The following is a 69600-nucleotide window of genomic DNA, read 5'->3' as shown; positions in this document are numbered from 1 at the left end:
ACATCCACGGTGACCGAGGGAACGAGGCTCACTTCAGAATACGAGAGCCATACGCTGGGCCGACTTCCCCGAGGACACGTGGACCCAGCTGAGAGGCTGAGCAGGCGTACGCAGGAGGAGGGAAGACCGAGGAGGCTGTGGGAACGAGGCTGCAGAATGGCGTGTGCAAGGGCCCTGGGGCGGCAGAGTACTTGTGTCCATCCGCATGATGGGGGCAGGACTGGAGAGGCCAAGGCTGGTGAGGCCAAATGGCCAAGTCAGGGGCCCAGGGACAGAGGGGAGAGGAGGGCAGACGCGGGAGGCCACATGACGCCTCTCCTCCAGGCCCGCGTCCATGGACATGGGACAGTGACGATGGAAATTCCCCGCCGTGTTCCTGGGCGGGTCAGCTGCGGTGTCGTGTCTGGGGCGGTGCCCGGAAAAAAAGAAGATGACCTCAAGCCCTCCACCTGGAATCCCTCCCGCACGCCGAGCCCACCCACGGGGAATGGAGTGTGGACCAGACCCGGCACCCAGGGGTGACCAGGGGTGCTGATGGGGGGACGAATCCAGGCTGACCAGAAATGCTCCTTCTCCACAGATGTCCACGAACGTCTCGTCCTTTCTCCTGAGCACACAGTTAGCCTTGGGCGACCGTCGCGGCTCGCTGCCCACTCCTTCCCGACGAGGGTGTGCTGCAGGCAGGACTTGGCCCGTGAGCGGGGTCTGGATGCCCCGGCTGCTCCCAGGGGGCCCTGACCTCACCCACCCTGGCCCAACCCAGGAAGGGAGCCCTGGACTATCATCCAAGGGGTAGGCCTGTTTTGGTCCCTCCCCCGGGGTGGTGACGGGCCTCCCTGGCCTGGCCTGGAGTGGCAGTGGCCAGAGGATGTCGCACCTCAGTGCTGGACGGCTGTTGTCACAGGAATGACCTCAGCCCACGGCCTCGTCCTTCATTTCTAACTCAGCCACATGTTGCCGACGAGCCTCCACCAACAGGGGACACAGAGACCAGGATCCCCCTGCATCTGGGCTGGGCTCCGGGGCGCTCGGAGAATGGCCGGGCTGCGGTGAGCGCCCAGGGTCTGTGTGGGCCTCACCAGCGAGTCGCCGGGGCTGGCCACGACACGGGGAGCAGAGTTCTGACCCAGGCTGTCCTGTTCCTGCCCTGGGGCCTTGAGCAACATCACTCACCGTTCATAGCCACAAACTCCTGGGCTGTAAGACGAGCGACCGCCCTGCCTGCCTCCCTAGGTCGTTGAGGGGACGTCCGAGAGGGGCTCCAGGGGACACAAACTCAGGCCTCCACCTAGGGACGGCGATGGCGGCGTCCCCCCCCTTCCCGGACGTCAGGTCCTGTCCAGGTCGTCCGCCAGCAGGACCTGCACGCACTAGGCCCAGAGAGCAGGGGGAGGCTCGCTCGGACCTCGTCAGCCCAGACACGCTGCAGAGCGACCCCTTCAGCGCCCACACCGCCCTGCTGGAGAAGGGGCCGAGCTCAGACCCCTCTCGAAGTGTCCCCAGCTCCCAGAGTCTTCGTGCCCCCCTCCCCCTGCCATTCTCTGCTTCTCCCCCGGGAAGCCACACCCTTGCTCCTCCCCAGGCACTTGGCCGTTGGGGCTCCAAAGCCAAAAAAAACCCCTCTTTGTTCTCAGGGCTCTGCTGTGTCATCCCTCCGGTCAAGTCACTCGGGACAGATCCGCTCCCTGGTGGGAAGGAGGGAGGGTCAGGGCGCAGAAGCCAGCGTCCGCGATGGGAAACAGTCGAGACGTCACATGTTTTCTCTGCACGGTGTGTTGTCAGCTTGCGGAGGGTTCAGCCTGGGGCTGGTGCCCGGTCCGGGGAAGAGGGCTGCCCCCCGGTGCCCTGAAGACAGCCGCAGAGCCCGCCAGGCCAAAAGCAGGAGCGTCGAGAACCCCACAGTCCGCGTGTCAGGAAGCTCTTGGTTTCACCAGTGGGTCCTGCCAACCACTGCCCCCAGGTGCACCCAGAACCCCGGGCCCTCCGCCAAGGGCTGATGCTGGCGCTGGGCGTGCTTCCTGCCAGCCAGCCTCATCAAGCTGCTTCTGGTCACACGACGGACTTGCCCTCGCCAGAAGGAGACCGGCTTCCCATGTCCTTCTGGAGCCAGTTTCCATGGCGACCTCCGGCTCCCCTTTGCATTCCAGCCGTGCCCTTCTCCTTACTGCGCCTTGAACAGGCCATGCCTGCAACCATCCCAGGGCCTTTGCACTCACTATTCCTTCTCTTCACAAGCCCGTCCCCCTGGATATCCGTGTCCGCAGGGCTGGCCTCTCCGTCTCCTCCCAGTCATCCCAGCAGTGAGGTCTTCCTGGTCCTCTAGTTCTGAACGGCTCTCTCCGCCCTCCCCACTCTCCTCTCCCTTCCCTGGCTCGTACGTCTCTCAGACACTTAGCATCGCGTGTCCTACTTCTTCTCTTTCCCACTCCACATGAGCAAGGACTTTGGGTGGGTCACTGCTTTGCACAGGAAGGATAGCATGAAAAGGCCCTCACAGGGCTCCTGCCTTCTGCCCGTTGTGTGCCCAAAGCAATAAAGCCCCGAGACCGTAAGTGATTTGCCCGAGGCCACGTAGCTAGGAAGAGGTGGGGAGTCTGTCCGGGCTGACTGGTAGCGAACTCGTTCCCTGGGCGCGTCCTGGGGCTCGCACCTTCCCACCGCCTTCCTCACCCACAGGCTGTGCCTAGGCTTCCTTCCTTTCCGTCGCTGGCTACAGAATGCAGGGGCTTTCTCTGGGAGGACCCTGGCCCCAGGCACCCGCACTGGGAGTGAGGACCCCCTACCCGCTTGGCTGCCTCTGTGTCATGGGGGCTCCGGGCAGGGTTAGCCTGCACCGCGGTCTCTGTGCGGGGACAGCCCCTCCCATGTGTGCTCCAGCCCCGGGGAAGGGAGCGGAAGTGTGACGGCTCTCAGCCCTCCCGCCTGCCCCCCAAATGCCCGTTTCTACCTGAGAGCTCGGGGGAGGGAGGAGAGGCTTGCGGCAGAGCTGGCCCAGGACATAAAGGACTAAAGGACGGAACAGAGTCATGACGGGCGCCAAGCCCTCTGGGTTATCTTTCTTTAGGGGCATGATTTGCAGGTGGTAAATCTTGGAAGCCCCCCCACAGACCTGCCCCTGCACCTCTCGACGGAGGGAATTTCAAGTTCGTTTCTGGTATGTGAGCAAGCTGTGGACGTGTCCTTCCTGGATGCCCCTCCTTGCTGCACAGCCCCCTCCCCGTGGGGGGCTCAGGCCCAAGTCAAATGCTGCGCCCCAGAGCCCGGAGGCCGCAGGCGCTGCAGGGGCTCGGCCCTCCCACCCCAGAACGATTGGAGCACCCGGCGGGAGCGCAGGTCGAGAGCGAACCGCGGGGCCTCCCAGCTTCGGTTTCACATAATGAGCCTTTGGAATCCGGGAAGTGATTACAAGCCCACTGGGGAAGGACCACCTACAGGTTCTGGAAGCTTTCGCTGCTCTGCCGGCCTCACCAGGAAGCTGCACGTAAGTGAGGAACAGCCCAGTTTGCAGTGGAGGGCTTGGGACTCCTGGGGGGGCAAGGGGTGCTGAAGGTGGCCCTGGGGTGAGGGGCTCAGGGAACAGGGGCCCAGAATGGCCGTGGCGCAGCCACGCGCCCCCCCAGCCCCGAAGCGCGTACTGGGCTGATTCAGGACCTGCTTTAAAATCAGAGTTGCATAGGCAAGATGTCTCTCGCAGCAGGGGCCACGGAGGCAGAGGGAGGGGGATGGGCCACGTGGTGTCGCTCCACTGCGGCTGGGCAGCCGAGAGTTCAGCCAGGCGTGGTCTCAGGCTCCCTGTGCTGCTGCTGTCTCTTAGCCGCCCTGCTGTTCCCGCTCAGATCAGAGCCCAGCGGGAACCAAACCAGCCTAGAGCCCCACCACTTGGTCCTTGTCTGAAGACCCATTGGTAGCCCTGCCCCTGGATGGGTGCTGGGGTCCAGCTGGGGAGACCGGTAAGCCCCAAATGCCGCTCACGGTCCTGGGGACTTCACCACCTCCTCTCTCACTCCCTCTCACTCCACTGCGTTCCTTATTTTCCTGTGTCTCAGAGAGGTTAAGTCACTTGCCCAAGGGAACACAGCCAGGGAGCTGTGGGGCTCTGACTTGCACGGAGGCCAGCCTGGCCCCACGCCCTGGCTTTTCCAGCTGGACTCAGCTGAGGCAGGCGTGGCCGTACAAGCTTAGGGACAACTTTGGGAAGAGAGGGTATTGCGTCTTTAAGGCCAAAGGTTCTTAGTCACAGAAGTGTGGCCAAGGCCTCGGGGCTGCCCCTCACTGCCGAAACACCTGCTTGCTTCCGCTTGGGCGGCAAACACAGCTTCTCTGGGCAGAAAGGCCCAGCTCGGAAAACAGAAACCTCCTCGAGATGGAGCTCCGGGCAAGGTCCGAGGGAATTTCCCCCCCGGTTTTTCAGGGGAGGCAAAGGAATCGGGGTGGCTGGCGATGAGATGCCGGGCCCGGGCATGTAGAGGGCACCGGCCAGTGGGAGGCTCAAGGGAGCGGGCAGGGATGGGCTTGGAAGCCTGCCAGGGTCCAGCTGAGCCCTGGGCCAGGGCCAGAAGCCTGTCCTGCTCAAGAAAGCATTACACAACCACCTCATTAACGGCGTCAGTCGATAGGGCCGACCTAACTCACTCCGGCTCCGCGAAGCTCTGGTGGGAGGGGGCGGGAGAGGGCAGGCCCCTGAGTTCCGGGCCCCTGTGTCCATGTTGGCTTAATTAGCTCCGTGGTTCCTGCCTCCCTCGGGGACAGCCTCGCATGCCAGGTCCCTGGCAGCTGCCCACTGCCCTTAGTGGAACCAGGAAAAGAGGAGGGCACCCTGGGTTATGGGTGTGGCATAGGCTGGTGTGGACTGATGGCCTGGGGCCGCCAGGGACAGGAGTCCTTGGTGCAAGCAGGGACACAGATACAAAGAACAGTGCTGGGGGGCGCCTGGGTGGCTCAGTGGGTTAAGCCTCTGCCCTCGGCTCAGGTCATGATCTCAGAGTCCTGGGATCGAGTCCCGCTTCGGGCTCTCTGCTCAGCGGGGAGCCTGCTTCCGCCTCTCTCTCTGCTTGTATTTCTGTCTACTTGTGGTCACTATCTGTGTGTCAAATAAATAAGTAAAATCTTAAAAAAAAAAAAAAGAACGAAAGAAAAAGACCAGTGCTGGGGGTTCCGTGGCAGGCTCGGGTCAAAGCACCGGGAGCATCTGTCGGTGGGATAAGGAGGCCAGTGGGTCTGTGGATGTGAAGCCCGTTAAGGTCACCCGTTCAAGACAGCGTAAAGAGCGCAAGGATGTTGTCGGCCGAGCATGGGGCAGACCTGAGGCTCCCCGCGGGCCTGGGATGTGGCAAGAGGGCGGGACTGGAGGCCTCCAGGAGAAGTCGCAGAGCTCCAGAGCTCCAGCGCAGGTGAGAGAGGACTCTGGCAGCATGAGAATGTCTTAGAAATGCAGATCACCGGGCCCCTTCCTAGGCTGGCAGAAGGAGAAAGGCTAGGGCTGAGAGGCTGCCGTCCGTGGCTGCGCACACACCAGCTGTGACCGTGGCCTGTGAGAACGTCTGAGAGCCGCCGGGCTATCCACGTGGGGTCCAGAAGCCAGAGACCGCAGATCCCCCTGCTGGAAATGCCAGGTCCCAGGCTCCAGGCCCACAGACGCAGACGCAGGTTCACGAGACCTCGGGGGACCGCGTGTGCCGTCGAGTTTGACAAGGCCCACACCCAAGTTTCAGCGCCACGGCTCTTCCGCCGGTGTGAACAGGTGTGCAGGACGGACGGAATCCGACCGTGAGGGGGACGCGGCCCGTACCGTTCCCGACACAGGCGAGAGCGTCCTGCGGTCTTCATGGGCCCCGTCCACTCCCAGAAACGTCACACACACACACACACACACACACACACACACACACACAGAATAATGGGTCTGAACCTGCAAAGACGCACGTTGCTGACATTGTCCAGAAGGCAGAGCGCCAAGGCCACAAGACAAACGGCCCGGCGGGCGCCGTTCACATTCCAGGGAGACAGCCAGGCCCCGCGAGAGGCCGGCTGTGCGAGGTGGCCGTGATTTAAGGAGCAGCAGCGGAGGGACACCGCCAGCGAGGGCACGCGGATGGTCCCCAGGGGACAAAGCTGTCGAGGCGGGAGGCCGCCCCTGTGACCGGGCGTCGCAGCTGCCCACGGTGACCCGGGCGCTCGTCCCCCGGGAAACCAGCAGAGCTGCTGATGAACCACGGGAGAGGGGCCGCAGCGCATGGCTCAGAATGGCTTTCGGCGGCGACGCCAGCGGGCTGCCCTCCCTTCCCAGTGTCCCTGCTGGCTTCTCCGGGCCTGGGATTCTGTCGGACCTGCCCTTCCGCCCCCTCTCATGAGAGCTGCTCGTTCGTATTTACGGGGAGGATTGGTGTGTGTGGGGCTCGGCTCTCCGTGTGCAGGCACTTTCTCACTGGGTCCTCTCCACCGTCCCAGGAGGCAGGCGCACCGCGCTCCACCCCTGCCAGGGTATCCTCCTCACTGACTGCGCAGAGATTTCCCATTCTACAGGAGGGAAAATCAAGACCGGAGGACGTCAGATGGCCTTCCAAGGGTAAGGGTGGTGGGGAGAGGAGCTGGGCGTCCCGGCCCCCACCCCCAGCCCCGCTCCTGCCCTTGGTACTCGGGGTGCAGCTCTCGGGGACCGTTCAGCTCAGGGACAGCCTGTCATGCAGGAACATCCAGCCACTCCGGAAGAACCATCGGACCCGCAGGTGAGCAAGACGCCCAGGATTGGCTGTCAGTCCCCTTGCACGGGGTCCACCGCCGACCTCACGCAGGGACCCCTCCACAGGCAGGAGCTCCCAGTCCTCCGTGGGGGCCACCATTTCTAGAGGGACACAAGGGAGGAGGGAGAAAGGCAGAGCGGGGCACGCCTCTGTCGTGACTGCAGCCAGCGCAACCCATCTGACGCAATGACAGTGACTCCCCGCCTGGCCCCCAGGCAAAGCCCTGTCTGCGTTTTCTCTGCAGACTCTGGAGAATGGGGGTCCCGCAGACACCCAAGGATGGGAGCAGCAAGAGGGTACTTCTGTGTCTCTCTCTCCCTGGCCTCGGCAGCCCCTCCCGGTGAGGGTGCTCGCGGCGCCCCCTCCCTCATAGCTGTGTGCTTCGGACCTTTGCAAGCTCTCTGGTCACTCTGAGCAGGACGCGAGCCTTGCATTCGGTCACCAGAAGCAGATCCTGCTGCCCCGTGCTGCAAGGTCCAATCGGGGTCCCTCCCTGTGCCCCCCGCGCCCTCTGCTCCTCACACTATGCTGGGGGCTTCATGGGCCCACGGTCCTGCCTGCTGATCCTGGCGTTAGCACGGGGCTCTCCACGGATGACTCTGCTCGGACGGGACATGGCTTCCCCGGCCTCTGATGACCACACCTACATCCCTCGTCACGGAGCCACAGGCTGGGACCCGAGGTTCATAGGGCTGAGGCCCGGTTCCACGATTTATGAGCCACGTGGTCCTGGGTGTGTCTCTTGGCCACTGTGTGGCTCAGTTTCCCCGTTTGCAGAGTGGGAATAATAGCTGTCCGAGCGCACAAGGTCACAGCGAGCAGTGAGTTAACACACGTTCAGTACTTGGGGCCAGCGTCCAGCGGACACCAATGCGCCAGCTGTTATCAAACATGTTTCAAAGACTCCAAGACGCTTCCTTTGTGAGACACAGTCCCGATCCCGGGATGTTAGGACGGCCTTCCTCATTCGACCGGGAAAGGGTGCCACAGCCAACGATGTTTAGGAAACACCATTGTCTTCCCCGCGGGATGGCTCACAGCGTTGTGCCAACTTCCGAAGCAGCCTCCAGGCCGGCTGCTGCACTAGGCATTTTCCGGGCTTCGGCTTGGAGCCCCCCGGTCGTGGAGCGTACGGACGCGGTCTGGGAATGCCCGTCGGTCCAGCTCTTTCATGCACAGATGGGGAAACCGAGGCCCAGGGAGAGGAGGAGGCTTCCTGGAGTTACCGGCTGGTTAAGCGGCGGAGCCTCCCCCGCGAGACCACACCCGGTTCCGACACCAGGTTTAGGAGGGACCACAGGAGCGCCCCTTCCCCACGGAAGAGATCCCCCGGCCAGATCCAGGGCCAGGAGTGGAACCAAACCCAGCTCCGTGGCTCCTTGCTGTGTTTTCTTGGCACCTGAAGACTGTGACTCGGGGGCAGGAGGTGAGCAAGGAAGGTCTGAAGGGCCCAGGGCAGGAGGCCGTCCCCAAACAGGCAGACCTTACCTTCTAATGCCGCCCTGCAAGCGGACCCTGGCTTCTCCCCAGTGGGCTGGGAGCAGACCATCCCCTACCCGCCCCTGCTGCTGGTCAAGCAATGGGGGGAGGGGGGAGGCCAGAGCTGCCACCCGGGGCCACCTGTGTCCCACCTGCCCTCAGGCAGAGCCTTGTGGGAAGGAGGAGGGCCGACCCCCAGTTCACGGTGACTCCGACGCCGAGGCACCCCCACGGGGACGCGCGGGCCAGAGTTCAGACCGCACTGATGGCGTCCGTGGGGAAGACCTGTCACCACGGCAGTCACTGTGACGAGCGCTTTGTTCCGAGAGCAGTTAGTGCTTCACGGGAGGAGGTGACTTTCTTGGGGGGTCATGAAGCAAATCGTCAAATTGTAAACCTCAGCGTGATGTCAGCGGTCACTCGTGGCTGTTCTCAGGGACCCAGTGACTCTCAGCCTTCCCCTTGTGAGACGCACGTGACGCACGATGCTGGTCTGCGTGCTGGGTGCACCCGCGGTGGGGACAGGCTCTGTCGGGTTGGTGAACGCCGTGGAGACGGGCGGCCTCGCGAGCGGGTGCGGACGGGGAAGGCGCTCCCCTGGACAGAGTGCTAGCGGGGTGTGAGCGGGCGCAGCCCAGCAGGGCCCAACCTGGCAGCGTACAGGGAACGGGGACACGGCACGGCCACTGTCCTACCTGCAGTTCCGGCGCTCGGTGTGTGCCCGAGAGACGTTGGGCTCGCACGCAGGACATCTCCCCGGCGATGGTCAGCACCGGATGTCGGCTACGCACGACTGGAGACGCAGCTGAGCAGGGGACGGCCGTAGAGTGCGATGGGTCAGAGCGGTGAGGAGTGAACAAAGCTCCATGCGTCACTGTGGGGAGATCTCGAAATTGCTGTATGACACACAGTTACAATCCTCTTTCTGTCAATTTTCAAATAGCGAAACCAGTACCACACACTGTAGAAGCACACACGTTTGTAACGTAAGAGCGCAGGGAGCGGAGGGCAGGGGTAGCTTCCCTCCGCATGGCTGTCCCCGAGAAGGGCGCTGGGGGTGTCGATGGGTCTGTAGGGACGCGGGGAGGAGGGAACCCACGCTCTCTGGAAGCCGTGTCAGCTGCCTCCCTCTCGGCCTCAGCTTCTCCTGAACCCTGACCACCTCCTCTGCCTCGGGCACCTGCCACAGCCACTGACCTCTGCAGGCCGACGTGGCCCCCCGAGACAGACCAGACGCGCACCCAGAATCGTGGGGTCTCCCATTCTTTCCGGACTCAGTGGAAACACTTTGCCCGGGGCCCAGGGTCTGGCTTCCTCGGCGGCCAGCTGTAACTCAGCGCTGCTTAGCGGGGCTGGTTTTGCCCCCGGGAGGCGTCCGGCAACGTGGAAGATGTGGTTGGTCCTACACGTGCTGTACGTGGGTGTCGCTGGCGTTGAGAGGCTGGAGACCGGGGACCCTGCCCCACAGGCGGGGGCGCCCGGGACAGCACCCTACAACACAGACTCGTCTGGCCCGGCGTCCGCAGGCTCAAGAGGAGAAAACCGGGCGCAGCCGTGTGACCTCAGGCACATCACTTCACGGCTCTGAGCTCCGGCTCCCTCCTCCGGGAACCCAGCACAGCCATCTCATGGACTTGGTCTGGTGCTTATGGGGACCGAAAGTGCCGGTTTCGGCCAGCGAATGGCTCGTGGAGAGTGTCGTGTGTCGCGGTGGTAGCAGGATCTCGGAGGAAGAGTGACACTGAACGCCCCGAGTTTAGGGAAGCCGTTCTCAGACTGCGGCGCTCCAATCCTCGCTGGTCCCAAGTGCCTCACGGTACGGGGTCACCGTGGACGGCGGCGCGCTGCTACTGGGAAGGGCAGCCTTCCCCACACTCGGACCCCAGGGCCCGGGGTGGACTGGACTCACAGTCAGGGCCGGCAGGTGGCTGCCCCACGCAGCAGGGCCCCACGCAGCTGTGGCTCTCCGTGCCCTGGGGGTAGGGGTGGGTGCGACAAGGAAGCCTGGGTGCGGAGGGAGGAGCCCTGGCGGGGTGGGGGGAGGGGGGAGGGGGTGGCATGTGGGGCGACTGGCCCGCTGGGTCAGAGCAGCATGCCGCCCCACGCCCGGGGCAGAGGTTATTTAAACGTCTGACCGCAAGGGTTTTCGACTGGGATCGTGACCTCGGGGTCATGGGATCGAGGCCGGCCTGGGGCTCCGGGCTGGGTGCTCCGTGCGGAGTCTGCCTCGGTTTCTCCCTCTGTACCGCGCGGTCGTGCCGAATGAATGAGGGACTTGGCGGGGTTGGGCCCTGCTGAAGAGCGTCCTGCACGCTCACATTTTCCTTGTCACGTGCGTATGAAAGGGCGTCCACATCCGTCTGACAACTCGTCACAAGGACGTGGTGGACGTTCCACGTGACAGGAGGGTCTGGAGCCGCCGTTGGTCAGCAGTGCTTCTTCCTTTTTTTTTAAGATTTTGTTTATTTATTTGACACAGAGAGATCACAAGCAGGCAGAGAGGCAGAGAGAGGGAGAAACAGGCTCCCCGCGGAGTAGAGAGCCTGATGCGGGGCTCGATCCCAGGACCCCGAGATCATGACCTGAGCCAAAGACAGAGGCTCAACCCACTGAGCCACCCAAGCGCCTGGCAGTGTTTCTTCCTTTCGCATCCGGGCATGAGGTAATGATGTGTCTTGCAACCATCACGTCACTGCTGTGGCGAACATAGGCGATGGTCACATGCCATCCACGGAGGTGCGTGACCCGCCGGCCAGACTCTGTGGTTCTCGGTCGATATCCTTAGTGGCTCTGGAAGTGCACGCGCACGGTTCGTGTTTTGCTAACGCGCAAACCGGCTGAGACTCCGAAGGGACCTGCCCGAGGACGGCAGCTGGTGCACAGAGCCGGGCCCAGCCCCTGCTTACTCCTCGTGGACTCGAAGCCGTGGGACGCAGCCTCCGTGTCCTGGTTCGGTGGCACTACACCCTCTTCCCTAGGTTCACAAAGGCACGACGGGGCTGAGCCGGCAGCTGCCACCCTTCCTGTGCCTCGCAGTCCCCTGCCTGGCTCGCCGGCCATGGGGTGAGCACGCCTGGATCCATGAGCGGCGAGGAGCATTGGAGCTGAGTGCCTGTGGGTCTCCCCCCTTCCCTGCAGGCAGAACGCATCGGCTGTCGCAGCTGCGGGGGCTCGAGGGGATGGCGGTGTCCGTGCGCTTTGGGCAAGACCCGCACGTTCCTGAGGGGAGCCTCATCTTTGGAATTTTCCGTGTATCCCCTCTATAGTGAAGCTCTGTGTCTGCCGATTCCAGCAAACTGTGGAGCAAAACAGTCGTAATGTTCGCACCAGCGTCTTTGCCGTGCGAGGACGGAAACAAAGCCCAGCCGGGCCGAGAGGGCAGCAAGACCGAGAGCCACACGGGGCGTTCCCAGGGCTCCCTGTGGCCGGGAAAGCAGGCTGGCTGGCTGCAGGGGTGGCACCTCCTCCCAGCTTTAAAACGCACTCCTCGGGGCGCCTGGGTGGCTCAGTGGGTTAAAGCCTCTGCCTTCGGCTCAGGTCATGATCCCAGGGTGCTGGGATCGAGCCCCGCATTGGGCTCTCTGCTCGGCGGGGAGCCTGCTTCCTCCTCTCTCTCTGCCTGCCTCTCTGCCTAGTTGTGGTTTCTCTCTGTCAAATAAATAAAATATTAAAAAAAAAACAACGCACTCCTCCCCCACCCCACCTCCTCAGTGGCCCCAGCCCTGCAGGGTCTGGTTTTCATTCTTGTCCTCCCACAGCCTCTGCGCGAGCTCCGGGCCCCATTTCTCTGAACAAGGATAACCACTTCCACCTGCTCGTGTGACTCACTCCCGGGACAAGGGGAGCCTCTTGACGGGGCTGGGCTGCCTTTTGTGTGCTGGATGGCTGCCTGAAGTATGGGCCTCCTCCCCTCCCCCGCCTTCCCTCCTTTGCCTCCCCACCCCCAGCCCCCGCGGGGGGGGGGGGGGAGAGTTGTCTCAGAGCCATGGGGAGGGAGGGTGGCCCAGTGGTGCTCAGAGCTGGGGGGAGGGTGCTCAGAGCCATGGGGTCAGGGGCTGGGGTATGCCTTGCTTTGCCCAAGCGTGGCTTCCCGCTCACTCCGATGGGCGATGAAAAGTCTGGGGTCTGGGCCTGTCTCTTGTCCCCTGCCCCGTCTCCCCACCCAGGCCATGGAGGGGAGCGACTCCAGCCCTCCCTGCACAGAGGCCCAGAGAGGGCAAGGGATGTTCTCAGTCTTGCAGTGACCGATGGCAGCTGGGGTGCCCCCACGTCTGGAAAGCCCGGAGCAGCGAGTCAGGAGATGAGGGGCTGTGTATGGGCTCCAACGGCCGGGATTTAAACCCGGAGTCGCCCCGGCTCGCTGTCTTCTGCTTCCTCACCCACGGAAACGGGGATCATTGCACCCAACGCGATGATGACGTGAAGCTCGCGCCGTCTCGGGCTTCCGTCCAGCACAGACCCGGGTGATGAGTGTTGGGGACAGTGTCAGAGCCCCCATAAACACAGAATGCGACTCCTTCTGTCCGAGGGACCTTAAGATCGTCCCATCATTTAAACGTCTTAAGTAGAGGCTGGAGTCAAACCACCGTTCAAGAAAGCTGCTTTTCTACAGACGCCCCAAGACGGGTGAAGTTGGAAACTGCTGCTGACAGATGGGCCTCACTCTGCCGAAGCTGGAGCGTGCAGCACGCCGTGCGGAGGGCAGTTCGGACGAGAGTCATGAAACTTAATGATGCAGCTGCCCCTGGGTCTGGCCATCGCCGCAGCAGTGGCCGGCGGTGCACCGGGGCGTCCAAGCGTGGTGGCCACCCTGGGCCGGGAGGCGGGTCCTGCCCTACAAAACCTGCCATGTGCCACCGAGGGTGGGGTGCGGGTGAGGTGACCTCATACCCACTTCTGTACCTTGAGGGGAGATTCCCGCAGGCCTGCGGGGGCCGGGGGCTGGCGGCCAGTGTGCTCCGGGCTCAGGCTCCGGGTCCGCAGACCCACACGTCCGTCCCAGCTGTGCCACCGACTAGTTGCGTGGACACATGTCATGTTGCTTCTCTGAGCTGCCGTTCCCCGGAGTTCACTGCAGAGGAGGCCTCCCGCCCTGAAGCACTGGTGAGAGGGGCCATGAGGTCCTGGGAGGTGCCCGGCTCCATGTCTGGTGCCCGGCCAGAGAGCACGGCCTGTGAGCCGCAAAGGTTTCCTCTTCTCCCATTTCTCTCTGTATCACTCTTCCTGTCTTCGTCCCTTCAGCCCTCCCAGCTCGTCATAGTGGGTGCCGCACACCGGACGTCACGCCCCCGCGCTGGTGAGAGGGAACCTCAGACACGGGGACCGGGAGGCGTTGCTCACATCTCTACTGGGACCTCCGGCCTGCACGGCCCCCAGCCCTGCCTCCCTCCTCCCTGCCTCCCAGGTCCTGCGGGGCTGCACTGATTCTTGCCTTTGGCTCGCGGATTTCCCCCACTTCCCTCCACGGCTCCCAGCCAGCCCCCTAGCATGGCTTGGGTTTAACTTACAGCCCTGCTCTTGGCTTCTTTTCCCCGGCTGGGGATGCCAGCCCCCGCCCTCCCCTATGGCCTCCAGAGAGGAGAGGGTAAATCCCTCGCTACCTCCTCTAGGAGGATCAACGGGCAACGAGCTTCTAACAAACAAACGAAAAAAGCCCCAAACAACCCCCAACAAAAAACTCTGTTTTAAGAGAATCACAGACGCACAGAAGGTTGGGGAAACAACACAGGGAGACTGTGTCCCCGCCCCCCAGCTTCTTCCTGGGGGCTGCTTGGCACCATGGCAGGACACTCTTTCCATGTGTGACCCTCAGGGCGAGGACCTGGTAGGAAAGGGGCGTTTAGAGGTTCACACTTGTCATTGCAAATCTGCTCTGTCCGCCGGAAAGTCCTGGTCTTCTCTTCCTCCAGGCTCAGTCACGGTCCAGAAAGGGCCCTTCACCGGCCGCAACCCAGGCGAGCTCCAGTCAAGGCAGACTTTACCAGGAAGATCCTGGCTGCGCCCGCGTCCACAGGAAGGCTGGAGAGAAGAGCCAGGACGAGGTTCAGGGTGACCAGACTCCCGGCCGCCACTCGGGAGGTTCCCATGGTAAGGACGGGATGCTCGTGCCTTCTTTTCCTGTCCCTCCCCTCGTCTTGCAAGCGTCAGCCCGTTGCCCCAGCCGGAGCGGCTCCTCGCCCTCTGGCCAGCACACGCGGCCGTGCCGCACTGGACGGTCTATTTCTCGGGGTCAGGGTCTCAGTGTCTGTATAGTTCATAATATTTACTCAGTGTCGGAGACCAAGAAGTATTATGAATAAACAAATTCTGGGGCCAAAGGCAGTGAATTTATTTCACCGAACTCTATGACAGTCACACAACACCAGAATGAGGGGGACCTGCCTCCTCCTTTTCTGTTTGACTCCTCTTCTTAATGGCAGCGTCAAAGTGGTTGGTGAGTGAATTGAGCTTTTAAAATCGTGGACAGAGCTTTTAAGGAGCCCATGAACTTGCAAATGACAGCTACAGAAGGTTTTAATTAGCATGATGTGAACAAAGTCACTTTACCTCCAGGTGCCCTTCTCTGAAAGGTGGGGTAATGAGCTGCCACCTGCGGGCTCCCTGAGCCGCGGGCTCCTTAATGAGGCGGCGGTGGGTGGTGGCCAAGTGCCTGGAGAAGGGGAGGAGGAAGCTGTCCAGATGCAGCCAGTCCTCACCGAGACGGAGACCCGCTTACCGCGACGCCCTCTGGCGACCAGATTCGAGCACTGTTTTACGGTGGGTTCCAAGGGACTGGGCCTATGCTAAGACCCCGTGCCTACGCTCTTCTTCCGTGGGAGGTGACGGGTGGGCCCTGCCGCTCCCTCTGCTCCGGCTTCTGCGGCTGGACTTTGGGGCCCGGCTGTCCTCGGTGGTGTCTGTCTGAAAGCCGAGCGCAGTTCTGGGACGTCGGTCACCAGCAGGCCCAGCACGGCTCTGGACGTAGCTGCGGTGCATCTTCTGGCCGTGGTGGCATCTTGATTGTGAGACTTGGACCATCACAGAAGCTTCCGGATGGTAGCGGCCTCGGTGTGGTGCTGGAGCCAGGGCAGCTCCCCTGGGCCTCGGGCAGTCATTCCTGCTTCAGCTGGAATCTCCCTGGCGGGTTGGGAGGGGCGCGGAGAACCTCACGAATCAGCTCACAGAACCGGGCCACCAGGGGAGCGGAAGGCACGTGACCCCCCAGGAGGCTGTCCTTGCCACGTAGCCCCCACTCCATTCTGTTCCAGCAAAACACACGCCCATTCCTCCACAGAATCCAGTTCTGAGTCAGAGCTTCAGAGCACAAACCACAGCCAAATCCCGACCCGTCAGGGCGTCGTGCGAATGTGGTTCTCGTGGGGCAGCCTCTGTGGTCCAGGAAGGTACCACGGGAGCCAGGCCACAGGGTTTACCACAGAATTGCTGACTTTCAGGTCGGGGAGATAAGAGAGTGTGGACTAGTTCAACCTTCAAAGACGGCTTGTTCAAGTCAGAGCCCAGATCGCAGCTGGTTAGAGGCAAAACCCAGGCGTACAGACGTCTGGCTGGAGCCCGGGGGCCTGACAGACTCCGCCGAAGGAATCCCTGCACTTGCCAGGAGCTCAGACCACACAGCCTGGTGGCCGGGGGTCCCTGACGCTTCCCTGAAAGGAAGGCGTCTCGGGATTTGGAAAACCTCCTTCCTTTGAGTTCGGCTAACCAGGGTTCAGGTCCGAAGTCCGCCACCCACGATCTGTGTAGCCTTGGGCGAGTCGTTCACCCTCTCTGAGCTGCAATTTCCTCCTGAGCGAACGTGGGAATCATAATACCTGCCCAAGGGGTTTCCGTAGGGAGCGAGGAGTCCGCAGGGCTTAGCACGCCGTCTTCCCCGACACTTCAGCAGACGGCAGGCGGCGCTATTTCTGGGCCACATGAAGGTCGTGTTTCCTAAAAGAGCAAGAGGATGTGAGGCACGTGCGCGTTTGCTTGGAGCATCACCCGGAGCTGCACAGAAGCCCACACACGTCCTCGGGCGCTTCTCACTGCAGCCACCTTCCAGCCGGTCGCCCCCAGATCAGCCAAGTCTGAGCGAGTCCCTCCAGCACGTGGGCTTCATCCGTGAAGAAGCCCGAGGAGGCCTGCCAGGACCTGTCGCAGGAGGCACGCACTGGCAGAGACCGTCCCTGAGGGGTGGGTCTCGAGCCCACCGGAAGCAGCCCACCATTCTGAGGCTTCCTGGGGGGCAGGAGCTCTGCGTCCTGTGTTCCCCCTTATTCTCTCAAGGGCAACAGGTGGTGGGGCTCCAAGGAAAGCTTTCGGCCGCAGCAATCCCTGGGAAGGTGGGGCTTGCCTATGCCCGTCCCTCTCTCTGGGCCTCCACTGTACCCAACAGGAAGGGCAGAAGCCCGCCGGCCCCCCTTCCTCCCAGGGCTCAGACTGGGATCCCGAGGTTGAGGGTGGGCTCACCGCCTAGCGGGGAAGACATCCGCTTCTCAGGAGGCGGCCTGCAAAGTTCTCTGTGCAGCGGAGCTCCCATCCTGTCCAGACAAGTCCTAATCCCCGAGGATCTCGGGAACCATACCCAGCAGTGGCTGCCTACATGGGGTGAGGTTCCAAAGTCAGCTGGTCCAGAGCTGGGTCCTTGGCTTCTCTGCCATCGTCACTGGAGGACCAGAGCCCGTGGCTGCACCTGAGGCCATGTGGTCTGTCTCACCTGAGCTGTCCCTCCAAACCGCCTCCCCGGGGGTTTCTGGGCACCAAGCACGTTGGGGCGGGCAGAGCCCTCAGCAGGAGCCCGCAGGGACCCGCGGATGAGGCCCCGTGGCTGGCCGGCACCCCGCATCGGGCTGGACGACACGCCGCGGAAGGTGACCCAGCCTGCGGGGAAACCCTGCGACGGGCCAGCTTTGCCTGCCTCTGACCCCTGAGAGCTCGTGAAGCCCCAGCCAGCGCAGTGTGGTTTCCAGGCAGCCCGCGCCCTGTGCTGCCGTCCCCCACGGGGCTCGCCGGTCCCCACACCCGAATCTGCCCACCTTTGTGTCTTCTTCGCTGGAGGAAACCTCTCTAGTCCTGCCAGCGCACGAGGAGCCGTAGTACCTCATCTCTGACTTCTAGTTCTCAATCTGTGAAATGGAACTAAGGTTACTTACCTTCTGTTATTTATCTGCGGTTCCGTTTGAATCGCGTGAAGATCACCGACTGTTACAGCGAAGTGCCCAGCCCCATGCCTGAGCTATTGGGTCAATGCCAGACTTCCCGGTGGGCTTGGTGTAGACGTCATTTTCCCGGAGAGACTTTCTCTGTACCCCCAGCTGGGCCTCAGTGCTCCTCTGTGCTTCAGCGAGCACGGCAGGGGTGTCTGCCCAGGCTGGACCCCGTGAGGCAGAATAAGGCCCACGGGCTTCCTCCGCATAGATGTCCCGTCCTAATCCCCGGACCCAGTGTCTACCATACAGCAAGGGGAGATTAAGGCCTCAGAAGGAATGAAGGCTGCTCATCGTCCAGCCTTGGGAAAAGGAGATTATCCCAGATTATCAGCTGGCCCAGTAATCACAAATCCCCTTGTAAGTGAAAGAGGCGGGTAGGAGAACCAGAATCCCAGGGAGGGCGCCGCCGCCGTCGTGAGCACTGCAGATACTCGCGGCCAAGCCGAGGAGTAAGAGCGGCCTGCGCAAACTGGAAAAGTCAAAGAAATGATTCTCCCCTCCTGCTCCCACAGAGGAACGCAGCCCCGTGGACACCTCAGTTCTAGCCGTGAGCCTCACGTCAGAATTCTGACTTCACAGCGATGAGATAATACAACTGTGTTGTCTTAAGCCACTGGGTTTGTTCCAGTCACTATTGAAAACCAATCCAAGCCTCAGGTACATTTGATGGGCACAATAACCTGTCTTCGTTGTCACTGTTATTGTCCTAACTTTACGACTGAGGAAGCCACAGTTCAGAGAAGTTAGGTAACTTGCCCAAAATTGCACAGCTAGTAAGTGCTATCAGGTCTTTTGATGCAAATTGCCAAAAATGAACAAAAGCACAAACTGACTGGAGCTACGAAGGGGTTTATTGGCTCACAGAACTAAAAAAAATTTTTAGAAGTTCTTGTGGAGAACAGGAAATGTTTGATCCGCAAGCTAAAAGGATGACACCAAGGACCCCGTTTTCCTCTGTGTCTCCTCTCTGTTTTCCACACTCTTTGTTTTCTTCTCAGTTTCCCCACAGTGGACGCCACAGCTCCGGGCCCACCATGGTGGTGGTGAAATGGCTGCAGTAGCACCAGACATCACCACCTCACTCCCCACAGCTTCCGGAGGAGAAAGGAAAGCTTCCTTTTCTCAGCAAAAGTGTTGTTGTGCTTTGTTGCTTCTAATGATGTTCATTTCCAATTCCTGAGCCAAATTCTGAGTCCATTGGCGGACCTGTGCATGGGGAACGGGGAAGGGTCGAATTGACCAAAGGAGAGTCCTAGTCGTTTGGGCAGAAGAAGCAGAAAATGGGTATCAAATGTCCACAGTGCCGGCTGAGAAAGATCCCGACCACAAGGTTTCTGAGTTCAAAGGCTACCGCCTCCTGGTAACATTGTTTTCTGGCTCTGCGGACACATCATCCGAGAGCCTGTGTCCTGCCTGGGCTCAGAGATGAGCCGGGAGCCGTCCTAACTTCCCATGCATCCCCAGCCCCAGAGCGGGGCCAGGCTGAGGTCAGCCATCAGGGAAATGGGAGCTGTGCTGGGGCTGTTCTTCCCAGGAGGCTAGCCGTTCAGCTGCCCCTGCCTCGGGCCTGGTGAGGGAGCCCCGACCCCATGCTTCTGAGGAAACAGAAGGACTTCAGCCGGGATAAGAAGTGGCTTGAATTTGAAGGGACTGGCGTGCTTCCTGCAGCCAGAAATTCCTGAACTTGAACTTCATGGGGCGACTGCGAGGGCTTCCACGAGAAAAGGTGTCTCGCACGGAAGAGGTTTGGAGAGCTGTTAGCGGTTACGAACTTCCTTAACACCTAGAGTGACGTGATCTGTTTAGGAGCTCCTCAAAGGCCGCACTTTCCTCTTCAGTATTCTGGAAGGCAACAGGTCACAGCTCAACCGTTGTGGAACCACATTAAAGTATCCAAGTACCAAGTGTCCAAGAGTCAAGCGTCTACCATGGGATTTTTAAATCCGAGTCATGTTTTCAGATTCACTGGGGCAGCTTCCCATTTACTGAATTCCTGCAGAAAATTATCTTTTAAAGGATGAACTGTTCATAATTCGAATCATTAATGTCTAACGTGCCTGTTGTACAAATTTGGGGGTTCTTAGAGGCACGGTCCGGTTCCTCGCATTCCCTCACTCACCCACGCACACATTCGACGAGGCGTTTTGGAGCCGCTGCCACGTGCTGAGCCTTGCACTGGGAGAGAGGGACGGAGGGTAAACACCTGCCCCTCGCGTTCAGGGAATGAACAGACAAGACACCAAGAGTGAAAGCCCAGGGAGCCATGTGCTAGGAGTGGGGAGCCCAGGCAGCCAGGAGGGCAAGAAAGACGGAGCCTGAGGCCAGGGAGCAGGAGACCGGAGAGAGCCGTGAGCAACTGCGGAGAGGACCCTCCACCGTTCCGAGGCCAGCCAGGCGTCAGCTGCTGAGCGTGCCCGGGACCCAGGTCATGGCTAGCTTGTGTCCGGGAGACCCAGGCAGCCTCCATTCCATACAGAAACAGTGTTGGGAAGGACGGGGCTTGCGTCAGGAGGTAAGATGGGACAGTAGGAGAGGATCAGGTCTGAAACAGCCTCGGCTACTGGGCGGGGAAATTCAGATTTTCACCTTGAAGGAAATGGGGGGACTCTGTAGGATTTTAGACAAGAAGAAGAATATCCTGGGGCCGTAACAGGGGGTTGGGGCCGTGGTAAGGGGTGGGCAGGGAGACCCACTAGGAAATGACTACGAGGTTAAACCACGTAAAAGTGGGGGGGCTCCCCAGCCGACACTCACTGCCTCATAGTTCTAGAGGCTGGACGGCCGACACCCAGGTGTGGACAGGGCTGCTTTCTTCAGGCACCGAGAGGGACAAACTGCTCCTACTCCCGCCTCTACTCCCCTAACTCGTAGCTGCATCGCCCCGACCTCGCGTGCTCCCTGTGCGAGGCTCTGTTTCTTCTTGCGGCTTCCTTTCCTTTGCGCGTCCACGTTCCTGTTCTCTCTTCTGAGGACTCTGGTCCCTGGATTGGGACCCACCGTACTCTGGTATGATCTCCTCTTAGCTAATTACACCTGCAATTACCCTATTTCCACACAAGGTCACATTCTGAGGTACCGGGGATTAGGACCTCCACACATGAAATTTGGAGGGACGCGATTTAGCCCATAATCGCCTTTTTTGAAATTTATGTTCTTTTGTCATTTTATCAATGGTAATTCTGAGTTTTCCCCTAGAAAAAAGATTAAACGATTTGAGGAATAGCAGCCTTATCCTACTTCTTTCCTATCTTATCACAGTTCCAAGGACACTGTTCTGTAAGCCTTCACTGATTTTGTAACCACTTGCTGGCAATAGGTAGGGATTTTAGTGAGTTTCTAAAACAAATTTAATATGTGCTCTAATTCTAGCACCTAAACGAAAAGAGTTACCTGCTTCAGGATACAATAGTCCCCTTTGATTTCATACTCCAGGTGGAGGCCAGCGGCGCCTACCTTACCTGAGATCAGACTCGGCCGTCTTCCAAGGTGTTCTTGATTTTTTGAAGATACAGCATTTATTGTGAAAGTATCAGTAACCAAATAGCGCCCCCGCCCCGCATCCCCCCCCACCCCCACTCTCTGCTGACTGTAGATTGGATGAACAAGGCAGGACTCAGGGCTTAGCGACTAAGAGCCCACCTGGAGAAGATTCAGAAAGGCGTGGGGCCTGTGCCCCACCCCTCGTACTAAGTGAGCCTAGGGCAACCCACAAAGCTGTGGATGGGGTAGCAGTCAGACCCCAGAGTCCCACGGACTCGGACTTAACCCCCGATCTGATTTTCGGGAAGACGTGGCTTGGTTACCAAAAGGGAACTAAATGAAGTCAGGTGCCTCCTGGTATGACGCCGTGAAGGGGACACACCATCACTTGTGCGGCATTCCTGCGAAAGCCGCGTCATCTAAATTTCATCCCAAGAAACAGTTGGGCAAGCGGAAACTTAAGCACACGCTGCTAACAGTGCGCCCACATTCTTCAAGGCAGCCGGCGCCATAAAGGAAAATGAAAAGCCGAAGGACAGTTCCAGATTACGGGAGACAAAAGAAGCCCACCTCTAAGTGCAATGCCTGATCCTGGATTGGATTCTGGATTGTTGAAAGAAGTTTCTAGAAAGGACAATATTGGGACAGTCGGCGAAATTTGAATATATGTTTTAAGTTAGATAATAGTGCTGTCACCATGTTAAATTTCCTGAGTTTGATCACGACGCTCTGGTTGTGTAAGAGATTTTCCTTGTTCTCGGGAGATACGTGGTGTAGTGTTTGGGGCTGAGGCGTTGTAACCTCTGTAATTTACTCTCGAATGGTACAGGAAGAGCTAGAACAGGAAAGAGTGAGGAAGGGTGACTGCACTCCGCGGTGCCGTAGAGTCACTTGAAAGTTGCTGAGACAGTAGATCTTAAAAGTTCTCATGCAAAAAACATAACTATGTGAACTGACGGACGTCTTAATGAACTTTATTGTAGGGACGCCTGGGTGGCTCAGTGGGTTAAAGCCTCTGCCTTCGGCTCAGGTCATGATCCCAGCGTCCTGGGATCAAGCCCCACATTGGGCTCTCTGCTCAGCAGGGAGCCTACTTCCCTTCCTCTCTCTGCCTGCCTCTCTGCCTGGTTGTGATCTCTGTCAAATAAATAAGTAAAATCTTTTTAAAAAATGAACTTTATTGTAGTAATCATTTCCAAATACGCATGTTTTCCCATCATCATGTTGTCCACTTTCAACTTCCACAGCGTTATGGCCAATTACACTTCAAGCTGGAAAAAAAACTAATAAATGTCCCCAAATACCAAGGGTCTCATTATGCAGTGTGTAAACAGTGAGAAAGATAAAGCAAATGGGGCAAAATGTTAACACTAAATAAATCTAGGTGGCAGGTATGAGAAAGCGTATGGTAATTTTCTCACAATTCCCGTATCCTTGAACTTTTTTCCCAAAATAAAAAGTTTAATTGAAGAAAAAGAGATGGACCCACATAGGGCACCCGTCTAAGGGCACCAGAGTATCAGGAGGGTGAAAAATCCCAGCAGGAAGGGGACCTGAAGTAAACGTATTGTGAGATCTTCTCTTGGAAGAATGCCGATGTGGTTGGGGAAAAATGCTGGGACTTAGGTAGAGAGATGGAGTTCCCCAGGGTAACCTGCCGGATCAACAGGCCATGACGGTCAGTGTGTGGCCTTTGGGGGAAGGTTCTCCTCTGCTCTTCGCTTTGAACTTCCTCATCTCTCTTCTAAACAAAAACCAAATGCATATTTTCTAAGTGTTGAAAGGAGAACCAAACAATTAGCCTTTGTTTTTACTCTGGTGTGGCCGGATGGACACCCTCGACCAGGTCCTTTCGTTCAGTGGGCAGGCTTCGAATTGGTACCTACTCCGCGCCCGGCGCTGCATTCGATGCTGGGGACGCATGGGACCTCGCAGAGGGTATATTCTGCTGGTCTGTGGCAGACACTGGGGGTGGCCAACCTCACCGATGTTCCCTCATCTTCCTTGCTAACAAAAACTCCAATTTTGGGGGCGCCTGGTGGCTCAGTGGATTAAGCATCTGCCTTCAGCTCAGGTCGTGATCCTGGGGTCCTGGGATCAAGCCCCGCATTGGGCTCTCTGCTCTGCCTGCTGCTCATGCTTTCTCTCTCTGACAGATAAACGAAATCTTTAAAGAAATAAACAAGTTCACGGAGCTCTAATTCACCCATTTTAAAACCTTTTTATTTTGTGATCTTTGTAGATGTAAATGCTGTTGTAAGAAGTAATAGAGAGGCTGCGTACTCTTCACCTTGTCTTCCCCGATGTAACAAAGCACAGTAGCAAAGTAAGGATATAGACATTGATACAATCTTTTCGCCTTTCAGATTGCGCCTCCTTTGCCAGGCCCACGTGTGTGTGTGTGTGTGTGTGTGTGTGTGTGTGTGTGTGTGTGTCTAGTTCTATGTGATTTTACCACTCATGGGACCATGACCACAGTGAAGATACAGACCATTTCCAAGGGTCCCTCGTGCTGCCCTTTTATGATCCCACCCACTTCCCTTCTAGGCTGCGCTCCGTCCTCCCTGAGCCCCTGGCCAATGGCTCACCTGTTCTCCGTTTCTGTAATTTCCACATTTTCAAGAATGTTGTGCTAATTGAACCGTACTGTATAGAGCCTTTTAGGATTGGCTTTTTTTCCTCCAGTGTCCTTCCCTGGAGGTCCATCGGGTTGTTGTATCGTCAGTTTCTTCCTTTCTATTGCTGAGTATACTCCATCCTGTGGATGGACCACAGTTTGCTTAACCACATGCTTGTACCACATTTGCCGCTTCACCCACTGAGCCACCCAGGCGACTAAACTTGCTTGCTTTTTTTTTTTTTTAAAGGCAATAATGAGTCCAGCCCCAGGACACATGGTGATTGATCTAAGTTAGTGCTTCACAGTGGAATGAAGACATTCAGAAAACAGGAGGGTGTTTTTGGTTGTTGCTGTAGTGGGGGAGCGCTTTCGGCAGTTAACAAACGTCAGGCTGCCTGCACTCCACAGCGCACAGCTACACAGAGAAGAAGCAGACGAGCGCCCCCACCGAACACGCTGCCAGGTGTTTGGGTGCACAACACACTCACAAATAGAAAAGCAATAACAACAGATTTGTTTACAGTTATCTGAGCCTAAAACTTAACGCCATTTACAAATAAAAGTAATTTGGGTATGGTTTTAATGTACACTGAATTTTCCAGGTATGGAAATATCATGTAGAAAGAGGAAAGCTTATAATTCACTTTGTTTGGCACTTTACCAAGAATTGTTCACTCTTTCAGACAATCAACAGCGACAACGCTTCCAGCATTGGAGTCTTCAATACATTTATTACTCTCCCCCCATGGCCTATATGATATCATGTATGTGTGCTTATCATATCTATGCCTTCATGATATATATTTATACACTATATACTTCATCCTTATTTTGAAATGTCAAATGTAAATGAAAAAGCGTCTAATACTGTGGTCTGTAAAGCCACCGTAAGTAGACACTAGCATCTGAGACATCATTACATCATGTAGTACAGACATGCCTGCATCCTATACATTGTAACAGTATTTTCTAATCGGTTACTTTTGTCTTTCCTTTATATTACAGTTAGGGCATCATGTAGATTATTTTATTCTTTTGTGCAAGTTATCGGTGAATTTCATGCCAGGGTAGTAAAGGAGACACTCCAAAATCATATGCCTTGAATGGGTGTTGGGTTTGATGGGGGTGGAGAAGGACCGATTTGATTTCTGGTCAAAGAGAGGTCTGGAGAGGATCTTCGGAAGTCATGTTGGTAAAAGGAGAGAGATGCTCTGGGGTGCCCGGCTGGCTCAGGGGCTCATGGGACTCTTCAACTTGAGGTTGGGAGTTCAAGCCCCAAGTTGGGCATGGAGACTACACTAAGAAACAGTACTAAGAAGAGAGAGATGGTCTGCACCAGCTCCCCTCTTGCTTTGGGAAGTTGTAGGACACCATTATGTTTCTGTATGACGGGGTCTTCCTACAACCACGAGGTGACAGAATCTTTGATGGTGTGACCAAGCTGTGGTAGCGGCCCGGGGACAGCTCTTGTGGGTTTTGTCGCGGGAGATAATTACAGGTCTGTATTGGTTAAGTCACTGCTCCTTGGGTACTCTCCCATACAACTCTCCCATACACCTAACCGGAATGTGCGAAATATCGTAAATCAGCAATTGCAATCAAGTGTAATGAAGTGCATTTTCTACAATATAGGATAGGGAAGCATTTTTCTACATTGATTTTATTTATTTGAGAGTAGGAGCAGGGTAAGAGACAGACGGAGGAGGAGGCTTCTTGCCAAGGAGGGAGCCTGATGGAGGGTGGGGGGCTCAGCCCCAGGACCTTGAGATCAAGACCTGCGCCAAAGGCAGACACTCAACCTACCGAGCCACCCAGGCGCGCGAGAGGGAAGCGTGTCTTCACACTCCCAAGGACTCGGGGCTGGGAAAGATCAGCAAGTATTTCCCGTGGCAAACGCTATCGGACTAGGGCCTGAGGAGGAGCCGGGGCTGGCCGGAGAGGGCAGAGGTTATCACGGTGAGCGCGGTGATTCTGCCCAGAGAGGTTCTCCGGAGAAGGGGGCACCCGGAGGTGTGAGGCAGCCGACCCCGAAGGACTCGCGGAGCCTTGGGCTTGCTCGTGCACGGGAACCGAGGGCGAGGCCCGAGCGGCTGGGGAGTCTGTGCACCGCGGGGCAGTGAAGGCTGCAGTCGGCGGTGCCGGGCGCCCTCCGCGAGCTCGTCTCACCCCTGCAGCGCGGCGGGAGCAGGCGGCCCGGCTGGACGGGCGGAGCGCAGACCGGGTCCGCACGGATCCCAGGACGACGCCGGGTTTCGGGCTCGGGCCGCGGGTGCACGGTGCGGCCGCCGCCGAGGCAGGCATCTGGGAAGGACTCGTGGGCCTGGGGGGACACGGGCGTGTGCTGGGGAGAGCTGGGTCCGGGTGTCTGTCTCCGGGCTCCGGCGCCGCAGGCTGGGGAGCGGCACGAGCGCGGCCGGAGACCCAGGCGGGGCGGGCCGGGGCCGGGGCCGGGGCTCGGGGCGCAGCGCGGAGCCCCGGGGTCTGCGGACTCCCCGACGCCGAGCGGCCGGCACAGCAAGCGCAGCCTCCGGGGCGGGAGGGGAAGAACCGGGCCGTCGGCCGAGGCCGCGGAAGCTGCCGGGAGGCCTGGGAACCGGCTCGGCCCGCGCCCCGACCCTCGGCGGCTGGGCGGTGGGGGTGGGGGCTCGCGGGGGCCGGGGCTGGGGCTGAGCGACGCGGGGAAGCGGAGCCGAGCGTCCGGGGGCGGCCGCTCGGGTTCTCCGGGACGCACCGCCTCCTCCCCCGAGCGCCGCCCCCTCCCCCGAGCGCCGCCCCCTCCCCGAGCACCGCCCCCTCCCCCGAGCACGACCCCCTCCCCGAGCACCGCCCGCGTCTTTCTTTGTTTCCTCGTCCGGAAATCTCGCGACAGCCGCGCGGCAAATCTCGCGAGCGCAGCCGGCCCGGCGCCGCGGCTCTCGCGGTATTTGCACGAGACGGCCCCTTCCTGCTCCCCCGCCGGCCCGCCCGCCTTCCTCCGGTCTCCCCGCCCGGCCTCCCCCGCCTTCCCCCGCGGGCCCCCTCCGCGCGGGGATACTATGCTCTCCGGCGATGGACGCCCCCGGTGCAGGTCAGTGCCCGCTCGGCGCCGCGCGGCTCGCTCCCCTCGCCGGGGGTCGCTCGGCCGGGGCTGGCGAGCTCGGGCCGCGATCCCTGGGGGCCCCCCGCCGCCCTCGCCCGGGCCTGGGGCCTGCGCGGAGCCCGCCGCTGCTCGGCAGTCCTGGCGGGGGTCCCGCGGGCCCCTGGTGGGCCCCGCCGCTCGGCCCGAGCCCCTCCCTCTGCTGCGGGCCGCGGCGGGCCGTGGTGGCGGCGGTCAAGACCCGGCTCCGGTCGGCCGGCTCCGGGCAGTGCGTGCGGCGGTGGGTCTCCCCACCCTCCTGACCTCCCTGGCCCTCCGGCCCCCTCTGCCCCCTGCTCCCGGTCCCCTGCCTTTCCTGTCCCCCTGCCCCTCTGGCCCCTGCCTCCCCTGCCCCGTGCTCCCGGCCCCCTGGCCCCCTGCTCCCGGTCCTTTGCCTCCCGGCCCCTGGCCCCCTCCCCGCGCCCCCTGACTCCCCTCCACCCCCTGACTCTCCTGCCGCTCGTGCCCTTCCTACCGCCTGCCTCTCCTGCTCCTCCTGTCCCTCCTGCCCGCCCCCTGCTCCCTGCTCCCCTGCCCCCCCTCCTGCCCTTGCTTCCCTCCCCCATGCCCTTCCTGCCCTCCCCCATGCCCTTCCTGCCCCTTGCTCCTCTGTCCCTCTGCCCCCCCTTCCCCGCACCCCCAACATGAGAGGGAACACTCGTGCTGTCTGAGGGGCTGTGCTCCTGCCTTCTCCCCTGGGCTCAGGGCGCTGCCCTCACGGAGGGTCTTGCCCACCCACAGCCATGAGTCTGCACAAAAGACCTGATCTGAAGGTTCTTCTCCACGCGCCCCCCCTTCCCCCGCAGGTCGTTTGGAGCTGGGGAGCCCTCCAGTGAGACCCCCAGGTTCATGTTGTGCAAAACCAGAAAGACGTGTTCCCTTGGCGAGAATCTTGATTTACCCAGATATTTTCTCTTCATTTCTACCCTCAGTCTAAGACCTAGTAGTCTTCCCTGCTAAGTTTCGTGTTTGGGTGTCGTTTTGATTTTGTCCACGTTGTTGAATGCTGTGTAAAAATCTGTCTTTCGGTTGTTTTTCAAAAGCTCAATCCTTCTGACAGTTGTCAGGTTTTCAGGTTGCTCTCTCTGTACTTAGCATTTTTCAGGACTTGTCTTTCTAAAAGGCCTGTACATCATTTAACTCATTCTTGTTTTTCCTTCCCTGGTATTCTTTGTTACCACATTTCAGGAGTTAATTATCTTACCTGTTTTTGTTTGACAGGAGTCATAATTTGAGCTGTGTTGTCCAATACCATGGATCCTGGCCATGTGTGATTCAATTCAAATTAATAAAAATTAAATTTTAATCACTTCCTCCGTGGTTATAGTCACATTTCAAGTGTTCAGTAGCCACGTGTGGCCTGTGGCTATCCTACTGGACAGCGCAAGTAGAGAGCATTTGCAGCCTGCAAAAATTCTTTTGGACAAAGTGGGTTTCCAGTTATTTTCATTTTAAGTTAAAGTACTTTGTAGCTGTTTTTAATGAAAGTGTAATTTTTTTTTCAGGATATGCCTTTGAATACCTTATTGAAACATTGAATGACAGTTCATGTAAGAAGTTCTTCAATGTACCTAGACTTGGAGGCACCAAGTATGGTAATGTTGCTTAATTGGGGGGGGGGTGTTCAGTTTGTAATAATAAAAATGCATTTGTTAAGCTGAACTGAAGAAATGTTAAATTACTCTCACCATGTTGTAACAGGCAAACCTATAGTAACCTCTAACAATTTAAAAACTCCCCTCAGGACAACTTTTGTTTGAGGGTGCACGTCCATCCCTTCACTTCTCATTTAAAAACATAAGTTAATCTAGCCATGATTTTTTTCCATAGAGAAACTAATGCAGTTTAAAAACAACAACAAAACAACCTGCTGATGCTATTCTACACCTCTTATGTGCATGCTTTAACTTCTCAAGTGAACAGAGCCCATGTTTCTGTACCTGTTCTACGTGGGTAGGAATTGTCGGCGGGCCCCCTGGTCGGGGTGGTGCTCCGGGCTGGGCTCGCTGTGTCCTGGCCCGTGCGCCGCCCTTTGGGCAGCCCTTTCACGGAGATCTCAGGAGAGTGAACTTGGCTCAACCCTAGGGAATTGGATGGAAGTCTTGACTTTATTGACAGTTGAGCACCTGAACCCGCCAATGAAGGGAACATCTGTTTGGAAGAGTGGTTTTTGGTTGTGTGGATTTTCTGGGAAAACTACTAGGAAAATAAATGCCAAATCTATTGCAGCGCGTCTTGGAGGGAGCTTTTTTCCTAATCTTTTTTCTTGTGTTATTTAATTGAGGTTACTTCTGTGATTTTTCTGTAGATTTTGATGTATTTGAATATTCTAGACTGCCACTAGCAGTTTTTCTTGTACATTGTGAGAAAATTTCAGTATTTTGTAGAAGAAAGCTGTCTTAGAAATAGGTTGCTTTTATAAAGAAGAGGTTCACCAGAATGAGAGCAGTCGTTTTTACCTTCCATGTTTAGGTGCCAACATTTGTATTGAGAGAGGTTGGTTGTTTCTGTAAGTGCCGTGTGTCTTTAATTCACAGGGATTTCATCCTTTTCACCAACGATGAGTTCCTGTTAGTTTTGAAAAGGGAACACCTCAATTGCTTATGCGTAAGAAAGATTTTTTATTTCGCTTTACTTTTTTGTGATACCTAGTGATTCTGTCTTGGAAGATCCTTAATCCATATTTTACAGTTTAATAAATAATAGAAGAACATATGTGCAGATAGTTTGGAAATTGGGCGTAAGTTCTTTCTGTGGATCATTTGTGGAGATTGCCCACTTGAAGGTGGCCTGTATTTCTGAAATGCAGAAAATCAATAGGAAACTTTCAAAAATAATTAAAATGCAGTAAGAATGGTTCATGATGTAAAAGCTAAATTTTCTCTGGAAAATAAGTTTTCACGGGCATCTATAGATAGCTGAGTTTCAGAGTATCCAGAGTTTCTGTAACGATGGAAAATACAGTAACAACACAGCTGTAAATAGAAATGCTTTCAAAACGGAGATTTGGCTTTTATTTCCCTGGGATTAAGCCCCTGTTTTATTCATGGAGTGGTTATTATGAAAGGCTCATTAATAATTACTAGAGCAATTTCTCAGTAATTACTTGCGGGAGTAAAGTTTGAAAGAAGAATTGACTTGGAGAGAGGAGTGAGTGGAGTAGCAGGTCGTTTTGCTTATCGCCAGAGCGGAGCGTGTGTGTCACCTTCTGGAGAGACCGCATTGAGTGTCCTCGCCGACCTGCGCTCAGGGGGTGTCCTGCGCTCAGGGGGTGTCGCTTGGGCCCGAGCTTTGGGCCCCTGTGCCGGTGCCGGCTGGGTGGGGAGCCCGCTGTGGTGTGCTTCCTGCTTCGGGGGGGAGTGTGCTCCGTCCTCTCCTGTCCTGGGGAGGACAGATGGGGTGAGCTCGTGGTAGCCCCCTGTTCGCGTGTCAGGAATGGCTGCAGCACGGGGACCTGAAAGCCTTCCGAACGACGACTTGAACAAATGGAGCAGGAGTCTGGAGTTGGTAGACTGGGGCTGTGGCGCACCGGGTTCGACAAGGACCAGGAGCCAGGCTTCTTGTTTGCTGTTTCGGTCTCATGCTTTTGGTGGCAGATCCTGGTGCACCTGCAGGCCCTGCCCAAGTTCTAGGCCACTAGAAGGGGAACAGGGGGAGAAGAGCCCCTGAGGGCCCTGCATCTCGGCGGCCAGAGTGTCTAGAGGCCGAGGACAGAGCGGGTAGCCTTCTGGCATTTAGGGGGATGGCGCAGAGAGAAGTGCTTGCGCAGTTGGGGAACAAAGCAGCCTGGACTCCTTCCCCGATGCCTCCTCTTCCTCTGTCTGTCTTTCCATGGGGCACAACACAAATCATTTGATTGCTGCTTTTTTACTGCTGTTTTATGTTTTTGCTTCCAGGCTTGCCCTCATGGGATGTTTACGGAAGTGGACACATTGTGCACACTGATTCCATTTTGGTCTTCTATAACTTCACTTACAGCAACCCGCCTCTTTAGGGATCGAGAGCTGCCTGTGTGGCCTTGGAGCGCACTGACTGCGGCCTTGGAGATGTTGAATAACTGTTCCTGTGAAAACAGACCTGTTTCCGAGGGGGAGCGGTCATTGTCCCGGAGAGTCAGAGGCTGCTTTCTGCAGGAGTGAGGCCTCAGGCTGCTGGGGAACAGAGGGCCCACAGAGGACAGTCCACACTTGGGGAGTTAGGTGCAGGGCAGGCCTCGAACGGGCGGAAGGGAAGGTGAGGAGGGCAGGGGAGGCCGTGGAGGGCTGCCGTCAGGAGGCCTGTTGCGGAGACTAACTGTCCCTGAGCAGCGGGGCCCCTGCCGTCTGTCCTTCAGCTCTGCCCAGCCACCCTGTCTTCTCCCTCCCTGACCAGTAGAGCCAAGGCTGCGTTTTCCAAATCCTAACTTGCAGCCTCTGGAAAAAAGTCTTACGTTTTTAGAGGTGTTTTTATTGTTTTTAAGGAATTAGAGTGGGGTTGAGAATTGCAGAAAGACCCCATTACAGGCAGTGCAGAAACTGTCTCCTTGTGTAGGTACAACTATACGTAAATGCGCTACTTTGAACAGAAACGCACATGATGTGTGTTGGTTTATAACCTTTGCTGGTTTGTGCACTTGCTGTCTTGTGAATATCTTTCCGTGTCCTGGAACGCTAGTGTCCCATGCTGTCTGGAGTCTGCTTGGTTCCTGAGTCAGGAAGCGTGAGTTCAGGTAGTGGGATACCTTGACTTCGCGGCAGCCTCTGACGGCCGCACGGCCCATGTAGGTGCACCATGGCCTCATCCCTGTTGACACGCTGCTGTCTGTATGTGTGACCTTACAGTTTCGATGAGGGCTTGTCATTCTGTATGCCCTCATCCACGTTTGTCTTTTCTACTTTTACAGTATACTGTGTGTTCAGTCTTCACCCTTGACATAAGGAACAGAAACTTGGAGAAAAATGTTTCAATTTCCAGACATCCGAAGACGCAGGCAGAAAGCACAGTCAGCGCTCGTGGGGACCAGGGTTTCTAAGCCAGAGGCTGTTCCTTTTGTCACTTCAAGGCTGCCTGCTGTCTGTCCCTTTGCCCTGCAGTCATTTGTTTCTGCAGCCTGCTTACTCATTTCGTGTAAGGCCCAGAGTAGCCACTGTTGGGTATGCTCTTACCAGTGTCTTAACCAGCCACTTAAGACTGGTTGTGGCCGGAACTGACTTTTTTGCCTATTTCTTTAGCGTAGTTTGGCTGGGCTTGTAGTGTGGTCTATTGCCGGAGCAGTTTCCTTGCTAGGAGGGACAGAAGTAAGTGTTTTCTAATCGTGTCTCTGCCCTGGACTCTGGAGGTGGGCTGTGAGTGGGTTAGCAGTGAAATAGTTCGCTTGGCGTGTTAACACACAGTGCATACCTTTCCAAGGACTACTTTCACCTCATATGAGTCTACTCTTCCAGGTATGACCGTAGACTCACTGATCCTTCACAGTTTGTTCCAAGGTTCTGTTGATTTTATCTCTGCTTCTGTTGACATTTTCCGTTCTAGATTTGGCCCTTCGGGTGGCCAAGAAGAGACACCCACTACCTCCAACGAAGAAAGATTGTCATGATGCTGAGCTCCCAGGCTGGTGAAATGTGGCTCTATCTCCAGGAGAAGGGCCAGAATTGAGGAAGCTCTGTGTTTTCTCTCTCGAGGTTCAGATTTTCTGTGCCCTCCACTGCACTGTAGCCCAGCCTCCTGCCTGCTGACTACACGGGACCCCTAATGGTAGCCTCAGCCCCTAGCTCAGCTCTGAACACCTTGCTGGTTAAGTCTGCGTACTTACTGATTGCAAATTCCTGGGAGAGGAATGTAATCGTCCTTGTGTATTTTCCCTCGTGAGGCTGTCGGTCACCGACCTGCCCAGGATTGGCTCTGGCTTCCGTGCTGTAGCCAGGGAGGTAATGGGACACAGAGGATTGTCCGTTCCATGGGTGGCTGTTTGCACAGGCTTCACAGAGGTGTGTCTCCTGGTTAGCAGCTGCTGCCATATGAGGTGCCCACCAGGAGAGAATGGGGAGAGTGGGTGTTTCTGCACTCGCATCAGTAATGGGTACGATTCTTCTTATCTTCTCTGCCTTTATCAGTGAGTGGGGAAAAAAATCTGAAAGAAGCAGGAATTGGCTTTCTGTTTTTCTGCCTTCTTAGATTCTATTTGTGGCAGTTTTTTTTTTTTTTAACAGGTTAGTTTTTTATTGGAAATCTATCCTATCTGGCTTGGTACTAGTTAGAGACAGAAATGAAACCTGGACTCTGATCTGATGTGGGCGTGAGTTAATCCTGTGGCCAGAGCTGAGGGGGTTACAAGACCTTCTGGAACACTTTGTTAATCTTTTTTCCAAGCCCCTGGCCTTGACCAGGGTTTCTAAGTTCACTCTGTAGCTCCTCCGGTGGGTGCTTGCCCACGGTTCTGGCCCTGTCTCTCAGTCTGGACTCCAGAGCTACCCTCCTTGGGGCTTTAGACAAGCCTTGAGTGTTCGTGACTTTTCCCCTTCCTTATGCTGGTGTGTCTTCCATCCCACGTAGTGTCTCTGGGCCCGGCTGTTAGCCAGTTCATGTTGCTGTCTCCTTTGGGTGATTTCTGAACCTGTTTAAACGTGGAATTTTCACGTGTGCAGAATGAACAAAACCCTTTTACATGGTCTGCACATCTTCATTATATTGCTTTATGGTGGGCAGAAAAGATGGTTTTATCTCCCCTTTTTACACATGGGAAAAATGAGTCTAACGATTAAGTAACTTGCCCAGCATCACATTATCTTGTAAATGAAATTTGGTCTTAGACCCTCTTCTGCTTGCAGACCAGTGCTGATTTCCCTACTCCACACCATGGTTTCCCAGCTTGATAGCGGGAGTCAGAGAGGCGCCGGCGCGGAGTACTGACTGCGTCCGTGCTGTAACGAGTTCTGTCACGTCTGCCTGAACAAGGGCCTGCTGCCCGCACCTTTACCGTCTCCGTGGTGGAGGAGGATCTCGAACGTCACACTGATCCTGAAGTGGGTGCTTGTGGACTCTTGGTGGAGGCGGTGTGCTCCTGCTTGCGGGGACCACGGACAGCGCCACCGTGACAAGTGGGCCATCCTGGGGGGATGCTGGCATGTATGAAGGGGCAGAAGTGGGAGGCTGGTGTCGTAAAATTTTTTCAGACTTATTTTAAGAAGCCAGAAATTTGGATTTTCATATGAAAAAGTTATGGTTTTTCCATGTTGGAAATTAAAATGTTAAAACCCTACGAGACAAGCCTGGTCCATCTGCAGACCAACAGTGTGACCCCCACACTAGGAGGTGAGCTGTACCGCCTGATTGCAGCAGCAGCCGGTTAGCCTTGAATGGGTGGCTCTGTGGTCCCTGAGGCCTAGTTGTGCCGTGTCACATAGCAGACCTCAGCATCTTTTCTCAGAGTCTGAGCCACCTATGGGATCTTCCGCTAATCGATCAGAAGGGTATCATTTGTTATCAGCTCATTTTAGAAGCGTGATAACACAAATTACGTACTTTTCCTAGTCTAAGTTACCCATTTGTCGGGGTTCCCATGTGTCTTGTTCGTTTCTTGTCCTTCGAGGGTGGAATTCTAGGAACTTCTGGTTAGAAGAGGCAGAATTACCCAGTCTGCTTCTCTGTTTGGTGCACAGGTCTCTCAACAAGACTGTTTAATTTGTTCAGCTGATGCATACTGAGTATGGGTGTTTCTGGCAAATGTGAGTTGGCTGAGAGAGCATCTCTGTGCTCGGGAAAGCACGCAACGTAGTAGTGCGGACATGGTGGGGACTACGCAAGTACAGCGCTTTGTTCCGACAGCAGTCTGGGCCAATCAGGAGACGGGATGGGGGACTTTAATGTACATCATTATGAACCACGATAGAAGAGCACTTGCAGGACAGAAACCATATGGTACTGTCGGGCTGATGGAGAGCACCCAAGGAGGGACCAGCTTGAAAGGGGTGCAGACCTCATTGGAGAAGGGTGGTTCAGCCCCCGGGATACCCAGAAGTTTGCTGTGTGGCCGTGCTGGAGCGGGCCTGGGGTTGCTGGGCAGGCGGGAGGCCCCCCATGGAGTGCAGGCAGGGGCTTAGGGGAGCAGCAGGCAGCACTGAGATTGAGCTGGCCGAGCAGTCACCCTTCAGGGTTCCCGGGCCACATGGGGGCCCGGAAGTCCAGAAGCTGGCAGGACACAGGGCGTTCTGCGCAGGAGTGTCTTGGTCCATGTACAAGCACGGGTGGAAGTGCCTCTGAGTGTGCGGCTCATTGCATGGAGGCTGGTTCTCGGGCCGGGTGGGCTGTTGTGACGCTAACGTGTGTGTGTGTGCTTTTTCATGTTGCGTCATGCAGTGTGTCCACACCAGAAGATCTGAATAACTCAGCAGACCTTTATTTCTCAGCAACCTTCAGTGAATGTAATGAGCAGATGATGGTGGGACGAGGTCACAAACAGACACGCTTATTTTGTTTTCGAGCAACTATCTGCGAAGTACCTACGTTTGAGTAAATGTGGTCTGTCCATTCTTTCCAGTGGAAGTGGTGTTCTTTGGGAGAAGTGGCTAATTTGTGTTCCAGTTCAAACCATCACACAAGTGTTTTCCCTAGGCACTCCTACTCTGGTTTTGAGAGAAGGGCTGTTGCACATACTGTCATCTCGTCACATAGAAAATTAAGGTTTGATCTCAGTAGTTGAGACTTAATTTAAATGAACACCTTTTCTGCTCCATCAAGGACGTTCTTAAGTGAAGCAGGTATTTTGTGCGAAAATGAGCAGGCGACGAGAACGAGGGCAGGTCGGTCCCACTGCCTTGAGCTCTGCTGGGATGCCAGCCGTGCACCCACTGTCGTTCTGGCGCCGTCAGTGCCTGTGTCGAAGTGACAAAGCACATAATGTCTGAGTTGATTTTGCAGGTTCCTGAAAGAATTTCAGGGGCCTTTTGGAGTCCAGGGACCGCTGGCACGGGGTAAGCATGGAGGCGGAAGGCCAGCAAGAGGATCTGGGTGAGAAGTGATGTGGTGGATGGGCAAGGTTTGGGGGCAGCGGCAGAGGTGGAGAGTCACAAGATGTGTGAGTGGTGTCAAGGGTGCTGCCTGGTTGTGATGGCGTGCGCCTCGGTGAGCACTGCTGCTGTTTCCTGAGCGCCGGGACCCAGAGGAGGCTGTGTGTGGGGTGGGCGGGGGATGTCACAGGGATCCGTTTAGGTACTGGTGAGTTTGGGAACACAGCTGTATTCAAAGACTGTGGTTCTGGAGCCCAGAAGACCCAGACTGTAGAGGAGGGTTTTGAGATCATTGGTGCAGAGTCTTTTGAGGCCACAGGAATGATGGTGACTCTTGAGGGGGGCAGTATGGAAAGAAAAGAAGTGAGCCAGCTGTGAAGTGTCAGGAACTCTGACGATTAAGGAGCAGGCAGAGTACTGCGGGGAGGAGGCACTGCTGGCTCAGTCGGTCGAGCGTGTGAGTCCTGATCTCAGGGTTGTGAGTTCAAGCTCCATGTTGGGCACAGATTCTACTTTAAAAATCACAAAAATCAAGATAGGCAAAGGAGTAGAGGCTGGCTAGGAAGCCAAAACAGGGCTGCCAGAAACTATTACGGACTCCAGCAAACTGGAGGCAGATGGGTGTAAAGGATCTTGAATTTTCCTCTCCTTGCAGGTTACCAAGTTAGCCTGACTTAGTTTCATAGGTGTGGGCAGTAGCCACGGGACCCTTGGATCAGAGACACTGGATGGTTTACTATGCACAGCAGAGCGGTACCAGCATTTCTGTGGTTTCCCAGGCCCCCGTTTCTCCTGGTGAGTTTGAAGAGGGCCAGGTAGCGCGTGTAGTGCGCACAGTGGTGGTTTCAGGAGAGGAGCTCAGGTTAAGGGGACCCACATCTTTCATGATGGACAGTAGGTGTGCTTGCCTTTTGCTCAAGAGGAGATGCTGTCTGTATCTTCAAGGCCATTCACTATATTAGCGTTGAAGAATCTTCTGGAACAAAGGCAGTTACTGTGCTTGCAGGTCATTCATACTGAACTATGAGGTTGGGGACAGGGACCATGGTGTTCCCACAGCCCGGTAGCAGTGGGGGGTGGTGTGGGAGGAGAGAGTGTGAGAGGGCGGGGATGGCGGGCTCGAGGGGTGTCACTGGTGTGTCAAGCCTTGAGGTCAGGTCCGTGTGGACGGAACAGCGCGTGGAAGTCTGGAGAAGGGACTCCGAGAACAGGGTGATTGTCAGAAAACCGTGTCCAGAGCTTCAGAAAGCAGTGGTGGCGCCATGGTTCTCCGTGGGGCTGGAGGCCGCCGCTGGGAGGAGCCGGGTGGAGGGTGAGAGAGAGGGGACACTCGGTAGGGCCACCGCTGCCTTCTCTGATGGGGAAGGAGAGCCCGGCGGAGGAGCAGACGGTCGGGTGGGGGAGAGGAGCGCCCGGAGGGCAGAGGGAGGCCCTGCTGCGGCGGCCCCAGTGTCTCCGGGTGTTGCGCGTTCCCTTTCCTCCCTCCTCCCCCGCAGGTCAGCGCCGCGGAAACTGCAGTGACCGTTGCAGCCGCGGGCCGGGCGCCCACCGAGGGCCTCGCGCGCTGTGCTGAGACGCCGCCCGTGGCTCTCGTGTGACCAGCGGTTCCGTGTCGCGGCCCGCCCGAGGACAGCGCCGGCGTTGACCCGCACGCACAGTGCGGATGAGTGATCCCAGCGGCCTGGCCCAGCCTCCGCTCTCCCGCAGCAGCAGGGCCTGAGCGCGGACCTTCGCCGCTGCGTGGACGCGCTCGGGAGTGCGCTCGGGGAGGGTATCCGGACGCCGCGGGCCCCAGCTGGAGACCCAGAGACCGCAGCGCTGGCTTCCCGCGGTGGGGGTGGACGGGGAGCGGCTGCGAGGGCGCGCTCTGGACGCCCCCGGGGGCACGGACCCCGGTGCGGGGAGAGCGCCCTGACCGCTGCCCCCTCGCAGGTCGCTCGCTATCCTTAGCGGCCTGGAGGCGGACGGGCACCGGGTTGGCTCCTCGGTGATGCGTCTGCCTCCGCCTCGGGTGGTGAGCCCAGGGCCTGGCGTCCAGACCCACGAGCGAGGGAGAGAGAGAGCGGGCGCCTGCGCGAAGCGGGGGTGGGGGCGCGGGTGGGGCGCACAGCCGCCCGCGCGGGAGCCCTGCTCGGTGTGTTTGCGCGCGCAGCGCCCCAGCGAGCCGCCCGGAGACGCTGCGCTGGAGGCTTCCACGCCTTGTCCTCCGACGCTGCGGCCCCGCCATGCTCTGTGGGTCACATGGCGGCCGTGCGGAAGGTGGCGTGCGTGGGAGCACAGGGGACGGGGTGGGGGCCGGCACGTCGGCCTTGCTCCTGGCAGTTGGCGGCGCGCGGTGACGGCCGAGTGAGCCCCACGTGCGGCCTGTGCATCTCGGGGACAGACCGCCGGGCCCGCCGACGCTCTTGTGGCGCGTTTGCTCGCGCTCTTGCGTGCGCTCTTGGGCGTCCGAGGGACAGAGTGAAAAGCCCGAGAGACCGCTCAGGCGAAGACAGAAACAGCAGCCCCGGCACCGCGTGGTTCTCGTGGCCGTGGGCGGCCGATTTTGGTCGGGGGCAGCCCCGCTCTCGCGCCTGTTGGGTTCTCAGGTGCAGACGTCTCCGGGCTCCCGCCGGGGCCCACGACCGTCTCCGCGCTTCCATGGCCGGGAGCGCGCCCAGCCGGTCGGGGCGAGGGATGCCGGTTGCATCTTGCTGCTCCCACCGCTCAGCCTCTGTCCCGGGAGCGGCGACCGTCCTTGTTCGCTGCGGTTTCTGTGTCTCTCGCTAGTTCCGCGCCCAGCGCTCTGGAAGGCCGCAGCTCCCGGCAGAATCCGGTGGTTCGGCGGTTGCTCCGTCCCTCCGCAGACCGCGTGCCGCCCGGAGGTCCTCGCCTGCCGCTGCGGGACCGCTGTGCCTGCTGCACCGGGCAGGGACCCTGCGTCCCACAGGCGGTCTCCTGCTCCCCGCCTCCCTCCCGTCGGCCGGTGCTGGGATTGCCGCGTCGGAGGCCTTGCCGGAGCGACGCGGGTTGCCCGTGGCTGAGCTCTCTAGGCTGGAAACGGTTTTCCTTGGAGTTGGGGAGGCTTTGCTCCGTGGCCGCTTCGCTCCGCCCGGGCGGGAGACGCCCGGCTGTCCCGCGTCCCAGTCTGCGTCTCCGGTCGCCTCTCCTCCCCGTGGGCGCGGCCGTCCCTGTGCTGTCGCCAGCATCTCTTGAGTTGTGCTTGTCTCTCTCAGGTCTGTGGGTCGTGACTTCTTACTCTTCTCTCAGTGGGGTTCAGGGGCGAGTGGCCGTAATTGCCAGGTTTGCCGTGTTTTATTCGAGATTCGAGTACATGCCTTTTGTGAAGATCTTTCAACAAAACACACTCCTGTCGTCGTTTTCCAGAGCACTTACCGACACAGAGGACCGGCCTGCGTGTTTGCTTCTGTGACAGTTTCCCTCCTCAGCATTTCCGAGTGTTTTATCACGGCGTCTGGGCGCTGCCGCGTTTGGAGGCCGCGGTGGCGTTTCTGGCGGGGGAGGGCGAGCGCTCAGGCGGGCGCGTGGCTCTTACGGGTCCTGGAGACTCAGGGCTCCGCCGGGCGCCCGGAGCTCCTGTTGCGGGCGCGAGCTCGAACCGGCTTGAGGCCGCTCTCGGAGTGGCGCCTGTCGTGCGTGGCAGGTACAGGCATCCCGTGCCGTGTGTCCGGCTGCGTGGTCTCTCGTCTCCTCACCCAGAACTTCTTCGCCTTTAACTTGTGTGAGGTAAACGTCAGTGCCAGCAGTAGGGACGGAGTCACGACCCACTTTGTGTTCGCCAGCCGGTGGTCAGCGTCGCCGACCTTCGCTGGAAACACCTTCACCGGTTCCGGAACCTGTAGATGCGCGTTGGCACGCCTGGCTGGTGTGTGAGGTGGCTCAGTGGTTTAAGCCGCTGCCTTCGGCTCAGGTCATGATCTCAGGGTCCTGGGATCGAGTCCCGCATCGGGCTCTCTGCTCGGCAGGGAGCCTGCTTCCCTCTCACTCTCTCTGCCTGCCTCTCTGCCTGCTTGTGATCTCTCTCTGTCAAATAAATAAATAAAATCTTAAAAAAAAAATAAAAGCATCGCCGCGCCTTTATCGTCGCTGCGCCAGTTAACGGCGATTCCCTCCTGTAACCTGGAACACCGTCCGGGTTCAGACGTCTCGTTGCCTCGCACGGGCTCGCACGGGCCATGGGCGACTCCAGCTCCGTGTTCCTGGCGGCCGGCGCGCGCGTCCTCGCCCCTTTCTCGGTGCTGCGCTGGTGTCCACGCAGCCACGCGCATCACTCCTGTCGCTCCTTGGCGGGGTCCTCTTCCTGCCGCGCTGCCCCCGTTTGCGGTGGGGGGGGCGGGCGGCCGGCTGCCTCAGCGTCCGGAGCTGCGTGTGTCTGCGAGGATCCTGGTGGCGGGCTTGGCTCTTGGCGTTCCTCGGAGCAGATGAAGCCTCTCCCGTCCCCCTTCTGACGGTGCTGGCCGCTGTGGCGGACGTCCGCGGGCTCCGTGCATTCTCAGTCGGCGTGATCACGTCTCACCGAATGTTCCAGCGCCGTCCAAGGCCTTTTTCGTCACGTCTTGCATGTGAGAGATGCGAGTGACACCCTCCCTCTTCTGTGTTTACTGGCTTCCGCTCCTCCGTGAGGAGGAACTTGCTCTTCGCTATTTGGGTCCTTAAAATGAGGAAGGACGAGGTTAAGGATTGATTTGTTTCCCCCTTTGTGAGTTTTCAGGGTCCAGACTTGCTCGAGGAACTCCATGGCCGTCACTGAAGGGTTTTTCCAGGGTCCTCACGAACTAAGGGCTGTTGCTGTGTTTGATGCATCAGTGACTCTGATGCTCACGCAGACCCATCGGCATTCCCATCGGGTTCTGACACGGGATGTCCCAGATGAGGGAGGAACTCCGGGAAGAACTCAGGTGTTTTCCTCCTGGTGGGAAAACAGTAGTTAGCGTAACAGCAGGTGGAGAGGCCAGGGGGGCCTTACTGGCGGATGGTCATCTTTGGGGCCTTTTCACTGAACAGAGCTGGAAACGTTTTTTTAAAAGGAGAAAATAAATCATGCGTTTGTACCTATGATTCCATTTGAAATGGAGGGTTTTTTTGTTTTTAAGTTACTTACTCTGATTTTGCACTTCTGTATCATTACTTTTTTTTTTTTAAAGATTTTATTTATTTATTTGACAGACAGAGAACACAAGTAGGCAGAGAGGCAGGCAGAGAGAGAGGAGGAAGCAGGCTCCCCGCTGAACAGAGAGCCCAACGCGGGGCTCGATCCCAGGACCCTGAGATCACGACCTGAGCCGAAGGCAGAGGCTTAACCCACTGAGCCACCCAGGCACCCCATGTATCATTACTCTTAAAAGTCCTGGTTTCCGGGGTGCCTGGGTCGTGATCTCAGGGTCCTGGGATTGAGCTCCGTGTGGACTCTCTGCTCAGCGGGGAGCCTGCTTCCTCCTCTCTCTCTCTGCCTCTCTGCCTACTTGTGATCTCTGTCAAATAAATAAAATCTAAAAGAAAAAAAAAAAATCCTGGTTTCCAGCCACAGTAGCACAAGTGCTTTTTGCCTTCCTCCCCTCACGTAGGGCAACCTCAGGCTGCACTCTCTGTACTAATGCCCGAACGTAGTTTTCTTTGTGGTACTTTTTGTCCTTTTTACGTGTCTTGCTAGGGAGATACAGCCAAAATGTTGTGGGAGTAGATACTAACTTTTCAGTTTGTCCTTTCATTGTTCTTTCTAGAGACAAAGTATATGTTCTTTTTCATTTAATATATTTTTAATTTATTTAAAAACTCATGGTAGTATTTTCAAGTAATATTTTAAAGATAGTAAAATTAAAATATGTATTTAATATATAATTTAGAACTTTATAATTGTTAAACCATATGTGTGTTTTTACACTTTTTTAAATGCCTTTTCTTACTGAAATGGTAGGGTGCTGTGAACATTGTTTTGCACTGCGTTTTCTCAGAATGGTACGTTCTGGAGATCATTCCTTACCGACATGCGGACATCTTCGTCCCTTTAGACAGCAGCGCCGGGGTTGGCTGTGTGGGCCACCGGGGCTCATGCAGCCGGGCCCACACTGACTCAGTCTTAAATCTGGTGTGAGACGTGGGTGTGATTGAAAATTTGAGGGTGTTGGAGTCTGTGTCTCTGATACACTTAAACGAGAACTCCAGGGTGAACGACAATTAGCATGAAGTGAATTTGACTCCAATAAGCACCCTGATTTAAACTAACCACTTTTGTTGGAAATCTTTAAAATTTATTAGATTTCTATACAGTTTAAGGATGTTTTCATTATTATATTTAATTTGGATTTTCTGTGTCTTCCCTGCATGTTGAGTATTGGTCAGTCTCACGTGCCCATTTCAGAAACCTGCAGCTCTTTCACGAATGTTTAATCTGCTTTTTTAGCACCTTGACTGGTAACGGTAAATTCAGATTTAAAGTGAGCCTGCTATTAACGTAAATGGTGTTTTCCTCTGTGTTTACTGCAACTGAGAAAATGGAGCATCCCTCTCTTTATCTAAGTTTTTGCTGTTGTGATTTTTATAGTATGCAGTTAAGACTGTTCCCCTATTAACAGTCATACTGTCTCTGACTCAGATGTTCTGCCTTATTCAATACGGGTCCTGTTGGAAGCTGCTGTGCGGAACTGTGATGGTTTCTTAATGAAAAAGGAAGATGTCATGAACATTTTAGACTGGAAAACCAAACAAAGCAATGTCGAAGTGCCCTTTTTTCCTGCCCGTGTTCTTCTTCAAGATTTTACGTGAGTGGTAGAGTGATTTCTTCATAAAATTCAGACTCCCTGGTGGTTGGCTCTGTTTGTAATTCTGAAGATTAGTCTATAAATTTAAAGAATTGTCCTGAGAAACAAACTGAGGGTTTCAGAGGGGCGGGGGTGGGGTGAGCCGGGTGGTGGGTATTAAGGAGGGCAGGGATTGCTTGGAGCATTGGGTGTGATATGTGGACCGTGAATCTTGGAACACTGCATCAGAAACCAGTGATGCGCTGTATGCTAATAGAACGTAACAACAGCCGTTTCTAAACTAAAGCAATTCAGTACATGCGAGGTGCTTGTTTCTTGCACTCTTTATTGAAAACCTGCTTTGCCAATCTCTGCCTGCTTGTCGTCACCAGTGAGTGAGTGTTTCTCAGACTTAGGCAGACCTTATTGCGCAGCTGCTGTATTGTCCCTCTCCACGTCTCCCCCATCACAGGAGATGCCCGACTCCTCTCTTTCCCTCCTTCCTAATTCAGTCCGTCAGCAAGTTCTGTGGACTCGACCTCTGCGATGTGTCCTAGCCCACAGACCTCTTACTTAGAGTTTTCCGCCCCCGTCCCGGTGCTGGCCCGGTGTCTTTTCATGGTAGATCATGTGACTTAATTAAAAATGCTAACCAGGGTCCTGTCATTTCCCTGTTCGCTGGTGGACGTCCATCACACTTAGAATACAACCCAGAGTTAGCTAGATAAATAAGAGCCTCCCCCTCAGCCCCCCGAATCTGGTTTGTACGCCACTGCTCTTGACGGCCCGTGTGCGCTGCTGAGAGAGCATTTAAGATAGCATTCAGGGCCACAGCTTGCCTGCACGCTCCTGTGTGTCCGGTGAGGCCGCAGGTGTCTGGAGGCGGGTACATTTAGTCATGAGCTCAGGGTCCTGAGGAGGCTCTGGGAGGGAAGGGGATCTCCTGAAGTTTAAGACAGGGAAAGAATTTCTGGAAGTTTTCTTTTGCCTCTGAAAGTCCTCTCTTGTGTTATTTGTGGTATGCAAGTTCTCAGTAACGTTGATGCTAATTCTGATGAAACCAGGATACACGAACTTCGGGTAACAAGTGTGTAATCTAACACAAGTGCGAACTAGAAAGGGATATATTTAGATATGAAAGTGAATCAGTGTATATTGATTATTTGAGCATGTGAAAGTACCATTCAGACCATAATTTTCATCACTTTTTTTTTGTTAGTGGAATACCAGCAATGGTGGATTTTGCTGCTATGAGGGAGGCCGTAAAAAGTCTTGGAGGCGACCCGAGGAAAGTTCAGCCTGCCCGTCCGACAGATCTCACGGTTGACCATTCCTTACAGATCGACTTCAGTAGATGGTGAGCGAGCACAGATCTTTGTGCAGTCAGCTCTGCGGGGTAGCCGGCAGCCAGCCCCCTGGTTAGTTAGGGGAAAGGGGTGAGAGCCAGTTTGTGTCTGAGTGAAGGCTCTTGCGTTCAGTGCATGCTGATCTAGAAAAAGAGCCGGTAAAGTTTATGTACTGATGAGTTTAACAGAGCCTGAATTTAGAATGGTATTCATGTTTGTAGATTTCTGCTGCATTTTTGGTAAAAATGAATGAGCCTAGAACCTGCTTTGTGGAGTGAATTCTTGTTCATTATCTTTTGTTTTTTAACCTACGTGTCTTCAAGAGAGAATCTAAAGACAGGAGGGAGCCATGAATGTCTTTAATCGGTGGTAAAAATCACCGTGCTTACTAAGACTGTTTTTCCACATCTTCTATTTCAAAGGTCCCTGTGACCAAGTTCAGACTGGAGAAGACCTAATTCTCCTGTGATCTTTCACACAGACCAAGACGGTTGTCCCAGCCTGCAAGTGCTTTTGCCCTCTAGATTAGTTAGCCCTATGGCTCTGGGCTGCTTTTAAGTTGTTATATGGGAAAAACCCACTTGGGTGCTTGCTGAGCATCATTTAAATTGTCATGGAAGTACATGAAAATTGTTTCTTAGGCACGTAGAATTGTGTTTTTGTCTCCGTAAATTTAAGTCACCTATTTCTGTTTTTTTTTGTAATCTGAGACTCGCTTTTGAAACCCGAGTTAAATGCTATATTAACGTTTGAACAACATTTACTTAGTTCCAGATAACATTGCCATGTGTGTGTTTTTTGAGAAGCTAACTTTGTGTCACTTTTAAATGGTCTTTCTGGAATGCTAGTGCGATACAGAATGCTCCGAATCCTGGAGGCGGCGACCTACAGAAAGCAGGAAAGCTCTCTCCGCTCCGAGCGCAGCCCAAGAAGCTGCCCTGCAGAGGCCAGACCACCTGCCGGGGATCGTGCGAGTCTGGAGAGCCGGGCCGAAACTCAGGAAGATTTTCTTCACAGATTGAGAACACGCCCATTCTCTGTCCTTTTCATTTGCAACCAGTGCCTGAGTATGGGATTTTTAAAAAAGAACTGACTAGTGCTGGGTTATTTTTCAGTTACAGAAGTCCCACCTTTGCCCTTCCCCTCCTGGTTCCTCTGACGTAGGCTTCTCCCGTCCCCAATGAGGCTGGCCGAGATGGTAGTGTCTGAATGCCACACCAGTTTCTGTTCCTTAGGAAGAAGGCCTTTCTTCAGATTTTTTTACGATATATTTCATTTTTATGACTAATGTCGGCAGAAAAATGGGATCTCATCTTAAACTCTGAATTTGTTGTTTTAGTGAATCTGTACCATTCACATGTTCTTCATTCATTCACACTGCTTTTATGAATTCCCTGTTTATAGTTTTTGCTTTTTTCTCCTACTAGAATTCTTGTTTTTTCCAGTTGCATGGAGAGCTTGATGTTAAGAATATTATAACGGTAAAAAGCCTTTTACCCTGCTGTCCATAGACTGGCAAAAATTTTTTAAATTTAGTAAGAAAATGACCCACTTCTTCAAATTAAAAAAGTGTAACACATATGAGATTTAGGATAGCTAGGCATAATATCCATGCATATCGTATCCTGAGAGCCCGTGATACATTAATTCATATGTCTGTAAACTGGTTCTTTCAGATTCTCTTTGGTTGGACAGTTGGGGGCTCGGTATTTCTGGGAGGCCTCCGGTCGTAGTGACCTCACACGCTCTTCCTTTCTGGGAATTTAGTGTAATGTGTGGGTTCCTCGGCATCAGATGAGGACAGTTTTATGTAAGCAGCCCTCGTTCCTCTGCCTAGCTCTCCCGTTGTTAGGTGCGTGTGGACGTTTGAGATGAGCATCCCTTCTTACACAGAAACTAACTTCCTGAAAAGGTCTTACCGATTCGAACACCCTTGAGGTTTTTTTTGGTTGCCTTCTCATGACCGGCAGGGTGTGAAGTGCGAAGATGGTGTATTTTTCATTAAAAATACAATCTGGTATAACATTTCCCCTCAGTTTTGTCTCCAGATTACAGAGAATTTGGATGGGTTGGCCTGTGGTCTCTGGCTGTAGGGAGACAGTGGGTCTCTGTGCTGCCACAGGGCCTTAGTGCAGCGTCGGGTACAGACCCAGACGAGGAATGGATGGGGAGGAAATGGGCACCAGAAATCATTGCCGAGTTTAAAGTCGGGTTCTGAGCTTATGAACGAGGGACACTTCGTAGCTGTAGAGGCTGTGGGATGTACAGTAATCGGACCGCTCCCAGAGTCCTCGGGAGAATCTCATTCGAGACGTGATGGGGCCTCGGGGACTCACTGAGCTGTGAATCAGTCAAGTAATCTTTGCGTTGTTAAAAAAAGTTGATAAGTGAACATCTGTAATGGTCTGGACCCTGGAGGACAGGTATAATTTAAGTTGTATTGATACCCTAGTCAACACTTGATCACCAGCTGGAAGGAAACAGCTTAAAACTGCTAGAAATCATTCTTTATTTTCATTTTTATTTATTTTTAAAGATTTTGTTTCTTTAAGAGAGAGAACAACAGGGGGAGGGGCAGAGGGAGAGGCAGTCCCCATGTGGGACTCAGTCCCAGGACCCTGAGATCATGACCTGAGCCGAAGGCAGAGGCTTAACCCACTGAGCCCCACAGGCATCCCTAGAGATCATTTTTTAAATGTCCGTTAGATAAAAGTACCTTCCTGAAAGTGGTACAGTGTTTACTGCTCGGGTAGGGGATTGTTTTTACCTCTTAGTTTAATAATGCACGTAAAATATGTTTATGATCCATACAAAGTAAACTGCCACTTACACAACAAATAGAACTTTCTATCTCAGGTGAGATGAACGCATTTTTGCTCAGAGCTTTCTGCACATGCCCAGTGAGGCTGTAGCGCCACACACCAGGTGTGCCCTCCTCCTCCCCCTCCCCTCTCCCCTCCTCCCAGCAGAGGGGCCCCGGGATGGCTGCTGTGTTACTGATGGTTGCAGTCGGCTGGCACAGCGACGCAGGACAGGACAGCGTGGGGGCCGGGAGGCAGGGCCCTGGAAGTAGCTGCCACGTGTGCTCCCAAGAGCAGAGCTTCCTTGTTGGAAGGAAACCGCCGGTGCCGAGAAGTCTAGTAAATTGTTGTTCTAAGAATTTTTAAAACGTGTTTGTGTGCCTAAGAACAAATACTTAGAAACAAGGCAAGTCTTTTCTGTGGTCCATACATTTAATGCCGGATCTTCTTCCTTTTAGACCCGAAACAGTGTTAAAAAACCAAGAAGTAGAATTTGGCAGAAATCGGGAGAGACTTCAATTTTTCAAGGTACACATGATTTTCGGGGAATTTTTATATTTTTACATTTTTTGTATTTTACATTGAAATTCACAGAATATTGATGTGTGATATTTATGTCACATCTTTGTGGCAGTAGGACCTTTTCTTCCTTCAGATAAAATCTCGGAAACCCCGGTATATGAAACAGAACAAAAGCGGGTGGCTATAATTTGAGGTGTGGGGAGGCTTTGTGCTTGTCCCCCACTCCGTCTGCGAGTCCTTGGGGCACGGTTGAAAAACCTCCGTTTATTTGGACTCGTCGAACATTTCCCTTTGACTTAATTTGGCTTTAGTCTGCACGATGAGTGTGTGTAGGGTCAGTGTCTGCGCTTGTTTTCATGGTCTCCTGCGAACTCGGACCGTATTGAACGTTGGTGAAGTGTTTTCATGTCAGTAGTTACTTCTGCTTTGACTGTGAGCACAGACGGATACACTAACACTTGGGTTTTTTAAACTTAAACACGATACAGTGGAGTTCCAGAGTTTTTAAGAATGTGGCTGTGATCCCTCCTGGAACTGGAATGGCCCATCAGGTCAACTTGGAGTATTTGTCGAGAGTGGTGTTTGAGGAAGACGACCTCCTCTTCCCAGACAGCGTGGTCGGCACAGATTCTCATATAACCATGGTGAACGGCTTGGGGATTCTGGGCTGGGGTAAGTAATCCACTCAGTACGTTTAATTTGCGGGGGAGGCGGTCTCAGGAACAGTGTGCAGGAGTGTAGGTAGCCGGTCTTTACAGGCTCTTTGAAGCCGTTTCCTCACCTGCAGTAGCGGTGACAGAACGACTCTGGACCCGAGGCTGTGTAGACGGTGTGCCCCACGCAGCACTCCACTGCCGTCGCGGAGTGACCGTGGCGGACGATGCGGTTACTCCCTGGTCCGAGTCCCACGGGGCTTCTCCTGGCCTTCCTGAGGACTCCAGATCCTTAAAACCTGCCGCCTCTGGCCACTCCCACACACACGTCTGAAGACGAGTCGATGACTCCCCGAGTGGGCTGTGCGTTCCTGCCTCCTGGCCCGGCCTGGGCTGTTCCCTCCGGCAGAAAGCGCCGGGTCTCTTACACGGTGTCAAAACTGCTCACTTCCATGGTCTCCGCTGTTAGAGCTTCCTGAGGTTCGCAGGTGCTGGGTTCTGTTCTGCGTGCGGAGCAAAGTGCAGTACCCAGCATCACAGGCGCCACACGTTCCCTGCCTTTAATAGAAAGTTGACACCAGTTTGCTTCAGCCCTGCGAGTGCAGTCCTTCTTTTGGGGAGACCGGGTCCACGTCCACAGTCCAGAGTCCTGGCGGCTCTGAAGGGCTGCGTGAGGGAGACAGGCGCCCAGGGCGGCTGAGAGCAGACATTACACTGAGAACACCCTCGCTCTTCCGACATGCTGCGCTCACCTTCTTCTGTATTGCTCCAGGGGTCGGAGGCATTGAGACCGAAGCGGTCATGCTGGGTCTGCCCGTTTCTCTTACTCTGCCGGAGGTGGTCGGGTGCGAGTTGATTGGCTCATCAAACCCTTTCGTCACGTCCATAGATGTCGTGCTTGGCATCACAAAGGTAATTGCGCCAACCGCGTGACGTGGCGGACATTACGTGTGGGGCCCTGCGAGGGCAGCATTGGGCTCTGCGCAGCCTCCTCCGTGCTCTGGCCGTCTTGGCCCTGGCCTCCTTGGTCGTGCCTCACAGTGACCATCACAGGAACAGCCGCAAACAGAGAGCCCTTCCTTGGCACTACTGAGTACGGGCTGTGCCATTGTTCACTTGACCTGTTGCCTCTGTCATTCCTCGCTACAAGCCTGGAAGAATGCTACTGTGACTGGCCCCATTTCAGCTCTGAGAAAACAGACACCCTCAGATTGAATGATTTGGCAGAGGGTCACTGGGCTGAGCCGTGAGTGCTGGAACAGGACATGTCCGGGCTCCCAGCCGTCAGGCTTGTTGGCCGTGTCGGTTAGAGAATCCTGTTGAGGAGAAGTAATTGCATCTCTTTAATACTTAACCGCATCATTTGCCCTTTGGAAACCATTTCTGTCCTGGAGAACACGGACTGCAGAAGTGTGCCGCTGTCAAGACGGGCTGTTTCAGCGCTTCTAAAGGTTATACAGAAGCTCAACCTGAACTTTTAAAATACTGCTGCGTGCTATTTAACACATGTACTTTGCAGTTTCCTAGTGAACAGTAATTTGTAAGTCTCCATCCTAAATTTATGGTTTTTAGTTACTTTAGTGATTAAGTCCACTTTATTAAATAAACGAGTGTGGGAGCTGTCCCACATACAGCGCCAGTTGGATCCTGGAGTCTGCGCTTTTCTGGTTAGGTTATTGGTCTGAAGGCTTTTAGGAGTCTCCGCAGGGAAAAAAAGGGTCCAGCTGCCCTGCAGACATTTCGCACGGAGCCTTCTGCCCTGAGAACATGGTGGCACCGTGCAGAAGTCATGGCTGCAGTGTATGGGACCAAAAGATAAGAAGTTCAGTTGACAATTGCAGGATTATTCCTAAAGGAAAATGAGTATCTCAGTATACTTTTGGAGAAATCTGTGCTTTCCTTTGGGTAGCCTGAGAAGCAATGCTACCTTTTAGACTTCTTTGGCTATATTTTTTGGTAACAAGATGCCATGTCAAGTTTTTTGTTTTTTTTTTTAAGATTTTATTTATTTATTTGATGGAGAGAGAGAGAAATCACAAGTAGGCAGAGCGACAGGCAGAGAGAGAGGAGGAAGCAAGCTCCCTGCCAAGTAGAGAGCCCGATGTGGGGCTCGATCCCAGGACCCTGAGATCATGACCTGAGCCGAAGGCAGAGGCTTAACCCACTGAGCCACCCAGGCGCTCCTACGTGTCTATTTTTAAATTTTGGCATGTTGATACAGAACTCACATCTATCACGTGTGTTCGCATTTATTATTTTCTCTCCTGAGATTCTGTTCCACTCAAGATCCTTACAGGGTTAATCCCATATTATTTTTCTGAACGTGTACTGTGGCATCTCCTGAATTTGTCGCAACAGTCTTTAGCTGAGTGTGTCTCACATGCGCTGCTTTGGTCCTCGGAGCCACAACCGTGAACACAGAGAAACGTCTTAGCCTTTTATACACGCGTGGCTTAAGTGGCCCCTCGCCCCTCTGCACTGTCAGGGCTGAATGGGACTCTTGGGTTGAACATGGCTTCGCTCCAGGTTACCTCGCTAGGCCTCTCCTGCCCCAGACTGAGCCGCGGTGTCATTAGGCGAGCCGCTGTTGGGGTTACTCGGAAATAACTCAGAAACGTGACTTTACGAGGACCCGTGAGGTCCTGTCAACATGGAGTTCACCCGTAACGAATGATGCTGTACACACTTGGATCAGGTTTGGAATTCGAAGACTTTTTGTAGGCAGCTTGTTAGTGTTCTTTACATCTAAGGGGCCAGCAGCGGTTAGTGCTCTTTCACGCCCGGAAAGAAGAAGGGCTGCCCGCTGACACACACATTGTCGTGTCTGACGTCTCCTCGATTTGATTTCAGAGACATTCGCCTGTGGATCTAGCCATTTCCAGCCCTTAGGCGCTTTCTCCCCTGCCCAGCAGTGACATTGGGTCAGTCTTCTGTGGATCGTTTGTCTTAAAATACCTGCAAACCCAGAGGGAGTGGACGTGTGATCAGAACAATAGAGACCTTCTTTCATGCAGTGTCACTGGCAGGGGTTAAAAACTAGGTTTTGTGCTTTTCTGAGAATCCACGCCTGTCTTACTAACTTTGTGTGCGTTTCTGTGTTTCCCTTTATTTAGCACCTCAGGCAAGTAGGAGTGGCTGGAAAGTTTGTTGAGTTTTTTGGAAGTGGAGTTTCGCAGTTATCTATAGTGGATCGGACCACAATAGCAAACATGTGCCCAGAATACGGTGCTATCCTCAGCTTTTTCCCTGTTGACAATGTGACGTTAAGACATTTAGAACACACAGGTAAGATGCAAGTTCAGTAGGGTAAATACGTTTGCACGTCCACTGTGTCTGTCTGAAGTTTTTCGCAGTAAACAACTACCCATGCTTAGTATTTAATATTCAGGAAATTACCTTATCTTGAAATAGTAGCTTTCAAATAAACTGCCTTAGATGTCTTTAAAGAGTGTTGTGCCCTCAAAACCCCGCCCCTCCCATGTGACCCATTTACAGTGATGGAGAGGGAGGAGTCCAGCCACCGGTCAGGGCCTCACTTCTTGCTGGGAGGACGGCTGGCGCAGCCTTTGCAGTGGTCGGAGCCGCGGGTTGGCGGGAGGTGGGCGTGTACGTCCTCACGTGCTCACGGTGTCCCTATAACAGGAGCAGAGGAGCCACCAGACAGAAGTGCCTGGGGACTGTGCTCTGTCTGAAGAGTAACATGGTTTTGTGAAAGGCGGCGTAGGGTTCCAGGTTCCCTATCTTTTTTGTAGCCTGATTGGCAGTAGGTTGGACCTTCCTGTAATGGCGGCTCAGTGTAGAAAGTAGTTGCAAGCCCCAAACGCGCTCCTGTACCCCTCGCAGTGCACACTTCCCTTTGGCGAGCGACTAGTCTCAGAGCCGAGTTGGGCTGAGCTGCTAGTCTCTGATCATAAGTGCATTTGGGGGATGTAGTCCAGTAGTCTTCATTTGGGGGACAGGTTTTATAAGTTAAAGGGTCACATGGCAACATGGACCATTGGTCATTGAGAACGTTGGTAGGAACGGTTCTCGTCAAGTGCGGAGCTTCCTGTCAGGGGATTTGGTTGGTAGAACATTGAGGGAGAGCTGGCAGAGGTGCCTGCTCCCTTGCACGTCCCTGGCTTGTGTGTTAGTGATCTGTTCCTGTAACAGACTCTCCCGAAACTTCGTGGCTTAGAACAGCAGTAACCCCCTGCGGCTGCATGGTGTCCGTGAGCGTGACGTAGGCGGCTCCGCTGGCACGGCTCGTCTCTGCTCCGTGATGTCCGCAGCCTCAACCGTGAGACCTGGCACTAGGGCCCGGCGTCCTGTAGGTCGCTCACCTGTCAGTGGGTGCTTCGCTGGGACTGTCCGCCATGTCTGCATGTGTCCTTTCTTACTCTGTGGCTTCCCCAGGGCGGGCTGACCTGGGAGCGTGAGCACCAGCCAGATGGCCAGGGGTCCCATAGCTGAGGTCCACAGGGCCAATTCTGCCCCTTGCCGGAGGGATGTCGTTGTCACACTGTAAGCACATACAGCTCGGGTGTACACTGTTAGGTCGGTGTATTCCCGTGAGGCGTGCAGACAGCTGCCCGTTGCTAACATCCTGGAAGGTCTCGTTAGGCTTCTGGTTTTCTGCTCATGAGACTTCCTTAAGCTTCCTTCATGTCCTCATTTTGACTTTTATATTCACATTGGAAAGTAATGAGTGTCCTTCGTGGTGAGTGATAATTATATTCAATGTTAGTGATTTATGTTCTGCAGACTATAGGTATTTTGAGTTTTATAGAACTGACTCAGTATTTCTCAACTTGCCTCTGATCAACTTTTAAAGGGGGGGCTACAAGTTTTCATGACGGGCAGAATGTTTACTCCTCTGGAGAGCAGGACCAGTAGTCTGTACAGAACACATTCCGAATACTTAGTGCGCGGTCTGTTTCTTACTCTGGCATTCAGCACCCGTACCCTCAGAGTTCAAAATTTCTTACTGTATTTTCGTCCTTGTTAATTCTTCCTAGGTTTTGACAAGGCCAAACTCGAGTCAATGGAAACATACCTTAGAGCTGTGAAACTGTTTCGACACGACCAGGATAGCTCAGGAGAACCCGCGTACTCCCAGGTGTGTGTGGAAGAGCTCCCTCGTGGCCCGCCGCCTGGGTGTGGATGCCGGCTCCAGGCCTGCACCTCTGCCGACCCCCCCCACCCACCCCGTCCCCGTCTGCTCAGCTCCGAAGTGGGAGGCTGTTCTGAAGGGCGCACATACATTAGATGCAAGGCACTAGAGTGATTTTGGGCATGCAGAAAGTGCTCAGTGAATGTCATTATCATCGAACCAGTTAGTGTTTCGTGTGACTCTGCTTAGGTTTTATTCATTCAGTTCTCCTAGATTTCTGTTAGTGAATTTTACATTTTATTAAGTCTGTTTTTGATGTTCAAAACACAAAGTTGACTCTTAATCTCTCCCTGATCTTTATCTGCTTTGTGATAAGAGCCCCGGGATGTGCCTGTCTGTCCTGGGGGCACCTGCATCTGGTTAGCATGTCGCAGAGAGGTGTCATGAAAGGAGTTTACGGTTATGTAAGGTATGCTGGGATCTAGGCTAGTATTTACCTGTTGGAAATTTGTATTGGAGTAAGTAAAGTTCACTTTCAGGGAAGTTTGAATTTTCATGATCTTCTTTTTCTAGGAGTGTGTTAGGTATCTCCAGCCACTGGGTATTGTTGAAGGTCTAGTTAACTGTTAGCTGTTTTTTGGGGGGAGTCGTTCTCTGCGCCGGCTGTGTGTCCTTATAGCGTGCGTCCCTGCCTGAACTGTACTTCTGTGCCTGCCTGCCTCTCCTCCCTCCAAGAAGGCAAGGAGGCTCCCGGGGGAGGAGCTGGTCATGGTCTGTAGCTCCCGCCCCTGGAGCGGTGCCTGGCCCGAGGCACACAGGACGGGTGGGCAGGCACGGGTGTGGTGCAGACCGGTGTAGCGACCGGAGTCTGTGTAGACTTCGGGCAGATCCCTAACTTGACTCATCGTTTTCTGGTCCCTTCCCGCTCTTTATTTTAGTGCTTTGTCCACTTTGTAAAGATGGGGAAAGAAGAAGAAGAATGAAAACTCTCACATTGTATAATAAGAAGGAGTAAATTTGCTTATTAAAGGCCTGACCAGATTAAAGAAATAAAACTGGAACCTACCAGGACGTTGATTGCAAGGCACACTCATTAAGATGCAAAGACAGGGGTTGGCGGATCCATAAAGTGAAGCTGCAGCCTGGCGGGCATTGCAGTCAGGGTCAGAGTCGACAGGACTGGAGTATCGGGAAGCCCGTAGTGGAGAGAAACTTCATCTGTTTATACCCGCATAAAACAGACAGAGGAAAATGGTGGAAATGCCAGAAGAAATACACAGAAACCTAGCTGGGAGGTTGGGTTTTAAGATGGTTTTTTTAAAACCAAGGAATAAAAAGCCCAGGCCTTGCTGGAGGCTGGCCAGCTAGGCACATTGGAACCGGGAAGAGAAGGGTCCTTCTGCTATGTCCCTCCAGCACCCTGTGTAGCCAGACTTAGTGCCCCACACGCCGGAGAAGGAGCAGGGTTTCCTGAACCCACCCCCCTCGTCACAGACGAGGGAGGGGTGACTTCGGAGCACAGGGGCAGTAGACTGACAGCTGTCACAGGCATCTGCTTTATCAGCAGGCATCGGTGACAACAGGGAAAAGAATCGGGAGCAAAATGCTCTGTAGACTGTACGGCTCGTGTTGGGGCAGTTTGCAAGCTGATCTGCTGCTCTCACATTAGCGAGTGTTTGTTTTGTTTCACGGATGAATTGGGATTGTTTCAAAGTCTGTTTCCGGGGGTGGAGGTCACCGTTACAACACGTGTGGAAGTATTTACTCTGCTGCAGGAAGTGGTGCTGCTACACTCTGTACCTAACGAATTCTCATTCCTTGTCTGCCTCGCCGCCTCGTTTCCTAGGTGATCCGGATTCATCTGAACTCAATAGTTGCCTCCGTCAGCGGTCCGAAGAGACCTCAGGATAGAGTCGCTGTGACGGACATGAAACGTGATTTCCAAGCTTGCTTGAATGAAAAGGTTACCACACCACCTTTGTCAGTGACTATTGTGTGCAGTGAGAGGGCGGGTGCTTCTGGTGCCGGGGGCAGAGGGCGGGTGCTTCTGGTGCCGGGGGCAGAGGGCGGGTGCTTCTCGTGCTGAGTGATAGAAGACCGAGTACTTCTCGTGCTGAGTGGTGGAGGCCAGCACGGGCTTAGACTCGGGCTGCTGCTGTGTTCTCGAGTGTGGGGCACACCCCATCGGCCCCCGAACCCCCTCCTGTCTGAAGCCGGGCAGTCGTTTGGCGCTTTCCCCAGGCTGCTGGGAGGGTCAGATGTACATCATGCCTGGAGTCGTAGTGGCCTGGTTTCAGGCACTTGGTCGTTGCACATGGTCGCAGCTCTCTGGTGTGGTCGCAGAGGGGTCTGCTAGGCTACACTGTGGTCAACGTCTGACCCCCTCCCCCACCCCCGCCCTGATGAAGAGCGAGCTCTGCCCTCACGCCCATACGTCTGCTCAAAGTACCTGAACAACGGCGTGACCTCTTTGACTTTCAGGGTCTGAGCTTTCTGAGCATCGTGGCTAAAATCGAAACACTTGCTATCTTGAGAACTGGGATCTGGTGCTCTTTCCAGAGCCTCTCTCTGGAATTTGTTTGCTGTTGCTACTGCCGTCCTGTCGTGCAGGAATAAAGTAGCCTGATGAGCACGGGGCTCCCGGTCCGCAGTCCTGCCCCCTGCCTTCCGCACCCCAGTCCCCTCCCTGCCCCTGGAGCAGGGCCAGGATTGTGCCCTCTATTGAGAGTCCCGGTCCGTAGGATCGAACAGACAGCCGCAGAGTCGGTAAGATCCGGGTCCTGGGGAGTTCAGAACACCGGCAGGCTTGTGTCGCGACCATTCACATTCCTGCGCCAGCCGACTTACGATGACCGCGTGTCGCGACCTTCAGCAGCGCTCGTGTGTAGGCAGAGCTCCTAGTCTGTTTCTCTGCACATTCCCAGAATGTCTGTATTTGTGTGCGTGTTTGTGTAGGTGGGGTTTAAAGGCTTCCAGATTGCAGCGGAGAAGCAGAAGGATAACGTCTCTATTCGTTATGAAGGCAGTGAGTACACCCTGGCTCACGGCTCTGTGGTCATGGCCGCGGTCACCAGCTGCACCAACAACTGTAACCCGTCTGTCATGCTTGCCGCAGGTAGGCTGTCCCTTACGGCCGTTCTTCCCTGTCCTCAGGGACTTTGTACGCTCCTGCCACACTCCCCTTATTTCTTGGATCGTGCGTAGAGACGGGTCTGTGCTTGATGTTGAGAGACGTTCTGAGAGTTTAATGGGTCTTAAGGAGCCCGAGTTTGATTGACGTTACTTGTTTTCATTCCGCAGAAGGCAAATGTGTTTTATTACAGTTGACGCATCCGTCCGTTTTAGGTTATCTGCTTCCCTAAATCGAGAAGTAGTTATTTAGCAGCCCTCTTGATCGGACGGAAGGGTTGTGACAGGGCTGCGTTGCACGGACGTGACACCGTGCATCGTCTAAGGTCCCGTCTGCGCTGTGGAATTGCCGTGAGGATGGCGCTGGGAAGGGTAGTGACACGCACCGTGCGTGTGCAGACGAGCGGCGCGGCCCCGTTCGCCGTGGCGTGAGGCCGTGACGGCAGGCTGCACCGACTTCTCAGCGTGAAGGCTAGTGTGTCAGTTAGTCCTGTGTGTGTTAAATGAAACACCCGCAGAGTAAAATGGACAAAATAGTGAGTGTGAAGTGACGCGTTTGGGCTTCGACCCTTGCACGAGTTGGAGACTGAGCTCCGAGCGCACCCTAACGCATCCCTGTTGACCACGCAGGTCTCCTGGCTAAGAAGGCCGTGGCCGCCGGCCTGCAGGTGAAACCGTACATAAGGACGAGCCTGTCTCCGGGCAGCGGGATGGTCACACATTACCTCAGCTCCAGTGGTGTGTTGCCGTACCTCAGTAAGCTCGGGTGAGTGAGGCGCTGCTCTCGGCGCGCGCTGGGACTCAGCAGCGCCGGGAGCTGCTTTGGAGGCTTTCCTGCGCCAAGAGAAGGCAGGAAAAGTTGGCTTTGTTGTACTTGTCGCCTCTCCACGGCCACACGACCTGAGGCCTCAGCCCTCCCCAGCTGCAGCCGTTGGCTGGGTAGCTCCAAGGAGCAGGGCAGCGTGTTGACCCCCGGGAGTTCGAGGGTGGCCTGTGGTGTACGGAGGTACGGACAGATGTGAGGACAGATGCACGGGAGTGGCTGCAGCCAGTGGCCATCTCGGAGTTGTGGAGGTCACTTGTCAGAAGGATCGAAATGTGACAGGCTGCGCCATTAACGGATTAAAGTGTCTTAATTGACGCTTTGTGAGGTTACCGGGTTTGTCAAACACGGGTTCAGTTGTCCCCACACTGTGTAGAAACTGACTTTCCCATTTCTTACGGACTCAGGAGAGAGCTGATGCCAGCTGCGTGTTTTGGAACCTGTTAACCTCAGTTCCTTTGCAAGACGGACAATTACAAAACCTTTTTTTGCTTTTAGAAGAGTGGGTGCAAGTAATTTTGAGAGTTCTGCCTGTAATTTCTTAGTTCTGCCATCTGGGACTTCTGTCAGGGGCTTCCTCTGGGGTTTTGGTTGGTCGGGAACGGAGAGGTCTGCTCGCGTTGGCAGCCCCAGCTGCAGCCCCTTCTGCGGCCTTGGTGTCGCTGTCACCGCTGCGTTAAGCCTGGGGGAAGCACCGTGTCCGTAAAGGTCGTCGTGGCTGTTTGGGGAGCTGTCCTCTGCCGCCTGCAGGTTTTGTGCGTCGGGTTTAGGCGACCACGTCCCCCTCAGGGATGCCGTGTCATCGTTCTCGTGTTGAGTCCCGACGACACGCCTGATGCTCAGCCAGACAGACCGATGAGGGTTAACCCGCGCGTCCCGTGCGTGCGCTCAGGCGGCTCATCCCGGGGATGGCAGTGAAAGACCAGGCCAGCCCTTCCTTGACAAACGTTACGACGTTCTGCTCGATCACGTCTGTTTTTCCAAATGCAGATTCGAAATCGTTGGCTATGGATGCTCAACATGTGTGGGGAATACGGCGCCCCTGTCGGAAGCAGTTCTCAGTGCAGTCAAACAGGTAAAGACGTCTAAACGGATTTTCTTAACCACGTATTCTGTTGCTAACCACGGGCACGTTCATATTTCGGTGGTCCTTGACCCTCTTGGGAAGAGTAAATCTTAAAACGATTGGAAGAATCATTTTTAGATCCTTGAAATAATCCCTGAGTGACGTAGTGAACTAGTTTGCTCACGGGATTTGGTGGTTCCGTGTCTAATAACCGGTGGTCAGTTTTTCGGTTGTCTTCCCTCGGGTGTGGAATATCTGAGGTTGCGTGTATATGATGATCCAAATTTGTACCATTTCTTGAATGTGTATTTGTGTATTTTTTTTTTCAGGGTGATTTGGTTACTTGTGGAGTTTTATCTGGAAACAAGAATTTTGAAGGCCGTCTCTGTGATTGTGTTCGTGCCAATTACCTTGCCTCCCCACCCTTGGTGGTGGCTTACGCCATAGCGGGCACGGTGGACATAGACTTCCAGACGGAGCCTCTAGGTATCCTTCTGTCACTACACAAGCAAACCCACACACGCTCTACGCTCCAGAACTTGTTGTATTTCTGAAATGCTTCTTAGACCGTCTATTCTTTGAATTATTTCAAGAAACCTTATCTTTTATTCATATAGAAAATATAGAATGTACAAGGGCTTCGTTTTTTTAGATGCTTATGCCCACTGCAGTCTGGTGTTGGTTTACTTGGTTTCTGGGACAGGTTTTTGAAAACATGGGAATACCTTGAGGGAATTACTTTTTTTTTTTTTTTTAAAGATTTTATTTATCTGAGGGAGAGAGCACCAGCAGGGGCAGAGGCAGGGGGACAAGCAGACTCCCCACTGAGCCGGGAGCCCGATGCAGGACTCGATCCCAGGACTCCACGATCATGACCTGAGCCGAAGGCAGAGGCTTAAAGCACTGAGCCACCCAGGCGCCCCTGGAAGGAATTACTTTTTATACTAACACTGATGTCACAACGTTCTCTCCAGGCACTGACGCTACTGGCAAGAGTGTTTACCTGCAGGACATCTGGCCCACCAGAGAGGAGGTCCATCGGACGGAGGAAGAGCGTGTCATACTGTCGATGTTTAAAGCACTGAAAGAGAAGATGGAGGTAAGAGGCTCACTTGTTTCTGAAGTACTTTAGTAAACGGCACTGTTGATCTCCTGTGTCTTTTGGAACTTAATAAAAATTAAAATCACATTATTTTGATACAGTGTATAATAAATGATAATCATGTTGTATTTAGAATCTGTAATAATCTAGGAGAATAGCTTAGAGTATTTAAAACCAATCTTAGGGGTACCTGGGTGGCTCAGCTGGTGAAGTGTCTGCCTTCAGCTCAGGTCATGATCCTTGGGGTCCTGGGATCGAGCCCCGCATCAGTCTCTCTGCTTGGTGGGAGTCTGCTTCTCCCTCTACCACTCCCCCTGCTTGTGCTCTCTCGCTCACTCCTTCGCTCAGATACGGACTTCAGGGGAAAAAAACATGATCTTAATGACTTATTAGAAATATGTAGCAAGGGGCGCCTGGGTGGCTCAGTGGGTTAAAGCCTCTGCCTTCGGCTCGGGTCATGATCCCGGAGTCCTGGGATTGAGCCCCACATCGGGCTCTCTGCTCAGCGGGGAGCCTGCTTCTCCCCCTCTCTCTGCCTGTCTCTCTGCCTACTTGTGATCTCAGTCAAATAAACAAAATGTTTAAAAAAAATCTTAAAAAAAATATATAGCAAGCATCGTGAATGTGGGCAGAATTCATAGAAAATAACCCTTGTTATTCCCATTGAGATGGCTGAAAGTCCAGAAGTAAGAGCGAGCGTGGCGTGACCCTCCTGCCCCCGTCTGCCTGCCTTACCTCCCCAGAGGCCGTCAGGCACATCCCTTGCTCACGCATCTTTCCAGAGAGGTTTTTGTGCACCTGTGAGCAAATACATTTATTCGCATTTTCTGAAACAAAACTGAGAACATAGTATGAGGGTCGTGGAGGTATTCACTGAGCAAGTGTTTGTCGAGCGCCTGCTATGTGCGGGGCGCTCTGCTCGATGTTTTGGGATGTATCCGTGAACAAAAACCAAGCCCTGATGGGGGAGGCAGGCAGTGACCTGTAATCAGAATTGTGACGTAAATTACATGACATGCTGAGGAGTGGTAGGCGCCGTGGAGAACTGCAGAGTGGTCGAGAGAGCCGATGACCACAATCTGAGGAGGAGATTTATGGAGGCTATTGGAAGCAGGATGTGTGTTGAGCCCGGTTTTGCAGGAGTTAAAGAAGTTTCTGTACACCTGGACCAAGGGCTTTCCGGGCAGAGCAAACGTATGAAGGCCTCACGCAGGGACCCTCGATGAGGGCAGCGGGGTGGCTGGCACACGGGGAGTGGGGGCCGTGCCGGGAGCCAGTGCTGGGGAGATGTGGGGATTGACGTCACAGAGCAGGATTAGGCCGTGAGTACGCTGAGTCCTGAAGGAAGGGACAGGGAGCCTCCTCGAGGCCGCAGACAGAGGCGTGCTAGGCTCTGTCTCCACGTGGAGGACGTGGTGGGGGAAGCCAGGGTGGAAAGGATGGAGGCAGGGGCGCCTGGCCCGCGTGGTCATTTGTGTGTGGGAATCTTCATCTCAGGGTCATGCGTTTCAGCCCCACGCTGAGCATGGAATCTATTTAAAATAAAATTTGAAAAATTAAATTCAAATAAAAAGAAGGACACACAGAGTCGGGCCAGTTGGTTTGAGCAGTCCTGTGTGCGAGGTGGCCATGGCCTGGGCTGCGGGTCTTCGTGGCGGTGTGGAACGGGGGCGAGACTTGGTGTGGAGTGTAAGGGAGGACCGTGTGGGGTGCGCACACTGACCTCGGCAGAGGCTTTTCTCCCAGCCGCGCTCCTGGAAGTGACCGTGTAGCCCACAGCACGACCTCCTTGTAGCTACGTGGATTGCTCTTCTAAACCCTTGACCCTTTCATTGGATTTTTAAAAATCTTTTATGTTCAGTTTATATTAAAACTTAATCTCAGTGTATTCATGAAGATCTAGTGCTGGAGTTTGAGGAGCAAATCTTGATTTATTTTGTCCCAACAATGTCCTAGTGTTCTAGAATGTGCTATCTTCCTTTCCCAATGAAGAAGGCCTGTTTTTGGGTCCTGCTAACGTGAGGACTTTTTAATTCCCTTGAACGTTTTCATAAGCCTCTTTTTTCTGACTCCATTTTATCTTCTTCTTTTGTTCATCAACCAAACTCCCATTCACAGATGGGAAACAAGCGCTGGAATTCCCTGGAAGCCCCAGACTCGGTGTTGTTTCCTTGGGACCTGAAGTCCACGTACATCAGATGTCCTTCATTTTTTGATAAGCTTGTAAGTGTGGTTTCACCGTTTGATCTTTTTTTTTGAGGTTGTTAGGAACTAAAAAAAACTTCAGGAAGGGTGAAAGCCTTTCACGGTTTGTACCTTGTAGACCAAAGAGCCAGGTGCCCTGCAGCCCATTGAAAACGCGCACGTCCTCCTGTTTCTGGGGGACTCGGTCACCACAGACCACATATCGCCCGCTGGGAGCATCGCCAGGAGCAGCGCTGCCGCCAAGTACTTGACGAACAGAGGGTAGGTGCGCGGGGCCCCTGGTCACTCTCCCTGCCCAGTACACTGACCCTTGAGCAGCATGAATGTGAACGACTTGGACCGACCTGTGCTCAGATTTGTTCTGATAAACACAGTCTAGGGCTGTAAGTGTATTTTTTCTTCTTGTGACGTTCTCAGCATTTTCTTTTCTCTGGCTGACTTGTCGGAATAGAGGAGGTCACGTGTAGGACACAGAACAGGTGCTAGCCGGCTGGAAGTTCTGGGTAAGCATTCTGGTCAGCACAAGGGTATTCGGTTCTGGGGAGTCCGAAGTTCTACCTGATTGCCGACGGTGTGCCGGGTTGGCGCCCGTACCCCGCGGCGGCTGGGGTTTGGCTGTACGGGCTGCCGTAACGGGCGGTCTGGTCACTGCTGAATCTACCGCGGCAGTGACTGGTGTTCCCGTGGTACCTGCTTTTACCTATAACTTTAGAAATGGAAATTGCTGTTTTAAATTGAGCCCTTTGTAGATTGGAAACAAGATTTCTTTTTCTTTTTAACGCGACTTTATTGAAAAGTCAGCTTTGTTTGACCTACCGAGGGAAGCCTGATGGTTCCTGCTGTCGGAGGGCAGAATTTAAATGTGTGTTTTGGGGACTGCAGCGTGTGTGCGGGAGACCAAGCTTGGTCTGTGTCCATCAGAAGACAGTGAATTTTCGCCCATCGAGCCTAAAACTTAGAACATGATGTAAACATGATTGATGTGGGAGTTAGAACTCCAAACCTAGAAAGCTCTGACCTCGTTTCTGCATGATGGGCAGTGTGGAGCTGCTCTGTTACAGAGACGTGTGGACAGCAGAGACGGACTTAGGGGGGCGTTTTCCAAGTGACGCCTTTCCATTAGATCGCTCAGGGCCCAGCGGCGCGGTCGCACGTGTGGCCGTGCCGCTCTGCTCACGGTCGCGTCGGTGCTTTTGTGGAGTTCGTGTTTGAGTGTCTTCTCTGGTTAACTGTAGTCTGGTATGAATTTAAAACCCTTTTTGGTAGAAGTTGCTAATAGCAATTCCTTGTCTTATAACTTGATGGGAACGAGTCTGTCACACACGTGGCTTTTATTTATAATGCTTTTCATCGTGGTCGTCGTTGTGACCTGGCATCTGCCAGAAACAGTCCCCGCGCTTCTCAAATGGGTAACTGCCGTCGGGTTCTGACGTCTGAGGACAGATCTCTTAGTTCTCATCAGTCAGGATGTGTTTTGGGTCCTTAAAACCCCTCTTCAGGCTTGTCCTGAAGTAAGCTGCTTAAACGTACAGGTTAGAGAACTTACTGCCTTTGCGGAAAAGACCAAAGTAGAGACTGGTCAGCATTGGTTCCTGATTGTCGCTTGTGCTCGCTTGTTGGGCCTCCGAGTCGTGTGTGGTGTGCCCAGGCCGGCGGTGAAGAGCAGCCTCCCGTCCAGGTGACCGTGTCGGCCGCTGTCCTGGCGCTGGGCCTCCTGTGGGCCAAGTCGCCTCGCGCTGCGCTTTCGTGGTCGCGCTGAGTCAGAAAGAAATTGAAGGAGGGTCCTGGTGTTGCATAGCATTTTGGTAAAAGCCAAGGGGCACAATGTGAATTTCTGGAAAGGGGTGGACACTCTTCGCTTTATGCTGTTCTGACTGGGGAAAGGTTGCCTAGGGGTGCTCTGTCCTCAGACATCAGGGAAGCCTGTACAGACAACCAGTGCTTCTTGGGGGGAATGACTGATTCCATTATTGACTGGCTGTCTGATCGGAAGAAATTGTGACTTTTTCCCCCCTGTCTAGGTAGTATTTTTGAGTTCGTAGTTCTAGAGAAATATAGTTAAAGTACGTTACCTGAGTTTGCTTCAGAATTGTCTCCTGGGGGGAAATTCCGGAAGAAACAGGCATCTGGGCATTCACTGTTTTCTCCACGTTTGTGTGTGTGTGGAATTTTCCGTTATAAAGAGAGTACTTTTGAGTGAGTTTTAGGGTCCAGTACCGTGTGGAGGTTTTCCATCTGAAATGAAACCAGCTTCACGACTTCCTCACAGCCTTACTCCTCGCGAGTTCAACTCCTACGGGGCCCGCAGAGGCAACGACGCGGTGATGACAAGAGGCACGTTCGCGAATATCAAGCTGTTTAATAAGTTTCTTGGAAAACCAGCTCCCAAAACAATTCATTTCCCATCAGGACAGACGGTAAGGCTGTGCACAGAGCGTTTGGGCAGTCGCTCTCTGGGCCCGGCTTTGTGCTGAAGACGCTCCTGTTTGCTTTCGCTCCACAGCTTGATGTGTTCGAGGCGGCTGAGCTGTACCAGAAGGAAGGTGTCCCGCTGATCATCTTGGCAGGGAAGAAATATGGTTCAGGAAATTCCAGAGACTGGGCTGCCAAAGGGCCGTATCTGCTGGTACTGATGCTTCAATTTTATCTTCTTAAAATTGGTGTTTGAATATTTCCTTTCGTCAGTGACATTCTGTCAGAGCTTACATTGCTTGTTTGGATTTTTTATGCTGAATGGGAACTCATATTGGTGGGTCTTTTTTTAGGGGATCACGTATAATATTTTGTACTGATGTAGTTACGTTCTAGTGCTCTGGGTTAGGTTTGATCTCCGTCGGTCCCACTTGAAGAAATCCGCACAGTGGAGGGAAAGGAGGCCCCAGTCTTACACGGACGCTCTGGAATGCGGATTCCACTGCCCCCGCCCCCCCTTCACTTTCTCTTTTGGGGGTTCACGGACTCACAGGTGGGCCGAGGGGCGGAGGTAATGATCCCTGGCCACCTGCTGAGAAGGCACATCTTGCACCTGCGTCCTTGCTGAAGTGGGGGCAGGTGCTACTGGGGAGGGTCGTCAGGACCCTCGCTGTGTGCCCTCTGCCTGCGCTCACTCGGGAGTGCTCGGAGCGGGCGGCCAGCACCCCTCCTGGCTGTGGTGACCGGGGACACTCCGCGCTCCCTGAGTCTCCAGTCTCCCCTAGAACTGAGTGCTCGGAGGAGCTGCCAGAACAAGCCAGATTCTCCCGTCTTCGGGGATAGTAATTATCTCCGAGATACTAATTACAGCTTCCGTTTTCTCTCGCAGTTCGTCTAAAACAGACAGGTGTGAGGCTTTGGTCCTAAGGTGTCTGTCTAGTCAAACACTGAAGCGCTGCTTGCAAGCTGGGGATGTCGGCTGGGTTTTGTCTGTCCAGGGGCCTTATGTGTTCGAGCAGACGGGAACCTGCCTGTCTGACGGGGAGCGCCCTACATGTCCGTGTCTGCACGTACGTCCTGCGATGCAGACCTGCACTTCATGCTGGTTTCCAGTGACGTCCTCCCCCGCCGCCTCCCCTGTGCCCGGCACCCCCTCGGTCCGGGGCATCCCTTCTCTCCATTCACGTCAGGCCATGGCGCTCACAGGGCCGAGGACTGACTGCTGGGTGCTCACAGCGTGTCCCTCTCTTTCCGGACAGAGTACAGATGCTCACGCGGTACTTGAGCAGGTGCACAGTCTGTGCGGCATTAAAACGGCAGGGCGGGCAGCAGGGGGAAGATGTGGCTGGAGGAGAACGTCCGGGAAAGGCTCCGTAGGAGGACAGTAGGGACAGTTGAGAAAACGTGGGTCTGGAACCTCTCTGGCTTGTTTTCTCCAGAGAACAAGGATTTGCTGTTGCTCTACATTCACTTGATGGTCTCTGTCGTTGGATGTCTGCTCAGGGTCGCTTAGCTGCTCAGTCTGTGAGAATCCCCGTCTCCTACTTCCTCCGCTGCTGTGGGACGCACTTCTCTGTGTTCGTGTGGCAGGGCAATGGAGAGGGCTACTGAGCATGTGCGTGGGTCTGCCAGGATCCCAGACCCTCCTGAGCCCTGTTGGAGCCAGGCCGCCACGCCCTGTGGGGGCTCCACCCGGTTGGCGTTGCTGGCCTCAGCCTTGCAGGGCGCAGGGGCGGGTGGAAGCAGCTGGGGAGCCGCCTGAGAGCGGAGAAACAGGGAAATCATCGGTAGGTCCCTGATACCGCCCGGACCGCATGCTTCTTCGGTTAAGAAGTTTTACAGAAGGGCCACGAGTAGAATTTTTTCCCTTGAAAATGGTTCGATAAAGCAACTTTGAAGAGCTGACTGGAGAAATAAAATGCACATTTGTTACAGGGTGTGAAAGCTGTTCTGGCTGAAAGTTACGAAAAAATTCACAAAGATCATTTGATTGGAATTGGCATAGCTCCGCTGCAGTTCCTTCCAGGAGAAAATGCAGATTCCTTGGGCCTCTCTGGCAGAGAAACGTTTTCTCTAGCGTTTCCCGAAGAGCTGTCTCCTGGAGTTACGTTAACTGTGAAGGTATCTCTCGGATTCTCGTCTGTGGGTGTGTCCCGTGTACTCAGCTGGGTGTCAGCCCAGGAGAAAGGGTGCTCGTCAGCCGCTCACCTGTGCGAGTTAGTGCTCGTGCGTTGTGGTTTAATTGCCATGAAGCCGTATTAATGCAGCTGGGAGCCCCAGGACACGCAGACACTCGGTCCCGGGAGTAAGACGACACGTGGGCTCCCCGCTCGCGCGGCCGCACCTTTCCCGTCTGCCTGCTGCTTTTGGGCTCATGGGATTCGAATGCAGCCTGCACACGTTTGCAGGGGGGCTTGGGAGGGGCGCAGGGAAGGGTAGCCGATGTTCACACGCTGACCAGTTGGTACAAAGTGGAAATGAGCACTGGGTGGAACTTCCCTACCTGGTCAGAGTCCGCTGCGCTTGGCTGAGTGTCGTAGGTGACACGGGACTTGTCACTTGGAAATGGGGAGGAAGGGGCGTCCGGCTCTTGATCTCCACTCGGGTCGTGATCTCAGGGTCGTGAGCTTGAGGCCTGCGTTGGGCTCAGCGCTGGTGGGTGGAGGCTGGTTGAGAGGTAGCGGTGCTTAGATACGGCGGGAGGAGGCTTCGCGGAGTCTGGCAGGTGGTGGCCTGGGGCTTGGAGACGGAGGCTCTGAACACGGGGACACTCAGGAGATTCTGCCGCTCACGTGAGATGTTTCTGTTTGTTTAAAGACAAGCACTGGGAAAGTGTTCAGCGTGCTTGCTTCGTTTGACAGCGACGTGGAGGTGACGTTGTACAGACACGGAGGACTGTTAAACTTCGTGGCCCGGAAATTCTCATAGCCTCTGCTCCCCACGGATACCCTTTCAGAACTGGGAACTGCGAGGAAAGCCTTTCGTGCTGGACCTGGGGCTCCCTGCCTGCTGCTGCAGATGGTCCCGTGCGCTCAGCGATCTCACCGCGGGTGTAAATGGTTACGAATCAACGTAGGGACTGAAATGAAATCTTTGATTTTAAATAATACACGAATGGTGCTATTAACAATGCTCGGATCACCGTGTGAGCTGTGCTGTGGAGCGGCCTCTACGTATGGGGCATTTTAGCAGACTGTTTGTAAATAAAGGCAGAATTTGAACTTGTGTTGAAGATTCTTACATGAATAACCTTCCTGAAGTTGTTTAGTTTTGCACCTGTAAACTGTATACTACTGTTTGTTGGTTTAAGACTAGCAGGTTGGAATTGGAAGCTGGATTAGACTCTAAAATTGTGGAAGTTGGAATCTGATTTACAAATGGGCTTTCAGACCTGAGCTGGACATGGTCGACGTTCACAGTTTATAATAGAAGCTGGGGTGATCCTAGTGGCTGTCTAACTGCTGGGGCTCAATGCTCCCCCAGACACAGTGCTCATGTCCCATTGGGCCCAGGCCCCTCCCCACACAGACACGGGGCTTGGGCGTGTGAACACACGTGTCCCATCGTGTTCCGTAGTGTGCTCCCGTCAGTCTCAGATGGTAGCCTAGCTGCGGGATTCGGTCATTCCGCTCACTGGATGTGATGCCGTTGCTTCCTATAACCTCTTATTTTAGGTATCATTAACCAAAATTCCACTCTTCTCTAGTTGCTGAAGAGAACTCAATCATTAAATGCTAAAATGATTTCCTTTAGACTTTTAAATTATCCACCCTAAATAATGTAGTTGCTGCTCAACTCTAAGCATTTTTTAAATGTTAGTTATTTCTTAATTATTTAAAATTAGTTTTCTGTCATTTTGAATCCTTATTTTACCTGGGATGCATGATTCTATTAATTATGTTTTTGTTTTAACCAAAGCCGACTATCAGGATTAAACACTGAGATTGTCGCTGTCTGAAAACCCTACTTTGTCCACACACACGTCCGTTCGCCGCAGCAAGTGTTCTGTCAACAAGATGTTTGGCAAATGTTACGAAAAAGGTTGGGAAATTAATTCCAGAAGGTCCCACGCCTTTTTTTAAATTAAGAAATCAAACTTAGCAGCCAAAAGGTTAGTTAGAGAGATTTTCGTCCATGGGGAGAGCTTCCTCTGACCCAGCTGGGCTGCGGCGGCTCGGCCAGCCCGCGTGGCACAGGAGGGAGGACTGTGCTGCCGGATCACGGCCGGATCCGCCGGCGCCGGGGTGTGGACTGCTGAGAGCTCCGCACAGAAGCGCTCATGGGCTCTGTCTTCTGGAAAGTAGTCTGTAAGTCTGTGTTCAGACAATCATGTGGACTGGAGTCTGAGAACATGATTTCCCTTCTTTCAAATTTTTTGGACTCCTTTCTGTGGTACTTTCACGCTGTGTTTTTGATGTGTTGTTATGCCCGTGTATCTGTCCTGCGTATGTTTAATTCACATGAAAACATGAATTGGAAGAGTCACGAGTCGAATGTTAACTTCCCTGTTGCCTGCTTGGCAGAGGCGGTGGCTGCCTGGGGACACGTCTGTGTCATCCGTGGCCGTGGGCGTCGGCTCCAAACAGCCAGGCCAGGAGGCTGGGCCGGTGCAGTCCCTATCCCTGGTCCAGCACCGGGACGTGCAGGCCTCAGACTCCGGGAGCAGAGTCGAGGCTGCCGGCCTCTGGCTCCTGCACAGCGGACACTGGAGCAGAGAGCATGGCCACGGCCGGCGTCGGAGAAGGAGCCAGGCTGTGCGCCCTCGTGGGTGCCGTGCGCCCCCGCCTCGGGCCGAGTGCTCTGTGTGCACAGAGGTGACATCTCGGGCTTTGATTTCGTTGGCTCTGTCCAGGTCATCGGGTGTTGCAAAGATGCACGGCGTTGTGGAAAGGAAGTATAGTAGGCACATGAGAGAAGCAGATGGGTTTTGTAACTTCGGGCACAACTTCAGAGGTATTATCAACAGTAGCATTCTTCTCATCTTAAGAAAATGATGCCGCCCGCTGTGGCCATGCTTGCTGCCTTCGGCATCGCTGTCCCTGCACAAGGAGACTACCGGGGCTTCCGTCCCCCCGCGAAGTGGCAGCATTACAGCTGAGAGTGCCCGTGGTGACAGCGGTCGTCAGTGTCTGAAGGCGAGGGCGTCCCTGTCACCATGGCCGTTCCACGGGAGGAGTGCGTCCGCCTTCCTGGTGGCAGGTGACAGGATGTGGAGACGTGACGGGACTGACTGTTGTGCGTGGTGGGAAGACACCTGTCTTTGCCTTCAGGTGTAGGAGGGGTGCTCAGCCTGGATGCTGGCATGGAGGAAGAAAGGCGGGAGCAGGTGGACTTGGGCTTTTCCCCCTGAAGTGTGATAGTGCTGATGTTTCTATCAATTTTACAAATAATATATGACTACGAAACCATGTATCTCAAGTAACTATAAATCATTGTCTATTATTTAAAGCCAACAAAACAGTGTAACAGTTTTAAGTTCAATAATGTTAAGTATTGTATAAAAATATACTGGAGGCAAAGTTCAGTTGATGACCATTGTGTATATGTTATTGATGCTGTAAATTATTTTTAATAAAGAAAATTGTATTATCACATATCTCTTGCCGTAAAATACTTTGTGGTGCATTGAAAATAAAACACCGTAACTTAGAAAGGACGGCATCCAGAAATTTCTCTTCAAGGACGCTTACGTAAGTGTTGAGAGGTTAGTCATTCCCGGCATGACTGCCAGAAAGAGCCGTGTGCACCCTGTCCCCCTTGCTAGTCTGGGGCCAGTGGGAATGGAAACCTGGGTGATTGTGGGCCCCTCGTCCCGGGTGGGGCCGTCCCTTTGGAAGGGCGGGGGAAGTCGAACTGCCAAGCCGTGTCCCAGCAGGTTCTCAGGTCCGTGGAATCCCATTTTCCACTTGAAAAGACTGTTGTCTCACCCAAAGCAGGATCCCTGGTCCAGACACTAGCCAGCTGGGCAGCCTTTTTGTTTAGGTGGGGATGGTCTTCTGAGCCAGGCATTCCGGTCCTTGGCTGCGTTTGGATGGTGAAATAGACTCCACGTCGTGCCGAAAACGTCGCTTCTACAGTTAGCTCCTCGTCGTGGTTCCCCCTCATCCGT

The 69600-nt window shown here is 54.5% G+C and overlaps 1 protein-coding gene across 1 annotated transcript; it reads left to right on the top strand.

Annotated features, from left to right (window-relative positions):
• The first annotated feature begins 26433 nt into the window (after positions 1–26433).
• On the top strand, positions 26434–67445 carry IREB2 (iron responsive element binding protein 2). The gene is made up of 22 exons (XM_046007410.1): positions 26434–26571; positions 28125–28214; positions 42196–42361; positions 43560–43697; positions 44535–44753; positions 46946–47015; positions 47498–47681; positions 48435–48574; positions 50776–50947; positions 52660–52760; positions 54601–54717; positions 55710–55869; positions 56514–56649; positions 57697–57781; positions 58102–58258; positions 58747–58871; positions 60993–61097; positions 61198–61340; positions 63349–63496; positions 63583–63705; positions 65427–65612; positions 66309–67445. The coding sequence occupies exons 1-22, from the start codon at positions 26553–26555 to the stop codon at positions 66417–66419; spliced, it is 2895 nt and encodes a 964-aa protein (XP_045863366.1). The 5' UTR covers positions 26434–26552; the 3' UTR covers positions 66420–67445.
• The last annotated feature ends 2155 nt before the right edge of the window (positions 67446–69600 follow it).

Source organism: Meles meles, chromosome 6 (genome assembly GCF_922984935.1).
Source record: "Meles meles chromosome 6, mMelMel3.1 paternal haplotype, whole genome shotgun sequence".
Lineage (NCBI taxonomy): Eukaryota > Metazoa > Chordata > Mammalia > Carnivora > Mustelidae > Meles > Meles meles.
Note: the sequence above shows the minus strand (reverse complement) of the source record. Positions and strands in the feature narration are given on the sequence as shown.

Excerpts from the sequence above, each read along its gene's own strand:
- IREB2 (XM_046007410.1), top strand. Across the intron at positions 42,362-43,559 it reads GTTCTTCTTCAAGATTTTAC|TGGAATACCAGCAATGGTGG; the intron begins GTGAGTGGTAGA and ends TTTTTTTGTTAG. Across the intron at positions 54,718-55,709 it reads AAGCTTGCTTGAATGAAAAG|GTGGGGTTTAAAGGCTTCCA; the intron begins GTTACCACACCA and ends GTGTTTGTGTAG.